Raw genomic sequence first — 72,089 nt, 5'->3', positions numbered from 1 at the left:
CTGCTCGCAAGCTTACAGTCTATGAGGAAATAGGGGAGACACAAAAGGTAAAAAGTACATATATTGTATAATGCAGCGTTGATATACTAAATAGGATAAATAATAATACATGGACTGGTCGCCAGCCAGTATGTGTACAGTCCTGACAGAGGCTATTAAGTGCATGGTTGGTATGAACCTGAAGTTGAAGAAGATTTTAATATGGGGGAAAACTGGGACGGACAGAGTGTGTTTAGGCGATACGCCAGTCTAAAGAGATGTGTTTTTAGGGTTTCGCTTGAAACTGTGGGTATTGGGAATTAATCGAACTTTCCTCGGGTAGTGCATTCCAAAGAATTGGCGCAGCACGCGAGAAATCTTGGAGACGGGAGTGGGAAGTTCGGATTATGGAGGATTTTAGTTTTAAGTAATTTGCAGAACGGAGGGCACATGTAGGGTGGTAGACTGAGACAAGAGAGGAGATGTAGGGGGGTACTGAAGCATGGAGCTCTTTGTGGGTAAGCGTGATAAGTTTAAATTGAACTCTATATTGGATGGGCAACCAATGCAATGACTGGCACAGGGAAGGGGCATCGGTGTAGCAGTTGGCGAGGAATATGATCCTGGCTGCTGCGTTAAGGACGGATTGGAGAGGGGAGAGTTTAGTAAGAGGGAGAACGATTAGTAGAGCGTTGCAATAGTCAAGACGAGAATGAATAAGAGCTACAGTAAGAGTTTTTGCCGAGTCAAAGGTGAGAAAAGTCCTGATTCTTGAGATGTTTTTGAGGTGTAGATGACATGAACGAGCGAGTGATTTGATGTGAGGAGTGGAAAAAGATCTGAATCAAAAATGACCCCAAGACAGCGGGCTTGTTGCTGGGGAGTAATGGTTGAGCCACAAATGGAAATGGCAATATCGGGCACAGGTAGGTTAGTGGAGGGAGGAAAGACGAGTAGTTCAGTTTTTGACAGATTCAGTTTTAGGTAGAGGGAGGACATAATGTTAGACACAGCAGAAAGACAATCACTGGTCTTTTGTAGTAATGCAGGGGTGATGTCCGGAGCAGAGGTGTATAATTGGGTGTCTTCAGCATAGAGATGGTACTGAAAACTGAATCTGCTAATTGTTTGTCCAATAGGAGCGGTGTATAAGGAGAAAAGAAGGGGGCCTAGGACTGATCCTTGAGGAACCCCGACAGTAAGGGGAAGTAGGGAGGAGTAGGAGCCAGCAAAAGACACAGAGAAGGAGAGGTCAGAGAGATAGGAGGAGACCCAGGAGAGAACAGTGTCCTTGAGGCCAATAGTGCGGAGTATAGTGAGGAGGAGCTGGTGATCCACAGTGTCGAATGCTGCAGAGAGATCCAGGAGAATCAGCAGGAAGTAGTGACCATTAGATTTAGCTGTTAGTAGATCATTAGAGACTTTAGTGAGGGCAGTTTCAGTATAATGTAAAGAGCGGAAACCAGATTGTAAAGGGTCAAGAAGAGAGTTGTCTGAGAGATAGCGGATGAGACGGGAGTGGACCAGGCGTTCCAGGAGTTTAGAGATAAAGGGAAGATTGGAAACAGGTCTGTAGTTGGCCATGCAGTTCTGGTCAAGGGATGTTTTTTTAAGTAATGGTAGTATGCTGGCGTGTTTAAAAGAAGAGGGAAAGATACCAGATGAGAGGGAAAGGTTGAAAATTTTAGTTAGGTGAGTGGTGACAGCTGGAGCAAGGGACTGAAGGAGATGTGAGGGAATAGGGTCACTGGTGCAGGTGGTAGGGCGAGAAGATGCAAGGAGCCTGATCACTTCTTTTATAATATCTTGTATATCTTTTGTAAACACTGCCCACTTTCGGGAGTAAATCATTATTATTTACCAGCTTCGTTCTTCTTGTCCTATGTCGAGCAAACACGTTCCTCACCTGCTAATTCACGTTACCTAACGGGTACCCGATCCACCTGTTAAGCGATCAGTGGTGGCAGTATACCAGTATTTATGTGATATTGTGGTTTGAGGGTGGCTGGACAGAGGTATATATACGTTCCTGGAAGGAACTGGTGGTATATATACATCCTGTTACATCATGTGCCACAATAGTCGACATAAATTAGAGCAGCTGCGCCCGTGCTTATCCTCGGTCAATACCGTGTTTGACCAGCAGGATAAGGGGGCAACAGAGGGCTGCAAGGTCTGACCCAAGTGTGTTTTCCTGACAATTGCCTTCTTCTGGATCAACAGAATTAGGCATAGGAATTTTAGTAATAGCATTATTAGAATAACAAGAGTAACAACAATGATAAAAACAGTTTAAAAATTAAATTATAACAGGTACATTTTTAATTGAAATACTACAGCAGTAATAAAAATGAAAATGATAAATTTAGGAAGCCTGGTTCCAGTTAACTAGTAAGTTAGTGTTAAATTAGTGTAGGGACCCATCTGAAGAGGTCTCCTTGTTATTGGCAGATGGGCTTGCACAATTTGCTCAAAATGTGAGCTAAACCTCATATTTATAACTATAGGAAATACAATACACAATTTCTGTCTTTGTTTTTTTTCTATTTAGTGGCCATGTGTGAACATGCTCTTACATGCTGCATGCACACCAATTTACATTCCAGTTCAGGTCTCTTGGTTAGCTTCACAGATCAGGTATACAGGTACAGAGTGCACATATCTAGTGGTAGTGTTACAGTGACATTATAACTGAGCCACAAAGGAAATCTGTCATGTAAAAAATACTTTTAACCTACAGAAATGAGGTTAATAGCTTCCTAAAGCTGCATTGTGCCTATATTGAGAGACCCGCCGCCGATGCTGCTTCAGTCACACCTCAGTGCATAGTGAGTGGTGGCTGTAACCACCCCCGGTACTGACTGACAGTCAGCTCAGTATTAGAGCTGGCTGTCAGTCAGTGTCGGGGTGTGGTTACAGCCACTGCTCACTATGTACTGAGTGATGTTCCAAGCCGCGCAGGCTGCACCTTTATGACTCTATGATAACTTTCTGTCCAGTGTGGGTCTAACCGCTGGCAACCACATCATCGTCAGATCGGGAACTTTCATTCTGTTAGCAACGAGCTGCAAGTCAGCTGCCAACTGCAGCTCCATTCATTCTCTATGGGGTTGCCGGAAAAAGCGGAGCTCAACCACATAGGGAATGAATGGAACGGATCCTGGAGTAATAACATATACTGAGCTCCTCATTTTTCTGTTTGTGTAAGTGGCTCAGCTCTTTTCTTCCCTTCTGCTGCTCCCAGCTTCTATGCTGGTCCTTGTGTGCTTTCTCCTATGAAGAAGAGGAAACCCCTTTGCCCCTTCTGCTCTCAGTTCTCTGCGGCTTTTCACCATCTCTCAGTGTCCGCCATTAAAAATAGCAGAATATCAGATTACTTATAGTACACGTTATTCAGCGATGATAAACAAAAAATGTGATGTTCCACCTTACAGTGAAACCTCCTCCTGACCTGATGAAGACGTCAGTGGAAGCTGTGAGGATTCTCCGATGCCGGGAGTAGTGGTCATGTGACAGAAAGTATGCTCCATGCATACTCCGGCCACATTCCGACTAGACTGTTTATGGCTTTGCTCAATACACTTGCATTGACTGAGGCCGCGCTCATCTAGTCGGAATGTGGCCAGGATTATATATATGGCATGCTTGTGGTCACATGACCACTACTACCGGCATCGGGACCGCATACTTATAGTTTCAGACCATACAACCCCTTTAAAGATTGCAGCCCCTGATTCCGAAACTTTCTGCTTTCTTATTCAACAGGTTTTTCAGATGATCCATAACATCAAAGGGAATACCAATATACAAGGTACTTTAGAAATGGTCACTGCAATTTTCAGGACTATATTCCAGAATTTAAAAATGTCTTCAATAGGATATTTTCTTTTGACTTCTGTTGGAATAAACATGTTCTCTGTTTTTTTCCACTCTTGCCTAATTAACGGTGACATTCTGATGAACATGAAAAAATTCTTTGCTTACAGGCTTCTAAACAACCTCCACACATAACATCTGTTACACACTTCATTCCTTATTATACTTGATTTCATGGTGGCTTTCACACCTTTCACCAATTTATGAACCTCCTCAGCAGGAAAACATGGACAACATGCTTTATTATCTAATGAAAAAGATGATGAAATGTCAGATTAGAAATCCTCTAATTTACCATCTTCACCCTTGCTGTCCCCGCCCCCATCAGGCTGTCGGGCTATGTGCCCACGATGCAGAAATGCTGCAGATTTTTTCTACATCTCCCTGGCAAAAACGCATGCAGATTTTAAATGTGTTTTTCCAGCCAGGTAGAAGCGTTTGTCAAGTGTTTTTACATGCATTTCTGCATGCGGGTTATCAAACTCTTTTCCAAGCGATTAGGGATTGCCAGACTAATGTACTCCAGCAATGTTAATCTTTTTGTGATAAATCTTTCATAGTAAACAACAGCATAGTTTGACAAGTGACACATCCCTGAATTCTGTGTTTCAGCCTCTGTCTTCAGATTACCTAGCAAAAACCTGCTAACAGATTCCCTTTAACCCCTTCACGACCTTGGACGTACCCAGTACGAGGGCACAACACGTACAGACTGTTCGGGCAGCATGGGGATGTCGGCTACTGGTTTCTGCGGACATCCATGCAATGTTCGGGGCCTACGGCCAGAACTAGACACGGGGAAGTGTGTCTTATTCCCTTCCCACAAGGGGAAGCCGGACTGGGAGACGTGTGAAGGAAACGGGATGAGACTAATAGAAGCTGCATGGCCCGATAGAGTATCCCAGGGGCCTTGGGAGCCATCATGTAAAGAGAGAGCTCAGGCTGAACAAACAGAGAATGTGGAAACGTACTGTGCTGTAATTGCAATAGAACTCTAGATGCTAAGTAAAGTTGAACTGTTGGTTAAGAGGCGAGTGTCCCCTGATTTGTGTCCTGGATCCGGGAGTCTCCGGCTGAAATGTGAGTGTTTTGCACCATACGCAAAGCACATGGGAAACGGGACACTGTTTATTTGTGGGGTGCCAGGGTGTGGGAGCACAGCAGCCCCTTGCACATGACTATCGCCCTGAGCACCTTACAATTCCCATACCCTGGCACCCCACAAATAAACAATTTCCCATTTCTCATGTGTTGTGCGTGTAGTGTAGAACACTCCTGTTTCAGCCGTAAGCCATCTTCTGAACTTCCGTATATGCACAGTATGCGCCTCTGAAGCCGGGAAGCATACACTTGGCTTCACAACCGCAGTAATGCTGCCAGAGTGTGCGGCGCGCGTGCACAGATTTGCATGAGCTGTGATGACATAGGGTCATGCAAATCATGTTATCACGCCCACAGGGGCATGATAACATGGATAGAGGGCTGACTAGTCTGGGGCAACTAACACCCCATCGACTAGCCAAAGCCCTAATTATAATAGAAAACAGATAATATAAATGCTTTTCTAAAGCATTTATATAACTGAATTATGTTATACCGGGATAGTTAGGCAGGGAGTTTAATCACACATCGCTGACTGCTGCTGGATTGGAGGACAGTTTCCCTTTAACTAACCTTGCCTCCTTCCGTGCTGGGACTGATCCCAAACATTTAACTGTATCCTTAATTGTAAAGTGCTGCGGAATATGTTGACGCTATATACAGTGCATTGTGAAAGTATTTGGCCCCCTTGAACTTTTTTACCTTTTGCCACATTTCTGGCTTCAAACATAAAGAGATAAAATTCTAATTTTTTGGGGAAAAATCAACAACAAGTGGGACACAATCGTTGTGCAAAACTGATAGAGACATACCCCAAGCGACTTGCAGCTGTAATCGCAGCAAAAGGTGGCGCTACAAAGTATTAATTCAAAGGGGCTGAATAATATTGCACGCCCCACTTTTCAGTTTTTAATTTGTTAAAAAAGTTTAAAGTATCCAATAAATTTCGTTACACTTCAAGATTGTGTTCTACTTGTTGATTCTTCCCCCAAAAATTAGAATTTTATATCTTTATGTTTGAAGCCAGAAATGTGGCAAAAGGTAGAAAAGTTCAAGGGGTCCAAATACTTTCACAATGCACTTTAAAGAAAAAATATTATTATTATTCTGACCTGTGCAATTCACTTCCTACTTCCTATATCTAGTATGCCCCCAACTGAATCTTTCCCTTCCTAATTTAATTCCTAAGTCCTATGCTATACCTATGTCCTATACTTAACCCTAGACATTCCCTATATGTTACACATAAAGAATATAATACATACAAGTACATTAACTGCGCACATTAGTGCCTATAAGATTCTATGGAGTTTCATTTTACATTCCTCGTACAATACAATAAGGCTATGTGCCCACAATCAGGAAGAGCAGCGTTTTGGACACAGCGTGCGCTGCGTCCAAAATACTATATTCTACATTAGAAGCACAGTGGATGGCATTTATAGAAATTCCATGCCGCCTGTGCTTCTATTTAACGCTGCGTAAACTCACCGGCGGTGCGGCTCTACGAGCCGCAGCATGGTAATTTCTGTAGCGGAGCATCTCCGCTACAGAAATTTCCACAATAGAATGTTATTATACGCGGTAAAACCGCATAGTTCACTCAACACATGCGGATTTAACTGCGGGATTGAACGCAGCGTTTTGGACGAAGCGAAAATACGCTACATCCAAAACGCTGCTCTTTCTGACCGTGGTCACATAGCCTAAAACCATGTTCTAAAACATATTTACACACAGTTATTGCAGACGTTGTCTTTAGGGGGAGATGCATATGACAGCTCCTGTCACACCCGTACAGGCTGTTCAATTCTGAACAGCCAATCACAGCATTTTCAGTGTTTCAGGCAATTAAATTGCCAGAAACACTGATGTCCAGCCTATGATTGGTGCTGTAACAACACTGATCATACGCTGAAGCCTAGCAGCGTCAGGGTCACCAAGGCCAGCACTGATTGGTGGGATAGGATGATGACGCCGATCGCACCAATCAGAGTGCACAGAGGTGATCTGACCTCGGTATGACTGCCCTGCACTCCCTCATTCTAGCTTCAGAGGAGTGCAGAGTGGTCATATTGCTATTCTTTTGCGCTGTGCTGGGCCTTGTGATGGCCACAGACTTTTTGAAGCCTGTGCCATCACTGCTACTGGTGCAATTCCTGAAAGAAGTACTTGATCCTCCTTCCTGATCCCTAGCTTTTTCCTAATCCCCCTCTCCCTAACCTCCCCTTCTGCTACCGAGCACTGATCAGTATTTGATCGCTTGATTTTTGGCAGGTTTTTTTCTTTGTTAGTGCATCCTGCAGCCACCAAGCGCTGATCAGTGACGCAAATCACTGATCAATGTCCGTGCTCGGCCTTTTCCAACACTTTTTTTGTACCTGTCAATCCCCTTCCCTCTGCACCACTTTCTTGCGTGCGTCCTGCAGCAGCCGAGCGCTGATCAGTGACACAAATCACTAATCGGCACTTGTGCTTGCTGTTTTCCAGGACTTCTTTTTTCCATAGCTAATTTTTCTCCCCCACCCCTCATTGCACCACTCCATGTGTGCGTCCTACAGCCACCAAGCCTCTGATCAGACGCACATCACTGATTGGCACTCGTGCTCGCTTTTGGCCAGGACTTTTTTATTTTTTTTTAAACCCCTTTTTGCACCACATCCGTGCGTGCTTCCGTGCGTCCTACAGCCGCCGAGCGCTGGTCGGTAACACAAATCACTGATCGGCCTCCGGTTGTTGTTTTTTTTTTGTTGTTTATTTGTGTGTGAAAAAAGAATTGAATACAAAATATGTTAAATAGTTGCTAGGACTAAATTAGGGACAGTAAAAATATACCGTAGTAAGTGGCGACTATTACAGTATTTTTTACTGAAAATAGTCAGGGTTAGTGTCAGATAGTTGTGGGTGCTCAGTTATAATTTTTTTTCATGACGTCCATTTAGTAAGTCTGTTTTTTATTTTACCAAATTTTTATTTTATTTTTATCTTTTTCTTTCTAGATTCTTAACTTTTTTCATTTAGAAAAGGAAAAAAGAAAACACCAAACACTCACATGCCTGAATAAAATTTGGTACACACACAAACATCGCATATGCGAAAAATGTCCCTCTTGCCTCAATCACTGCATTCAGCGGAGGAGGCATACTTTTTCCTTGCCTCCAACACTGATAGTGAGGGAGAGGATGCCTACTTCCTTTATTTTTCATCCTCCTCCTTTTCTTCAAGTGATACCGAACTGCCATCTAGACACCTCAGGACAGAAAATGAACCAGCGCCCATCGTCACTGACCCCGTATGGACCTCACCCCCCCGAAGATTATGAGCCATAGATTCTTAATTTTGTGGCGCAATCAGGAATTAAATTTGACACTACCGGCCTCACAGAAATAGACTTTTTCAAATTCTTCTCAGAGGGTTTTGAAAACCTCCTAGTGGCCGAGACAATTTTGTACACCCAGCAATGTTTGGCCCAAAACACCATTACGTCGTTTTCTAACTGGACCCCTGTAGACTCAGAAGAAATGAAGACTTTTTGGCCCTTTTCTTCACATGGGGTTAGTGAAGAAGCAAGAACTACGACAATATTGGAGTGTTGATATTTTATATAACACGCCAGTGTTCCACATGGCCATGACACAAACGTTTTGAGGCCATCCACAAATTCTTGCATTACAATGATAATGCACGGTGTCCTCCATGGGATGACCCCAACTTTGACCGACTTTTCAAAGTTCGTCCAGTCATTGAGCGCTTCAGAAACAAGTTTGCTGAGGTGTACAATCCCCAGAGGGACATCTGCGTGCATGAGTCCATAATACATTTCAAGGCAAGGCTCAAATTCCAGCAGTACCTGCCCAGTAAGAGGTCCAGGTACGAAATTAAACACTATAAGCTGTGTGAAAGTACCTCAGTGTGCACCCACAGGTTTACCGTTTATGAAGGGAAGGACACCCGGATTCAACCCCCTGAATGCCCCAATGTCCTGGGAGTGAGTGGGAAAATTGTGTGGGATTTGGTCTACCCACCACTGAATCAAGGTTATCACCTCTACGTGGATAACTGTTATACCAGCATCCCACTGTTTACGTCCCTCTCTGAGCGAGCTACTGCAGCTTGCGGTACTATCTGCAAAAACCAGAGAGGTCTCCCTAAGACACTAATTGGACAGATGCTCAGAAGGGGAGAGTGCAGAGCCCAATGTAGCAATAACATGCTGGTGGTCAAGAACAAGGTCAAGAGGGATGTCCATTTCTTGATCACCATACATGGTGATGGCAGCACCCAAACCACTGTACTAGGTACCTTTACACAGGTCCACAAACCACACTGTGTACTGAAGTTCAACAAGAACATGGGGGAAGTTGATCTCTTTGATCAAGTCCTCCAGCCAGGAGAAAAGCGAAGGTGTGGTATAAGAAGCTGGCTGTGGACATTGTACAGATGGCAATGCACAACGCTTTCCTGCTATCATAATGTGCAGGCTAGACTGGTATGTCATACCTTCAGTTCCAGGAAGTAGTGGTTAAGGCCCTAATATTTGGCAGTCAGGAAGAAGAGGGCCCCAGTACTTACAAAACTAAAGGTGCTTGTATCGTACCAGGCCAACATTTCCCTGGTGAGGTCCCTCAAACCTCAAAGAAAGGAAGGTAGCAAAAGAGGTGGCGAATATGTTACAGAAGGGGGATAAGAAAGGACACCATTTAGTAATGTGACACCTGCCCCGACAAACCTGTCCTGTGTATAAAACAATGCTTAAAACTGTACCACACATCTATAGACTACTAAATACATTTGTGACTCACACAACTCACGTATGCCAACCTGACATACACTACACAACTCACTTATGCCAACCATATGCACTCTACACAACTCTCATATCCCAGCCTGAAGCACTCTACAGAATTTACGTATGCAGCCAGATTATAAAATTCACATACCAGGAAAACACTAGATCAATTCCAGTATTGGGTCACTTATGGGGGGTTTCTACTGTTTAGGCACATCAGGGGTTCTCCAAACGCGCCATGACGCCTGCAGACATTCCATCAAAGTCTGCATTCCAAACTGTTGCTCCTTCACTTCCGAGCCCTGCCGTGCGCCCAAACAGTATTTCCCCCCCACATATGGGGTATCGGCGTATGCAAGAGAAATTGCACAACTAATTTTTGGGTCCATTTTCGTCTGCTATGTTTGTGAAAATAAAAAATTTGGGGCTAAAAGAATATTTTTGTGGAAAAAATGTGATTTTTTTTTTTTTTTTTTTTTTTTCATGGCTGTACATTATAAATTTTTGTGAAGCACCTGGCAGTGCTCACCACACATCTAGGTAAGTTCCTTGAGGGGTCTAGTTTCCACATTTAGATCACTTGTGGGGGCCTTTCCACTGTTAAGGCACATCAGGGGCTCTCCAAACGCGACATGGCGTCCGCTCTCAATTCCAGCCAATTTTGCGCTCAAAAAGTCAAACGGTGCTCTTTCCCTTCCAAATCCTGCCATGCACCCAAACAGTGGTTTTCATCCACATATAGGGTATCAGCGTACTCAGGAGACATTGCACAACAATTTTGGGGGTCCATTTTCTCCTGTTATCCTTGTGATAAAAAAATTTGGGGCTACAGTAAAGTTAAATGTTCATTTTTCCCTTCCACATTGCTTCAGTTTTTGTGAAGCACCTGAAGGGTTAATTAACTTCTTGAATGTGGTTTTCAGGAATTTGAGGTGTGCAGTTTTTAGAATGTTGTCACTTTTAGATATTTACTGTCATATACTGTAGACCCCTCAAAATCACTTCAAATGTGATGTAGTCTCTAAAATAAAAAATTAAAAAATAATGGTTTTGTACATTTTGTTGGAAAAATGAAAAATTGCTGGTCAAATTTTAACCCTTCTGTCAGGGAAATATTAATGTCAGGAAAATGTTCGTCCATATTTGCCTGACATAGATGTTTACCCCCCTCGCTTATTCCCCTTCTGCTCAGCACAAAAAACCCAATTAGCACAGTCTTGAGGGAGGTCTTACCAAACAATGCCAGCCAAGAGCTGTGCAAGCTAACTAAAATGCAAATATATTTCCTCTTAACACAGACCTGAGATAGATTGACACCTTCTCCCAGGCCAGAGTTTGGAGGAAAGAGGAAATGGTTCATTAAGTTCAAAGGCACTCACAAACAATTCCCGGCCACCAGCCGTAGCCAGGCCGACTCCGATATGAAATATTGTGAGTTCCATACATCTGACAGTAATGGCACCCATATGTTTAGTGACCAAATCAGCCCAAGAATGTATATGTAGCTTTCCAGGGCTGTAAGCAGAATCAGGGAGCTGTAGTGCAAAAACACCAGAATAGCAGACTGCAGTTATGCGATGTGTGGTCTCTAAATAATGATAAAATAATAAGGGAAAAAATAGCGTCATTTGCAAGATTCTGCGACCAACGAGCAATGAGCTATTGCAGAGGTTAGCGTTTGTAATAAAAAGGTACAGACTGGAGACCGGCCCACATGATGTCACCACAAGGGATGTATGGCCAGATGGCCAGATCTCCCCTTAGGTATAAGAGAACCCATTGACAGTACAGGAACACTCATTGCCAGGGGGGAATAAGGATTATAAGCAACGGGTCCTGTTCGATAACAGCATAATCAACTGGGGAGCCCCTCCTCCACCTATATTGAATCGTCTCTGCGATCGTATAGTGTAAGTTTTTCTTTTTATCCTGTTTATTTTATGTAACTGCTTATGTATTTTAATGTCTCCTTTGTAACATCCTTGTATATATTTTTCTAAACACTACTTCCCTTTTGGATTAAATATAAAATGTAATTGTTTTGTTTCTTTTGTTCTGTAATCGTTCCCTTCCCCCAAGCCATATACGCTACCAAAACGCAGGCGTCCGGCCAGGCCTGTATTATATTTCAAACTCTGCCGGTGGTGGAAGAGAATATTAATAAAAATTGGGCTATCGCAAAGCTGACAGTGACCGTACGGAGGGTGTTAAACACGTATTCCATGGTTTGGAAACCCCGAGGTGTGACACCATACTCTCACTGGTCGCTTGCCGATAACCACGTAGCGAGTAGTCTGGATCACGTGCTTGCGACTCCAGACGAAATACAGACAGCGTGACGGCACGGTGAGATATTGCGTGATCTCCCCGGTGTCGACCCTCTGTGTGTGTGTTGGGATCCCTGATACCTTCTAACTTTCTAACGAAAAAAAAAACTATGTTTCAAAATTTGTGATGATGTAAAGTAGACATGTGGGAAATGTTATTTATTAATTATTTTTATTATTAACTCTCCAGTTTAAGGGCATAAAAATTAAAAGTTTCAAAACTGCGAAATTTTCCACATTTCCGATTTGTCGAACAAATTGTACCACTATCATAAAGTACAATATGTCATGAAAAAAACAATTCTGAATCAGTGGGATCCGTTGAAGCGTTTCAGAGTTATTACCACATCCAGCCAAACCAGAACTCACACTTTGCACTGACGAGGGGCAGTACCCCGAAACATAGTGGCTGCAAATTCAGTTTCTGGCTTATATCCTAAGTCATGTGATAAGGCTCGTTAAAGGGTTACTATTGACTATTAGGATTGCTACTGCCAGTAGGTGGCACTAGAGTTCTAGTCCTCTTCCTTTCAGAAGAGACAATTTGCATACCACATAAAGTGACACTGGTCAGAATTGTAAAATTTGGCCTGGTCATGGAGGTGAAAACAGGCTTGGGGGGTAAAGGGGTTAAAGCTGCATTGTCACATCCGTGAGTGTTAACCTCCCAGAGACAGAAACCAATTTTTTTTTCCTTATGTGTCATCCTAGTTTATTTTACTCACTTATATAGCACCATTAATTACACAGCGGTTTACAGACATTATCATCTCTGTCCCCATTGGGGCTCACAATCTAAATTTCCTATCAGTATGTCTTTGGATTGTGGGAGGAAACTAAAGAACCGGGAGGAAACCCACGCAAACACAGGAACATACAAACTTCTTGCAGCTCTTGTCCTTGGTTTTGAACCCAGGACCCCAGTGCTGCAAGGCTGCAGAGCTAACCACTGAACCACCAGGCTACTAGCTGTGTCCATGCATTTATTTTCTTTTTTTCACTGCTAATTTTTCCAAGCTAATAAAAAGACACCTGGAAACTCAGAATTGTATTCAAATTTATCACTAATCAACAGATCTGTAAGACATGGATGCAAAACAGACACCTTCAGATTTGCATCTTTGTCTCAAGGATTCCTATAGACATTAATGGACATCCTGAGTCACAATAATCCCCCTATTGGATCCATTATTTTAACAGATGTGCTGATACATTCTACTCTATGGATCAGCATGCTGTCCAAGAAAAAACCAAATAGAGCTCTGATATTTCACATGGATGTGTGAATACAGCAAAAGAGAGCTTTTAAGTTCAGCTTTAATAAACAATTTAAGACTTTTTATGGACAGAGAGTCTTCAAACAGAGACTTATCATTGTACTGTTGCTAAGATAAATAGTATTTATGTGCACTAAAGTAAAAGTTCATAAATGTGTTTTAGACATCATGAAACAGTATTAAAATCAGGGCCATAGAGTGTAATGAAAATAACATCAACAACCACCAATTGAGGAACACCAAAGAGTGAATCATTCCAGATAGTAACAATGGTGTCATAATGAATATAATGTAGAAATATGTGTATGGACTTGTATAAAAGAGTCCTAATCACTATAATAACAATATAAATAATTCATATAGAGATGACCTAATATACAGCAAATAAATACATAGATGACATCAAACAAGTAAAGTGCAAGTAGTATTGATGAATAATTAAAGTGCAGGTGCGATACAGATCACTGATATTCACAAGAATAGAAACATGTGACAAGTGATTTAAGTAAATAAACACAGGCATATCATATCACAGCATGGTGGTTGTTTAAGGAGCTTAAAAGATCAGGCGGATTACTTTTTTATTCCCATTTTCCTTTTGCTACATACATGTTGGTAGCCACTTGTGTTATACAGCTAGCTCATGCCTGCAACTACAATGACTGCAGCTAGATCTGATCGCTGCGGTTTAACCCCCTTATTACAATGGTCTATAGTGACTGGCACCACTTGACTCTTGCCGATGGGTTGTTATGGCAATTGTGGGCCCATGTAAGATCCTTATATTTGCAAGTTTACGCTCCTATGAAGCCTTATTGCAGGAGAAGTAAAATGGAGTGCAGGCTGATGTGTTTGGCTATCTAACCAAAATACTCCTTCAAAGCAGTTTCTATCCCTATTTTAGATAGAAATGCGGCACTAAACGTAGTGTAAAAATAAATAACAGTATATCCTAGTGTATAAGTGGAAAAGAATACTCTTCCGGTCATGCGTACATGTGACAGCTGAAGTCAATTACTGGCTGTAATGGTCACTTGCTGTTTTCCAATAGAAGAGGAAGCAAGGGGTGAGAAATGGCAAGAATTGCTATGCGAGTATGTGGTATTTATTTTTATACCACACTGGGCTGCTTTTCAAAATAATAAAAAGTAGTAGACAACCCCTGTTAAGCCCCTGTAAGATTTCTTGCTAATGAACAGCTAGTGGTGCATCTGTAGCCATTAAAGGGAACCTATCATGTAAAATAATGCTATTAACCAGCATATATGGGGTCACTCTGTAGGTTCACTTTCCACATACAAACTCTTGCCCGCTCTTGTCGCTTGCACCTAAACAGCATCTCTAGAATCCGCCCCTCTCTCACCATGGAAACAACAAAATCCCTCACTGTTGCCCTGATCCACTCCCGCCTTGACTACTGTAATTCTCTATTAATTGGCCTCCCCCTCACTCGACTTTCCCCTCTCCAGTCCATCCTTAATGCAGCAGCCAGGGTCATCTACCTGGCTAATCGTTGCTCGGACGCTTCCTCTCTATGCCAGTCATTGCACTGGCTGCCTACTCTGTCCCCATGGCTGTGCTATATAACTTATAAAAGATATTACTGAGACACCGCTGCAGCAAAGACACCAGGTGACTGCATTGTCCAGTCTTTAATTTCTACATAACAAATCTGCATAATATACTATCCGAGTAACCATAAGATAAAATATAATATACTCTGCTTATAACGCTACAAAATGAGCCGAGGGAAAAACTTGAGTATAGCAGACAAATTGAAGGACTTTGCCAGAGGGGACATCCAGGAAAATTCTCGTTTAAGGAAGGGACCGACATCCTTATCAAATAAAATAACGGATCAACGTAAAAACCATGTATCTGATGAGGAGGAGGGGGAGGGACATGAAGAAATGACCTTGAAATAAGTTGCTGATCAACTTTTAGAAGCTATATCTACTTGCGAGAACTCCCTGACCGGGAAGATAGAGGAGGTTCATTCTGATGTGGGCCTACTCCGCGAAGACATGCAAACCATGAAGAAACGTGTCACTGAGGCTGAGACAAGGGTATCGGAACTGGAAGATAAAATGGCGCCTATTGTTAACAAATTGACCAAAGTGGCTGGTTCCATAAACTCCTGGCGCCAAAAAGCTGATGACCTTGAAAATCGAATGCGAAGAAATAATATACAAATTATTAGCCTACCAGCGCGATCAGAGGGTCAACATCCTGAAATTTATTTGGAAAATGGCTTAAATCTACCCTAGGAGATGAATACTCTCCGGTCTTTGCTGTGGAAAGGGCCCACAGAGTTCCAGCCAAACCCCCCCTCCTAGAGCCCCTCCTAGACCACTTCTTGCTAGACTGCTGAACTCTAAGGACAGAGATACTACCTTGAGGTTGGCAAGACAAAAAGGCCCTATTAAATACAACAACTCTAGAATTTCTATCTTCCCTGATTTTTCTGTGGAACTACAGAAAGAGAGAGCACAGTTCATGGATGTTAAAAAGAAACTCAAAAACAAAGGGATATTCTACGCAATGGCTTATCCTGCTCGCCTCCGAATTGTTTCTGGAAACTCTTCTACTTTCTTTGCTACCCTGGAGGAAGTGTTGGAGTGGCTCCGGTTGCACTCAGAGCCTGGAAAGGGGTGACGGACAACCTTTATACCGCCGTTTCTACATTATACATTGGGTTTGATGTAATTGAATACACCTTTTTCATATGCGGGAGCTCAGACTTTGCATCGTCAAAGACAACATAATACCTCACACTGGGATCAGTGAAGGTATTCCCCGGAAGGATGCGTCACAAGAAAAGTTTAAGTTTAATTCTTGATTTGGCTGTGTTTTGGGTTATTGTTTACAAGTTGAATGCTGTTAAAGTGCTTAGTTTTTTTTGCTCTGCATCCATGCATTTTGAAATGTTGGGTCCTATAGAGGCGATAGATCAACCTGGTGAGCCCCATCAATATATAAATTAGGAAGAAATGTTTAGATACGTCAAAACGGAAATAATGCCTATGAACAGTAATAGTGTAATGATCCTTGTCTATTTTCATTATTCTTATATTAGATAAATGGCGTAACAACTGAAGTGTATGACATGGAATATAAGAGGTCTCAAATCCCCTAAGAAGAGGGTTAAAGTGTTCTCGCAAATCAAAAATTACCAGCCACATATCCTGGCTTTAGTCGAACCACACCTCACTAGAGAGTCAGCTATGTGGTTAAATAAACCATGGGTGCAATGGTCGATACACTCTTATCATACGAGCTATTCAAGAGGAGTTTCGCTTTTAATCCATAAGGCCATTAGATGGGAGGTTAGGGAGGCCCGTAGAGATTTAGAGGGAAGATTCGTCTTTATAAATGCTATAATAGATTCCAGAGAATACATAATACTCTGTATATATAACCTACCTCTTGCTAATCTAACTATTATCCAAAAGGCAGTAAGCTTTGCACTAAACCATCCAGATGCTCAAATCCTGTGTATGGGAGATTTCAACTTGATTGTGGATGAGAATTTAGATTAAGAACTGGTGACAACACCAGAACATCACTAATACCATCTTCTAATTTGTTTTCAACATATATGGAGAGTATTGGTTGGATAGATCTATGGAGATTACATCACCCAGGAACTAAGGAATATACATGTCACGCCTCAACCAAGTCTACGTTATCAGGGTTAAACTATATTTTCAGCTCTAGTAATATTGCAATGCAGGTACATAGCATTGAACATGGGGTAAGAGGGATCTCGGACCATAGCCCGGTAATACTAACACTTAAATTTGACCAGATCCGAGTCAGACCTACTTGGAAACTTAATTGCTTTTGGTTAAAGTTGATTGGCCCTGACGATAGAATACCAGATCAAATAGACTGTTTTGTGGAGGTGCATCCACTACCAAGGAATACTAAGATTTTTTGGGATGCAATGAAGGCATACCTTAGAGGATACCTCTCCTCTGCTATTTCTCACATAAAGAAATCGACTGCACAGGCCGATGCCGAATTTGAAATTAGATTTAAAGAAGCTGAACAGTCTTATGTTTCTGACCCGTCTGATGAGACTAGAGTAAACTGGTTACACTCATATAGATTATATACACAAAATGTTGACACTAAATCCAAACGTAAACTATTTTTCACCAGACAATCATATTTTGAATTGGGAAACCAATCAAGTAAATTGTTGGCCTTTATGGTCCGCAAACATAATGACTCTAGTGGTATACTCAGGATTCAGACACCAGGGGGCCAGATAGTTACTGCGGCGGAAGAAATTCTAAATGGCTTTCATAATTTTTATGAATCTTTATATAAATCCCAAAATGCCCATAATAAACTAGAATGTCTCTCCTATTTAGCAGATCTTGATTTTCCTAAATTAAGTAACACACAACAATCCCTTTTAGATGCTGATATCACTTTAGAGGAAATAAATGCAGCCCTGGCAGATATGGCTTCGGGTAAAGCTTTGGGCCTGATGGCCCCCCTCTAGAACTCTATCTTAAATATCAAAGAGGCTTGGTGCAAAATCTTTTGGAGACTTTCTTAGAGGCGATGCAAAGTGGTACTCTGCCTGAATCCTTTTATGACGACAATATTATTGTTCTTATAAAGGAGGGGAAGGATCCTTTGGAGTGCGGATCATATTGTCCTATTTCACTATTAAATGTGGATTACAAAATTCTCACAAAAACTTTAGCTTTGAGACTTAATAAGGTGATGCTCTCAGTTGTCCACCCGGACCAAACAGGCTTTATTCCAGTAAAAAATATGTCTATTAATATTAGAAGGGTACAATCAATAACTCAATATAGTTCTTTGATACCAGAAAATGAGTGGGCCTTGGCCTCACTGGATGAGGCCAAGGCTTTTGATTCACTAGAGTGGCCCTTTTTATTTGCTTGCCTAGAGAAATTTGGATTTGGCCCTAAATTTCGGGCTTGGATTCAAATATTGTACAAGGTCCCTAAAGCTAAAATGACGATAAATAATTTATCATCCACATCTTTTTCATTGGAAAGGGGAACCGGTCAGGGATGCCCTTTGTCTCCGGCTTTATTCGCTCTGGCAATAGAAGCTCTGGCTATAAGAATACGATCATCTGAGGATATCAGTGGAATTACAATTGCAGACAGAACTGATAAAATTGGTTTATATGCAGATGACATGATCATTTTTATGGACAAGATTAAAGATACCCTCCCATCTGTTATTTCCACTATTGATAAATTTAGTGAATACTCGGGCCTCTTTATAAATTGTGATAAATCTTATGTCTTTGTCGCCCTCTCCCAATACTGACTTGGAAACATTATCTCCTCTACCTGTAGTGTCATGTTTCAAATACCTGGGAATTATAATTGTAAGGAATGTATTCTTCCTTTATTGGAATACGCTAAGTGTAAATTTTCCTTGTGGGGCAGATTACCGCTATCAGTGTCAGGAAGGATTAACTTAATTAAGATGATTTTACTCCCTAAATTTAATTACATATTACAACATAGTGCAGTACCAGTCCCTAAATTTTTTGTTACATCTCTTAATTCTCTGATGTCTACATTTATTTGGGGAAGTTCCAGACCAAAACTGAGATCTACCCTTCAAAGGCCTACAGATATGGAAGGAGCAGCTTTGCCTGACTTCCACCTATACTATTTAGCAGGTCAGCTTAAAGCGATCCGTAGTTGGATGCCTGGCTCCCAATTACCACATTCTGAGAACCACTTGGCACAAGCATTAGGCACAGGTTGTTTATTGGGTTTTCTAGAATTAAATAAATCAACTCCCATTAAGTTGCTACCCTTACATAGATTAGCGAGAACGGTATGGAAACAGGCAAAGAAAAGAACCGACTTTACACATTATAGCTGAAATGCCTACATGGGGGAATCCGTTTTTTGAGACATTATTAGAACATCCAACTGTCCCCTTTTGGATAGCTAATGAGGTCTGTGTATTGAGAGATATTTATGAAAGATCTATACTGATGTCTTTTGAATAGGTGCAAAATAAATTCAAGGTTCCATGATCTCAATTCTTCAGGTATCTTCAACTTAGGAATGGGCTCAGATTTCACTTACAAAACTGTGAAATAAGCCAATCCCTTAAATGGAATACTTTAATCTCAAGGCCCACAAGGTCTTTTATCTAGCTTGTATACATATTTGCTATCAACAGGCTTAGACCGTATCCCTTTGCCAGCAAAAAATAAATGGAGACTTCTAATTCCGAATATGGGGGAGGAGGAATGGGATGAAATTTTGGAATCTCCGTCATTTGTCTCTCCATCTGTTAATAATAAGATGATTCAGCTTTATATTATTCATTAGTCATATTTTACACCCCACAGACTATATCAAATGGGGCGCTCCTCTCACCCCACAGACTATATCAAATGGGACGTTCCTCTAATTCAGAATGTCTACGTTGTCATACCATAGATGCTGACTTTGTCCGTTTAATTTGGGACTGCTCCATTATTAGGTCCTTCTGGCAGGAAGTTACCTCCCTATTATCCTCTTTAATATCCATTCCAATTCCATGTGATCCCCTGATTTGCCTTTTTGGGGTAATGGAGGATGATGCCTGGGACCATCACATTAAGATTTTTTTGAGAGACCTTGTTTTTAGCCAGGAAATTATTGGCTCTGAGATGTATGGGTAACACACAGCCAACATTGCGTTTCTGGATTGCACTGGTTAACTCAGTAATTCCATTTGAAAAGATTATATACCAAAATAGAGGCTGTCCATTAAAATTCTCCAAAATATAGGACTATTTTAATTCTTCACGTCTTACAATCTCTACTTAGGAGAAATGTTTGAGCTTGAAAGTACAGGAACTATACAGGACATGTGTGTATGAATAGTAAATCATGTGTTACAAGCGACAAATGTTACTTATGGAGGCAGACATCTAGATCCTTATACATTATGTTGTGAGACATTTTAAGCATGGAAAAGACAGCATAAGTTTGATAAGTTGTGGTTAAGAGTTTGGGTTGTATCCTAATCAGGAAAATATCCTATTTTTTTTCCATCTTTTTCTCTGCATATAATTTCAGAAGATGTAACATTCCTAAGACAAGGAAACTATATATATATGTATGTGGTAACACATTTGACATGTTTACTTGGATATGTTTTTCTTGATGCATATCTATGTCGATATGCTATATTTGGATGTTTTCCAATACTAAATACAATGTATTATTGTTTATAAAATTGTTTAATAAACAAATCAAGTTTAAAAAAAAAAAAAAACATTTCCTGTGCTTCAGAGAGTGCTTCACTTGTGGATAGAGGTTTGAGCACGTCATCTACATAGTAGTTCTTCTCCACAGATAGAGAAGTATCCGATCCATACTCTCTCTCACCTTCCTGGGCTGTCTGTCTCGGTCCACAGATTGCTGCAGAGAGTGAGGGGTTGTTCCCGAAGACATGTATCTTCGTCCGGTAGTCTATGACCTCGCTGTGGACGTCACTGTCCCTGTGCCGTAGGAACCTGAGATAGTTTCCACTATCTTCTCCAGCAGGTACCAGCCGGTTGTCTTCACTTGAAGAATTGAACGCCATTGATCCGAGGTTGTCATCACATGACGGGAACGTGTTTATGTTGTTAGGGTTTTCTTGCTGCCACTTACAGTTACTCGGCTTCTCTTTCACCCAGTAATGATGTGGACATGGTTGAGAGTGAATGTTGCAAGCATTTGGTGAGACATGAATCTTAAATGAGAAGATCCTTGCAGGTCTCTTTGTCCTTTCCATGCAGACATCACCTATGATAACCCAGCCTAGATCAAAGCGTTGAGCAAATGGAGCATCATGTGGCCCGTTTATTTGCCGACGTACCTTGTGTAGCCGCAGAACGTCTCTGGCCAATCAGAATCAGGATGTTCACGCTGTTGTCAAGAGCTGGAATCTTGTTGGCTATAGTCTTTAGGTGGGGGTGACGAAGAGCAGCCTCTGGAGTTGGGATCTCCTCTCTGTTGGATGGTATTTGGTTGCTCTCGACCAAAGTGGGTAGGGGAATCTTCACATTGTTCTCAGGAGAAGATACTATGAGTCCATTGGCACTTCTCCCAGAGACCTCTGTAACACCACTGCAGGTGCCCAGCATTTAGGGGTGAGTGTTTCCCTTTAAGTCAAATAGATCAAAGAGTTCTGACCTTGCAAGGGATCGGTTGCTCTGATCGTCCAGAAAGGCGTACATCTTTAAGCTTTTCTCTGGAGGGCCCTTAGGATGCACGTTCACCAGACATATCTTCGCACAGGACTTGTCACACAGGTCTTCTGCGCAGACTTCTGTACATGAAGAAGATATTGTGGTAGGACTTGCTGGTTGCTTTGCATTCTCCCCGCCATGCCTTGTGGTGGGGGAAAGCGTAAGAGGTGCAGAGTCAGGTTGGGATGGATGGAGCGCTCGTACGTGGTCCTCACTGTCGCACTCAAAACACTTAATAGAGATTTTACAGTCTTTAGCAAAGTGTTCAGTAGATGCACAACATCTGTAAAATACCCCAAACTTCTTTAGTAGCTCCTTGCATTCCTGGAGGGGTTTCTTTCTGAAGCAGATGCACTTCTTTAGGGGATGTGGCATCTTATGAATGGGACACATACGATTAGGATTTTCGATCTTTTCACATACCTCGCTCTTGTCTGGAGCTGGTGAAGGTGTGGAAAGAAAATCAATCTTCTTGATGGACATTGGAGCTCTGCGGTTCCTGTTGTTAGGACGTGGACTCTCATATTTAGGAGATAAAACATGGCCACTGGGTTCTCCGTGGGAAAAACTTGGGTCAGTCTTACACTCTGCAATATTTTCGATAAACTCGCAGAAGTAGGAAAATGGAGGAAAGGAGACTTGGTTTTCCCTTTTGTATTTTGATCCAAGCATGGTCCACCTATCTTGGATATTGGATGGTAGCTTAGAAACTATTGGGATTACCCCACGAGCAGTGTCCAGGTAGCTGATGCCAGGCAGGTGTAGATCTGCTTTGGCCAGCTGAAGCTCTAACAGGAGGTCACTGAGCTCTTGGAATTTTAGACTGTCCTTACTGGATAGTTTTGGAAAATCATCTAGACGCTTGAACAGGGCATTTTCTATGGCCTCGGGACTACCATTGCTTCATTCTAGTCTCTCCCATGCAGCAGTGAGACCACCCATTGGATTACTGATGTGGACAGATTTAAGTCTCTTGACCTGTTCCGTGGATTGTGGCCCAAGCCACCTGATCAGCAGGTCTAACTCTTCAGTAGCAGTGATGCTGAGGTCGCTAATTGCAGTTTTAAAGGTGCATTTCCAACCCCTGTAGTTTTCAGGTTGATCATCAAATTTAGTAAGATCGGTCTTAGTTAGATCACGGCGAATCATGTACCTTGCAAATGCAGACAGTATTCTCTGATTTTGGAAAGACAGTTACTGGTTGGGTAGCATTGTTCATACAGTCTGTGGTGTTGTGACCTAGGAATGCAGGAAAATATGGTGTAGCGTAGGCATTCAGTCCAGTAACCGGCTTAATGTGCATAGTTGCTGCCACACATGGAGCTGGAACTATGTGGCTGACCGGAATGTGATGACTTGCCTGCATATTGGCCTGCACATGTGCTTCTGTGTATAGGGTTTGGTGAGGTGCAGGGGCCGGGTACATTCTGGTGCACAAAGGAGGACCAGGATGAAGGGTTGGCAGCGTGTTGTACTGACCTTGTATGCAAGATGCTGATACACGCTCCGTGTCCTGTTGCCCTAGAGGAATGCCTGTGACATCAGGAATGATCGCTGGAATCAGGGGGTGAACTGTTTTGGCTTTGTACATAGTCTCTAGTATGTTTAAGAGGGTCTTCGGTATCAAATTCACTTAAACTGATGCTGTCTCTTTGGCTCCCACTAATGGCTTGTTACAGGACCTTTAACCTTTCCATGGCTGTGGCGTGTTCACATTCCTTTTCTAGGGCCTCTATTTCTGCCTTTTTGTGTGCTGCGTTGGCTCCATTTCTGCCGTCTTGTGTGCGGCTCCGGCTGTGTCCATTTCCGCCTTTTGGCATGCTGCGCTGGCTTCCACTTCTGCCTTTTGGCATGCTGCGTTGGCTTCCATTTCTGCCTTTTGGCGTGCAGCACTGGCTTCCATTTCTGCCTTTTTGCGTGCTGCGCTGGCTTCCATTTCTGCCTTTATTTCCGCCTTTCTGCGCACTGCTTCGGCTGCCTCTACTTCCATCTCAGTTTTCTTTTGAGCAAAGGCAGCTTTGTACCTTAGTGGCCTCAGCTTCTGCATGTGCTCTTATAAGCTGTTCGCTGAGGGTTAAAGATTTTGAAGAGCATGACCCTAGATGATCTCTTTGACTGCCTGGCTGAGCCAGAAATATAGGATGACATCTCAGCCATTAGTGCAATTCTTGCCTCTGACTTGGCTTTAATTTTGCGCACCATGCATTCTCTCTGTGTTAAGTTGCTGGAAAGCTTGCACCTCTTTACAGGAAACAGAAGGGTTAAGTTTTTGTAAAACAGTGGCATATTCATCTGTTGTTTTTACATACAGTTGATAAACTGAACACAGTAGTGCAATGGCTCCCTCTGGTGGTAGTTTGAGAGAAGTAGGCTGAGACAGGCTGTCCATGTGACTCAGCAGTTTTTGCCATAAGTCTGCTATAACACAGGAAAGTTCACGTTTACTGACTTCAAGGTTCTCTCTAACCTTCCATGTAGGCTTTGTGGGATGCTTAGCCTTCTCACTAGACAGTGGATCAAGTTCTATGCATTTTTCCTCTAACAATGGGTCTGGCTAGGACTGGGTAGTCGTTCCCTCAGCTATCTTAATTCACAGGGAGAAAGAACACTGTATTGTCTCTTATATGCTGAGAGCAGATGCTCTACTGGATGTTCTGTTGCTTTATAGAAGCTGTGGCTGGCTTTTCAGATGAATTTGGGAAGTTATTTTTACTATTCTGTCCCCATGGCTGTGCTGTAATATAGGGCGCTGTTGAGACGCTGTCTCTTCAACTTACTTACATGGAAGCGATGGTGCCAGATAACTTTAACTCGGCTACAAGCAGGCACGTTGTGAAGAATTCAGAAGAGGCTTTGTTTTCTTTAAGAATTCTTGTTATAATGCATACAGGAGCAGGTAAAAAGAACTTTTCCTGAGACAGGCTGAAAGCACATGAGCTTCTAATGGTGACAAGATGGTGACTGAGGAAAGGCAGGGAAGAAGGGAGGGATTAGCTACAGTCACATGAGAGGGAGACAGGGAGAGAGAGGGGACAAACTTAAGGAAAGTAAATGACTCGCCCCCTGGGCCAGTGCTGTAGTGCGGCGCGCGGGGGATACCCGGAGCCGATGGGGGTAGTAGTCTTCGTGTGGCGGTGACCCGGTCCGCGCCCAGGGTGGTCAAACTAAGTGGCAGTTATTGGTATGATGGTATTAGTGTCCGACTACGCCACCCGTTGAATGCGGTTATGAAACCGCCGCTGCAGGGCAGACCGCTGAGGCCGGTGGTATAGGTGTGCAGCAATGTTGATATAACCCCCAACGGGAGAGGTATGGCCTCAGGGCAGCGGATGTGGGTGATGTTGGGAGTGATGGTGTGGATGTCCCAGCACTAACGGTGCGACAAGGAAGCACGGAGACGCGAGGGTACAGTTCAGGGCCTTTACTGATGGTACAAGGCAAATTCCCCCGGGAGTACTGGCTAGCAGTTGGGGCCTGGTTAGTCTGCGAGTAAGCCGGAGTTCCCCTGGCCAGGTGGAGTTGTAGGCCTTCCCGTTAGTCTGTACCCTTCCTGGCTACCCTGCTTTCGGCGGTTACAAGTAGCCCACGTCCCTGGGTATACCGTGTGGTGCTCACCCGTATGGCTGGTGACCTGGGGCCTCCTGTTAGCCTCCGCTCCGGGATGGCGGTGCTGGTCCCTTCGTTGTGAATGAGCCTCCGGGCTTTTATGGCCACAGGACCTGGAATCCCCTGCCGGATGGATTCTGCTGCTGGGTATATCTTAGTCCCCACAGCCTCGGACTCCTGTGTCCGGTTTTAGTACCTTCTCCCAGGGCGAGCTCTGCACAGCTCCAGCCCCTGGCGCTTCTCCTTGGCTCCTACAGAGCTCCTGATGTCTATCTGTCCCTGTTTCTGCGTGTCCAGACCAGACTCCGTCTGTCTGGAACTCCTCTCACTAACCCTGCCTCAGCCCCAGTTTATGTAGGGGAAGTTCTTCCCCTCCCAGGACTGGGCAGGAGGTGTGGCATGCTTAGGATTCCTGCCCAGGAGACCTCCCACCTGCTCACAGACGTAATACTGTTATTACTGTGGAAACCAGACCCCTGGGGTGCCACATAAACACTACAGTAATGCAATAGAACAGCAGTGCATAGCATCTGTAAGAAGGTCCATTATATTGCATAAATGTCCCAATTATGGGACAGAACACTGCCCATACAATATATGTTCTCACCCACAAAGCTCTCCATAGTGCGGCACCCCCTACATCTCCTCCCTCATTTCTATTTATCAGCTTACCCGCTCAAGTGACTTTCGACTAACATTCGCACTAATCCGTACCTCCCACTCCCGGCTCCAAGACTTCTCCCGATCTGCACCTATTCTTTGGAATGCTCTACACCAAGAAATTAGGACGAACCACAACTTACACAGTTTTAGGTACTCCGTAAAACACATCTGTTTAGGGCGGCCTATCACGTTCTCTAATCGAAGTCCCTTTATATATATAGCCCATTCACTATTTCTCTGAACATAATTCTCCATCAAACTCCACCGCACCCAAAAGCACTACAAATATTAGCTGGAGGATAGCTCATGCTGCCTTTATCTATCCCCCATTCCCTCAAGATGGCTGGATCATCATTGTAAATAAGCACATGTACTTTGTGTCACCCCCACCTTTATTGTAGGTTGTAAGCTCTTACGAACAGGGTCGTCATTATTTTTGCTTTAATTATTGTATTATCCTTAACTATGTTACTTATGACTGTTGTATATGAACCTTTGAATTGTAAAGCGCTGCAGAATGTGTTGGCTCTATATAAATAAAGATTATATTATTATTATTCTACTAATAGCATTCTGACAGTGTGCGGAACCAGCACTGAGAGCCCCGCTGCCATTATGTCATGAGGAAGTATGCAGAAGCGGGACCTGCCGTACTATTACAGCACTAGCTCTAAGGCGGTTAGTGTGTGTTGCGCTGCTGAGGGAGGGGAGGCTGCTGGAGGAGGGGAGGCTTCTGAGGGGACGATGGTGAGGGAAGGGAGGCTGCTGAGGGGATGCTGGTGAGGGAGGGGAGGATGCTGGTGAGGGAGGGGAAGATGCTGAGGGGATGCTGGTGAGGGAGGGGAGGCTGCTGAGGGGATGCTGGTGAGGGAGGGGAGGCTGCTGAGGGGATGCTGGTGAGGGAGGGGAGGCTGCTGAGGGGATGCTGGTGAGGAAGGGGAGGCTGCTGAGGGGATGCTGGTGAGGGAGGGGAGGCTGCTGAGGAGATGCATGCTGGTGAAGGGATGCTGGTGAGGGAGGGGAGGCTGCTGAGGAGATGCTGGTGAGGGGATGCTGGTGAGGAAGGGGAGGCTGCTGATGGGATGCTGCTGAGGGGGAGGCTGCTGAGGGGATGCTGGTGAGGGGGAGGCTGCTGAGGGGATGCTGGTGAGGGAGGGGAGGCTGCTGATGGGATGCTGGTGAGGGAGGGGTGGCTGCTGAATGGATGCTGGTGAGGGAGGGGAGGCTGGTGAGTGGCTGTGGAGTGGGGGCGCCAATTTTGTTTCAAGAAAGTGCCAACCTCCGCAGACAGGTAGGGACGAGTAGTTGCTAAATGAGGTGCCCCCCCCCTTCCCCCTTTACTCTTGACTACTTGATAATTTTTTTATATTATCACTTTGAGTTGTCATGTTTTGAGATGTATTTGTATTTATATTCTAGAGTTTATAGGTTTTTAAGGAATACCAATAAAGATATTTTTAGTAGTGTATAATCGGTGAATATATATGCAGTAATTTACCGTTTACATTTATTAATTCAGTGATCGCAGGCGGCGATGGGCAGGCTGAGGTGGCAGTGGTGGGCAAGCTGAAGTGACCATTAGATTCTTCTTGACTGGGCGGCGGTGCCACTGGCTGTGTGACTAGCTAACTTAAGTCCATGTATTAATTTGCCCACCATTTCAGTGTGTGATTGTATGATGCAATCATTCCCTCCCCTCCCCCCTTCCAAAACTTAAGCTACTGGATGACCCTGAGCGATGCTGCAAAACCAAATGCCCAATTACAACTTCAGGCGGCAGCGCTCAGGATTCTCCAGGAGCTTATACATTTTGGTTGGGGAGGAGAGGGAATGATTGATGGAATCTGCAATCAGACATACACATTATAAAAAAAAATGGTTCCAGCAAGTAGAGTCTCCTTGTTGTCGTGGTGTCTTAAAAAAAATCTTTTGCCCAAAACAAAAGCTGCTGGCTATATATGTGATCTGGTGTTCAATGGGAACTGTTAATGTGTGATTGGTGAGGACGTGGTGCAGAAGTAGAGTTTTTCCAAGAGTGGGTGGTGTGACTGTGGAAGGTTCAAGGGGTGGATGTGGAGGCTCAAGAGTGCCTGGAAATTTTGACAGTATAGGGCCCCGAAATTCCTAGTGGCAGCCCAGACATACAGTCAACACATGGCAACCATACCGCCCATGTACCCAATGTGGAAATGCTTGGAGTCAGAGTCAGTGTCCATTTTGGGTCAGAAGAGAGATTTGACGGGCTTTGAAAAGTCCAACATTGTGAGATGTCTTGCAGAGGGATGCAGCAGTCTTGAAATTTCCAAACTTTTGAAGCGTGATCACCAAACAATCAAGCATTTCATGGCAAATAGCCAACAGGGTCGCAAGAAGCGTGTTGGCCAAAAAAGGTGCAAAATAACTGCCCATGAATTGAGGAAAATCAAGCGTGAAGCTGCCAAGATGCCATTCGCCACCAGTTTTGCCATATATCAGAGCTGCAACGTTACTGGAGTATCAAAAAGCATGAGGTGTGCGATACTCAGGAACATGGCCAAGGTAAGGAAGGCTGAAAAATGACCACCTTTGAACAAGAAACATAAGATTATGTTGTCAAGAATGGGCCAAGAAATATCTTAAGACTGATATTTCAAAGGTTTTATGGACTGATGAAATGAGGGTGACTCTTGATGGGCCAGATGGATGGGCCAGAGGCTGGACCAATAAGGGCAGAGAGCTCCACTCCGACTCAGACTCCAGCAAGGTGGAGGTGGGGTACTGGTATGGGCTGGTATCATCAAAGATGAACTTGTGGGACCTATTCGGGTTGAGGATGGAGTGAAGCTCAACTCCCAGACCTCCTGCCAGTTTCTGGAAGAAAACTTCTTCAAGCAGTGGTACAGGAAGAAGTCGGTATCGTTCAAGAAAAACAAGATTTTCATGCAGGACAGTGCTCCATCAGATGCATCCAACTACTCCACAGCGTGGCTGGCCAGTCAAGGTCTAAAAGAAGAAAAAATAATGACATGGCCCCCTTGTTCACCTGATCTGAACCCCATAGAGAACCTGTGGTCCATCATAAAATGTGAGATCTACAGGGAGGGAAAACAGTACACCTCTCTGAACAGTGTCTGGGAGACTGCTGCACGCAATGGTGATCGAAAACAGATCAAGCAACTGACAGACTCTATGGATGGAAGGCTGTTGAGTGTCATCATAAAGAAAGGTGGCTATACTGTTCACTAATTTTTTTGGTTTTTGCATGTCAGAAATGTTTATTTCTAAATGTTGTGCACTGATATTGGTTTACCTGGTGAAAATAAACAAGTGAGATGGGATTATATTTGGTTTTTATTAAGTTGCCTAATAATTCTGCACAGTAATAGTTACCTGCACAAACAGATATTCTCCTAAGATAGCCAAATCTAAAAAAAACCCACTCCAACTTCCAAAAATATTAAGCTTGGATATTTATGAGTCTTTTGGGTTGATTGAGAACATAGTTGTTGATCAATAATAAAAATAATCCTCTAAAATACAACTTGCCTAATAATTCTGCACACAGTGTAGTAAATTGGGTTCACTAGTACAATGCAGTATGTGCTGTAAAGGTTTTCATTAGAATTTGGGAAAGTTATGAAATGTCCTATAAATGTCTGTTCTGTTCCTGATGTAAGGATCTGGGCTTTTAGCTGAGATGAATCTGTGCTGCACTTTATGTACATGCTCAGTAGTGAGGCCGTGCTGTGGAGTCTGAGTCAGAAGTCAGGGAAATTAAGGAGTCGGTGGTTTGGCTTACCGACTCCACAGCCCTGGAAGTAACACAGGAACCATTTCCATTTAAATGTCCAGGCTGGTTTACTGGTGCTTCATAAACCAGCCACAAGCAAAGAAAAATAAAGGCCTTTCGGTGCAGGCGAAAGTAAACTGTTCCAACAAAGTAATTTTAGAGTTAGGCCAGGGCACACAGGTTGGATAGCATCCAGTATCGGCTCATCTGGAAACATCACACAGGAGACCTCAGCTACAGATACAGACCATGTGTCAAAAGACAAGAGTCCATTTTAACATGTGAACCAAACCCAGGGGTGGGGTATGTGGGCAGCCAGACCCGTCCATCTCTCAGGCTGCCCCTAAACCTGACCCAGAAGCACAAAACAAGCCTCTTAGTACTGTGTGTACTATAGCATTACTCCAGATTTACATCACGAAGGACACCTCGGTGATACATACCACCCATAATCTATGTGTCCAGTAGCCGCCTTACACCAACGCACAAGGACACAGACATACAGTCGGCACACGGTAACCATATCGCACAAGGACACAGACATACAGTCGGCACACGGTAACCATACCGCACACGGTAACCATACTGCACATGGACGGCACACGGTAACCATACCATACACGGACGGCACACGGTAACCATACCGCACACGGACACAGACATACATTCGGCACACGGTAACCATACCGCACATGGACACAGACATACAGTCGGCACACGGTAACCATACCGCACACGGACACAGACATACAGTCGGCACACGGTAACCATACCGCACATGGACACAGACATACAGTCGGCACATGGTAACCATACCGCACATGGACAGACATACAGTCGGCACACGGTAACCATACCGCACACGGTAACCATACTGCACACGGACGGCACACGGTAACCATACCGCACACGGACACAGACATACATTCGGCACACGGTAACCATACCGCACATGGACACAGACATACATTCGGCACACGGTAACCATACCGCACATGGACACAGACATACAGTCGGCACACGGTAACCATACCGCACACGGACACACAGTCGGCACACGGTAACCATACCGCACATGGACACAGACATACAGTCGGCACACGGTAACCATACCGCACATGGACACAGACATACAGTCGGCACACGGTAACCATACCGCACACGGTAACCATACTGCACACGGACGGCACACGGTAACCATACCGCACACGGACACACAGTCGGCACACAGTAACCATACCACACACGGACACAGACATACATTCGGCACACGGTAACCATACCGCACATGGACACAGACATACAGTCGGCACACGGTAACCATACCGCACATGGACACAGACATACAGTCGGCACACGGTAACCATACTGCACACGGACACACAGTCGGCACACGGTAACCATACCGCACATGGACACAGACATACAGTCGGCACATGGTAACCATACCGCACATGGACACAGACATACAGTCGGCACATGGTAACCATACCGCACATGTACAGAAGCCATATATCGTGTGTAGCCAGATATACGGTCAGCAGCCATACTTCATGTGTAGCCGGCCAAACAGTCAGCACACAGCAGCCATAGTCCATGTAACCAGCCACGCAGACGGCAGCCATACTCCTGTCTGCCAGCAGGGGGAGCCCATGAGATGGCGCACGCCGCACAGCCCACACTGGGAAATGGCGGCCGTGTGTAGCTTGTGATGTTACATCATCTTATGGAGGTCTGTTAGGGCTGGGGCCGTACAGTGACGAAATGGAGGAAGGCGAGAGCAGCGCAGACCTCAGGTAGGCAAAGGGGGTCGGCGGGCGGTCTGGAGTGAGAGCGCGGAACTAGCCGGTGTGTGCGGCCTAACACTGGTGGTGTCGGCGCGGTGCGTGCTGAGCCTCCGGCGCGGGGTTCCTTCCCGGTCACGTCTGTAGCATTACACCGGGTATGAGCTCCAGCCAGCACCGCCACCTGAGGTGTAGTGTTCAGGCTAGTGTTCCCTGTTAGCAGCCATGTCTGTGTGACCGCCTGTTCTCCCCCATAGTTGCCGGCTGTAGTGACTGCGGGCCGGTGCTGCCTCCCCTCCCGCACGGCGGACAGTCTGTGTACGAGACGTAAATGTCACGGACGAGGCCCCCGCGTGTCCACAGACTTATAACCGACATTGGTTATGAGACTTGTCTGTCCGGTAACGGTTACCACACGCGTCACTTAGCCCCCAGTGAGTGCGGCACAGGACACGCAGTAGTGAGCGGCCGTTTGTCTGGGCGAGCTGTGGGAGCGGCCGGTGTGACAGTGATGAGCCGCGCAGCTGGTGACTCAGCGCCTGCTCCGGTCATGCTCAGACATGCAGTGTGCGCCGGATCTAGCCCCGACTTGTCTGCTGCCGCCTCTTATAGGGACGCCGCCTGCAGCGGGCAGCACCGTACAGGGAGCGATCACCGTACAGGCAGCGGGCTCCGGCACTGCAGCACTTTACCCGCACTCCGATGTCCCAGGTAAGAGCTGCACTATGCCAGTCACAGTCTATGCGGAGGGGCTAATCCATTATCCCACTGTGCTGTGGTTTCCTGTAATAATGCTCACATCACTGTATTCCTGGAAGAGTTACATCTCTGTATTTGTAAATCTCTTATCTGTTATGGCTTTAAAGTGTAATAGACCAGAGATTACTCTGCTATAGATCTAGTCTGTACGTGACCAGGTGGGGGGGTCACGTGTGTACCCTAGTCCTGTGGTCTGTACGTGACCAGGTGGGGGGGTCACGTGTGTACCCTAGTCCTGTGGTCTGTATGTGACCAGGGGGGGTCATGCGTACCCTAGTCCTGTGGTCTGTATGTGACCAGGGGGGGTCATGCGTACCCTAGTCCTGTGGTCTGTATGTGACCAGGGGGGGTCATGCGTACCCTAGTCCTGTGGTCTGTATGTGACCAGGGGGGGTCATGCGTACCCTAGTCCTGTGGTCTGTATGTGACCAGGGGGGGTCATGCGTACCCTAGTCCTGTGGTCTGTATGTGACCAGGGGGGGTCATGCGTACCCTAGTCCTGTGGTCTGTATGTGACCAGGGGGGGTCATGCGTACCCTAGTCCTGTGGTCTGTATGTGACCAGGGGGGGTCATGCGTACCCTAGTCCTGTGGTCTGTATGTGACCAGGGGGGGTCATGCGTACCCTAGTCCTGTGGTCTGTATGTGACCAGGGGGTCACATATATACAGACTTCTTTGTATGTCTAATACAACAATCCTTGTATGATCAGGGCTTACATTTATACATCATAGTATATACTATATTTCGATATTGGAACAGGGATTAAATCAATTTTTTGTTTTCCAGGCGAGCGTGCAATATGAATATATCCTCACACACAGATTGTCTAGAGCGTTCTGCCATCATGACCACAGATAAAGAGATGCAGGTAAGTTAAATATATCAATTAGTTTACCACACGAAAAATAACTTGGAGAGCCTGGGACTGTCCCATAATAAAGAAGTGCACTACTTTTTGGGAGTTTGAGGTAGCATTTAGTTTGTATATTAGGTTATTCTTTATAGAAACACATTAACAGCGTCTTTCTGCTAATGGGGTTATGCAGCACTATATTAATGTTTACTATGTACCTAAGGATGACCAGACAGGTATTTGCTAACAACCTGCATGTTGTGCGGAGAGCTCTGCTGTCACAGAGTGATCACTGACCGCTCCTGCCGCCAATTCTGCGGCTTCTGCTGACATCACGTTGACAGAGCTGCGGCTTCTCTTCCACACTGGACGTGACCGCTGACTTCATGCTGATTGACAGTCATCTCCTGCTGCCTAACTGCAGGAAGCCAGCTGTCAATCAGCATGACGCCGGCAGTCACAACTTGTCGACAGAGCAGCCCAGAAGAAGAGCTGCTCTGTTAGCGTGGAGTAGCGGAGTCATGGATAACCCCTTTAAGAGTATTGGATGTTTGCAGTATGCTAAAGTCTCTTTCCCTTTAGCATATGTAGACTGTCAACAGGTAATGGTGTTTTTAAAGGCGTTGTCCAATGCCCAGCTATGAGATTCGAGTGCACTTTACTAGCAGCAAAACTTTAAGAAGTCTTGCTGCTGTTTACCTGCAACTTACAGGTATGTTTATACAGAATTCACGTTCTTCTATCTATTCCTGTTTGCATTTTAATAACCAAAGATGATCCGACACTTTATTATGGCAGCATGTGCTCACGTGTAACTTTTTTTTCTTTATATATAAAGGTAAAACCAAACCCTCCTCTTCTAAACCTGTTGAAATCTGCTGGTGCCCAGAAGGAAACCTTCACAATGAAAGAGGTGGGAACTGAACGCTTTTGTTGTGAGATGTATTATACAATGAGTGCGTTTTCCATGATCTGCTTTATAATGTGTAGTTCATTACAATGTCTTCGTACTTGCGCTATAGGTTATTTACCATCTTGGTCAGTACATTATGGCCAAGCAGTTGTATGACGAGAAGCAACAGCATATTGTCCACTGCTCTAATGATCCCCTTGGAGAACTATTTGGGGTACAGAACTTCTCTGTAAAAGAACCCAGGTAACTGACGTGTTTGTAACCATGTTCTTATGTAAACTTATAGGAAGGATTTTGTAAAAGTAAATTTACCCCAATAAAATGACCTAGGACCTGTTTACTTATTAGTTTGCATTCAGCATGTAGGGAATGTCCTTTATTACACTGTATTCTCATTTAATTTATTCTTGTGCATGTTTTAAGCAATTTTATTTACTTTTTAATAAAGTACAATATAATCAACCTGAGAAGATTAGGGACTCGATTCATCAAGGCTGGCCTTGTACACACCTGTCTTGAGGGGGCGTGCTGGAGTCAGTTGCTTCTGATTCATGAAGAGGTGTACGCCCCTTCATGAATCTGGAGCGTCTGACAAATGACGTGTGCCTCTGTACGCCATGCCAAAAATTTCACTCCTCTCAGGTACTGGAGTGAGATTTCTGGCATAGGGAACGCCACAGCTGTTCGTGATATAGATGAGCTGTGTCCCCCACCCAACTGCGCTCAATATGGCAGAGCTGGGACAAACTGGTGTGAAATTGCTAAGTCACAACATTTTGGCGCAACTCCAAGTTGCATCTAAGTTTTGCTACATTTCAAAGCTATTCCGTTAGAATTCTGGCAAGGAAGCTCTGATGAATCGGGCCATAGATGCCAAGAGTTAATAATGGGGTTCATTGCCTACTGTGATATGTCCAATCCTGACTTCAGAAGAACATATACAGTTGATTTGGAGATTTTTTTTTGGGAGGGGGGGGGGTTAGGGTGGAACAAGATTTCTTTTTATTGAAAGTGCATTAAACAGACAAATATATTCCAAAAGGAGACGTTCTTATACATTTGGCTAATAAAAGTCTATGGGCACGTCTTTGTATACTTTGTAACCTGATGTAATTCAACCATTTCAGTAAGGCTGTATGCAAACACTATTAAAACTCTGACAAGCAGAGGGGGACATTTACTGCAGAACGTGCACGATTACAGGGTCATCTTGCCATTTTACTAGGGATTGTACCACTACAAATTCGAAATGTCTGGTCAATATGTAGCAGAGGGAGATATTTATGGGTTTTTATTTTTTTAATGTATAAATTATTGGGTGGGTGATGACACAACCTTGCACAGCTATCACAGATATATTATTTGAGGAGAGTCAAAATTGTGTTGCCCAGTTGACAACTTTATGCTGTGTTTGCAGCCATAACGCTGAACTGTTATAAACTACATCTATAACCAAGACATGGTCTATTTATTTCAGGAGGCTCTATGCAATGATTTCTAAAAATCTGGTAACTGCAGACTCAGAAGGTAAAATTCTGATGAAATCCGTTATTTTTGACTCTGCTGTTAATTCCAACTTGGGCTTTTAAAGTTTTAATCAGGGCTGTGGAGTCAGTAAGCCGAGGTTTTGACTTTTTTTTTTTTTAATTAATTCATCCTTGCTCCATCTTCATAAATGGCAGATAATTTGTAATAACAAATTTACTTCAGCTCACAATTTTTTCAAAATTACATTTTTATTGAAAGGTTATATAATTTTCAATTACAAAAATCCAAAAAATTGAAGAATAAACAGGACAATATCAGCATCAATATATCATACAATAGAAGTATAGAATCAATTTTTGATAAATAGGGAGCCTAAATTTGTAATATACTTTTATATTAACATTACTACACCTGTCTAAATTCTTATGACAGTTAATAAATATTAATAACTAATATTTATTTTTTTTAAAGCTGGAGTTGGTATATTTGTACCAACTCGGACACCACTCAAAGCTAGCTACGCCTCCTGATTCCACAGTCCTGGTTGCTATTTTGTTGAGCACCATTATCCAGTGTAAAACTGTGCATCTAATAGGCAAATATCTTCAAATTTAAGATTCTATCTCAGATCCTCTTTATGTTTTCATAAAGGCATAGCATATTTGTTTGCAATATATTTAGGTTGGCCCGAAACTCTGCAGCCAGATGTTATATTAAAGTCTATAGTAAAATAAAAAATACTCATACATGCTTGCATTTTGGTGTTTGACTTTTTTTTAAGACCATAATGTCTTTTAGAATGTAGCATGCTCTGGTTATGACATTTTTCCTCATGCTTCTTTATAGCACTGTTACTGAAATGCATGCAAAAACTCCATGTACTGTGGGGAAATTAGGTATTTGATAAACTGCCAATTTTGCATATTTTCCCACCTACAAAGAATGGAAAGGTCTGTAATTTTTATCATAGGTACACTTCAACTGTGAGACACTGAATCTAAAAAGAAAAACCAGAAAATTACATTGTATGATTTTTAAATAATGAAATTGGATTTTATTACATGAAATAACTATTTGATCACCTACCAACCAGCAAGAATTCTGACTCTCACAGACATGCTCGTTTTTCTTTAAGTATCCCTCCTACTCTGCACTCATTACCTGTATTAATTGCACTTGTTTGAACTTGTTACCTGTATAAAAGACACCTGTCCACACACTCAATCACACTCCAACCTCTCCACCATGGCCAAGACCAAAGAGCTGTCTAAGGACACCAGGGACAAAATTGTGGACCTGCACAAGGCTGGGATGGCTACAGGACAATAGGTAAACAGTTTGGTGAGAAGGCAACAACTGTTGGCTCAATTATTAGAAAATAGAAGAAATACAAAATGACTGTCAATCTTCCTCCGTCTGGAGCACCATGCAAGATCTTGCCTTGTGGGGTAAGGATGATTCTGAGAAAGGTCTGTAATCAGCCCAGAACTACATGGGAGGACCTGGTCAATGACCTGAAGAGAGCTGGGACCACAGTCTTAAACATCACCATTAGTAACACACTATGTCTTCATGGATTAAAATTCTGCAGGGCAGGCAAGGTCCCCCTTCTCACGCCTGCACATGTCCAGGTCCGTTTGAAGTTCACCAATGACCATCAGGACATCATACTTTCTGCAAAGGGGACAGGACGACTGCACCATATTGAAGGGAGGATGGATGGGGTCATGTATAGCGAGATTTTGGCCAACAACCTCCTTCCCTCAGTAAGAGCATTGAAGATGGGTCGTGGCTGGTCTTCCAGCATGACAATGACCCGAAACACACAGCCAGGGCAACTAAGAAGTAGCTCCGTCAGAAGCATTTCTTCGTCTAACCAGTCTCCAGACCTGAACCCAATAGAAAATCTTTGGAGGGAGCTGAAACTTAATGTTGCCCCGCGACAGTCCCGAAACCTGAAATATCTGGAGAAGATCTGTATGGAGGAGTGGGCCAAAATCCCTGCTGCAGTGTGTGCAAACTTGGTCAAGAACTACAGGAAACGTCTGACCTCTAATTGCAAACAAAGGTTTCTGTACCAAATATTAAGTTCTGTTTTTCTATTGTATCAAATACTTATTTCATGCAATAAAATGCAAATTAATTATGTATAAATCATACAATGTGATTTTCTGGTTTATATTTTTAGATTCTGTCTCTCACAGGTGAAGTGTACCTACAATAACAATTACAGACCTCTCCATTCTTTGTAGGTGGGAAAACTTCCAAAATCGGCAGTGTATCAAATATTTTCACCACTGTAAATATGCTGGAAAAGAATAGTGTCAACAGGATATTAACCTAAATGCGCCACAATTCTTAATTTCTTTTTCCTAAAACTTTTAATGACTTGCACCACATTTATTATGTGTTTTTTAGATGTTTTTTGCACAATGTTGAACAGAGGGGTGTAACATAAGCCCTTTCTGACATCCGCTGTACATGTACGATGCAGTGGCCAATGCATTTCCGCAAATAGCCATACACCTATAGCACGGTAATGAAACCGGCTCTGCTTGTGAGTGTCGGATGTATATTATAGAGGACACCCTGCTGCAACAGCAGTGATTGGTGCTAGCACAGATCGTGCGGATAAACTCCTTAGATGAAGGAGCTCCCTCTTTAACCACATTGGTACCCCATAATCATGGGATGCCAATGGCTGCTATGACAAACCCTGGAGAAAGTAATAGCCAACGCGGCAGCCACCTAAGGTGACCTTTAGGGACTACGGCTGTGTGCACACATTGCAGATTTGCTAGCAAAACCTGGAGCAATCCTGATGCCAGCAAAGTGAATAGGAAACCTGAAGTGTCATGCACATGTTGCTTATTTTTGACTTGCAGATTTGAGGCAGAAAATAATGTGCAGCATGTCAATTGTGTGTTTTTGCCCTGCGGTTTTCACCATTGGCTTCACTCAAATCAGTCAAAAATGCAAAGCAAAAATGTGTGTTTTTGCAACTGCGTTTTTCCTACCAAGAGCTATAGAAATGGTGCAGAAATTTCTGCATTCATTTACTCACCATATGCACATAGCCTAACAGGCCTCCTGTCAGTGTAAAACGACTGGTCTTGCATCTGCAATCCTATGTATTGTATGGTTTTCGACAAATGAGAGTTGAGAAAAGGTCACACTCCATAGAGAGTGAAGAAAATGTAATTTGTAAAAGTGTAAATAATAAAAATAAAAAATAAATTATTCGAAAAATATTTTGCCATTAAAAACAAAAGAATTCAAAGTACACATAATTGGTTCTGCTCTGTCTAGATCTACCCAACCTATAAAACTCTACCATTATTTAATTCCTATGGTGAAAAATGTAGGGATGAAATAATAAAAAACATGGCAAAATGTAGCTTTTTCATCATTCTGACAACATAAAGTGATATTACTCAAAACATTCACCATCACTCGAAGTAAGCCCTTAGCCCTATACGGCTCTGTCTGCAAAAAAATATAAAAGCTATAATTATCTGAAAATAGTGATGCAAAAGTAAATTGTTTAAAAAAAAAAGTTTTAAATGTGCAAAAGTAGCAAAACCTAAAAAATTAAACTTAAGTAAGGCTATGTTCACACGTAACGTTTTTACAATGTTTTTTGTCTACAGCAAAAACCTGTTTTTTTTGGCAGCAAAAATGCTGCATTCAAAATGCAGTTTTTGCAGAGTTTTTCTTTTTTCTTTTATGGGGTGTGCAGATTACATGTGGGATTTGTCTACAGTACACATTTAGTAAAGTTTTATTCACCAATAACGCAGTAAAACTTGGTATATGTGCTATTTTCATTCTGCTGTTTTGGCACTTTAGGGTCTCTGCAAATGATGCACCCAAAAGCAAAATGACGCTCCTTCTCTTCTGGGCCCTGCCATGTGCCCCAAACAGTAGAGCGGGATAACATAATAATGTTCGGGGTCATTTTTCTTTTAGCAATGGTAAAGATGAAATCCTTTTTGAGCTAAATCTACTTATAGTAACAAAAGTCATTTTTAATTTTTGCACGGCCCAATAGTAAAGAAATTTGAAAAATTTGTAGGAAAAAAAAAAAAGATTGATTTGTGGTCTAGGTCACAAAAAAATCACAGCCTTCATTATCGTCCCAATTTCCCCATCCCCAACAGCCAGAGCCCATCTGTGTCTATAACTACACGTTCAACACAGGGGGAACAGGAAATCATTATTCGCTGGGTCACCTTACAGTCATCTCTGCACCCCCTTTTTTTGTTTCCCTGCAGAGCATAATGTCATCAGAAACTCCCCTTCACATGTGCCCCTTCTGTGTTTGGTCCCTTGTGTCTTTTCACCTCTGCTCCCATATCATCCATATACTGCATAAAGACCCAAACCCCTCACTTGTCACCAACCACTCTTCCTTTGTCTGACCAGTCCCATCAACACTTGGGAAAAAAAAAAAAGGAATGCCATGTTGTCTGCACAATCCTAAGTCTTCTACTACAGTTTTTGTCATCTAATCTGAAAGCAGCATAAGGTAGAGACATAGACCCTGATTCCAATGATGTTTTAATTACTGGGTTGCTTGATGTAGTTTTGATAAAATCACTTTTATCAGCAAGAGATTATGACTAGAGGACTAGTAAATCTGCTCCTAGTCCTCCATATTCTTGAGCTCTGTATAACCTCATCGCTCACCACAGATTGGCAGCTTTTTGTCTGCAGCTTTCTGTGTACACAATGTTTAATCAGTGGTGTGGGTGGGGTAATATAGATCTCAGCAGTCAGAGAACTGGTAAATCTGCAACAGATAAAACAGAGTTTATCAAAATGATAATATGCGGCCCAGTGACGCACTGCTGGAATCGGGGTCTCTAGCCGCAAATTATTGTGCGCTCAGGTGGAATAGCAAAAACCTAGTGATAGATTCCCTTATGTTTCAGCTAAGTAATATCTGTTATTCTTTATTATCAATGGTCCTCATCGGGATAATGGTAATTTTTTTTTTTAATTGCTATTATGAACTATGAAGAAGAATTAAATTCTAGAAATCAAGATGATGTAATGTGTTAATTAGTACACCCCATTAATAAAATGATATCTAGACGTATAGAGATATATATGTATATTTATATCTTGGAAGGACAGGGTTAAATCTTAGCTCTGCAGGGTTTGATTAGAGGCACATGCCTTTTGCCTAGATTGGAACCAGGAAATAGGTTCACCTTGTGTCAGGCTGCAAGGGGATGCCGAGCTGGTGAGTGACCAGCAAATCTGAACTGTATCTGGGAGGGAAAAAAGAAAGACCTCTGGTAGTAGTAGTAATAATAATAATAATAAATATTATGATTTATATAGCACCATTGATTCCATGATGCTGTACATAAGAAGGGGTTACATACCAAATACAGATATCACTTACATTAAACAAACTAGCAGTGATAGACTGGTACAGCGGGAAGAGGACCCTGCCCTTGCGGGCTTACATTCTACTGGCATTAGCAGTCTCCGCTAGAAGCAGAGTGAGAAAGGACTGTAATCTGTTGGGGTGAGCCTGCACTGACATATGTGCCTGCTGAATTAACTGTTGATTTGCTATTATACCTTTGTTCCCAGAAGAGACTGTCTTTGCTTTGAATCCCTTTGGATTGTTATGAAGTCAAACTGCATGTTTGGACCAAACCGCATTGCCTGTGTGAACGATAATATATATTTTATTAATTATACATATATAAATAATCAAAAGCTGGGTATTGAGAATTTGGGGTTACAGTATAATTTACCCCTTAAAGGGAACATGTCACGTCATTTGGAGAATGTAACCTGTCCCTTGGTTGTTGTTTGTGATGCAACGTCAATCACTGAATGCTTTTTTTCTTGAAAATCGGCGCTATAATCATTTGCCAAAGCCAATTTATATAGTTATATCTTAGTGGCTCGTTCAGTCTTAGGCTTGTTCTTCACTGCATTCAGTCTGGCTTGTCGCCGCCCACTCAATTTGAATAATTTCCCCGTGTTTGCTGCGACATCACATAAATATCTGCTTTCAGATTTCGCGCTTGCGCAGTGCGGCGTGAGCCACGCTTGCGCAGTGTGTATGCCAGTATCCACACTTGCAGAATGTGTTTTGAAGCCCTGCTTGTGCATTGTCCATCGGCGATTCGCGCATGCGCCGTGATCGGCTCCCCGCGAGTGCGCAGTGAACCTGTGTTTAGTTCCCAGTCTAACTGACTGTGTGTGCTCGTGCACTGCTCATAGACTTTGACTAAACGAGCAAGTCAGATATAAGTATATAAAGTGGTTTTTGCAAATGACTATAGTGCCGATTTTCATGAAAAAGCATGTTAGTGATGCACCGTTCCACTGGTGTCAGCACTCGCGTTCCTGGTGGTTTATTTGACAATTCAGCCTGGTGCCCAATTACTGCTGGCGTCACTGTCTTCTCCACATGTGAACCCTGGGAAGCTTTTTTTATTTCATCTCTTTCAAACATTGGGAATGAGAAGGGGTTGTCCTAGCAGTGGACAACCTCTTTAATAAGTGATTATACAGCCATCTTGACATGGATTTTCAAAGTAAATGGAGCATCCTGTTCAGGTCTAAGAGATCAATTTAATAACTTATGTACATGTAGTGGATCGGGCAGCATGTTTCAGCTGTCAGGTTCGCTTTAAAGGGACAGAATGACTGCTCACCCCAAGTACAGGCATATGATGCGTAGCCAATGGTTTTTATACACCTTCCCACCTGTTGGTTTCCATCTAACTCTGCTGTTCTCTGGCTCTATGAAGCCAGAGCTGTCATCAAAGAGGGGGGGGGGGGGGTGGAGATAGAAGGAAAACAAGCAGGTGGGAAGGTGTGTAGAAATGTTTGGCCCCGCCATGGTGCACCATATGCCTGTACTTAGTTTGGACAGTCACTCTGTGCTAGTTACAAGGTAACAAAAAACTTTTTAGCTTTTTGTTATCATGTAACTGGCATAAGAAATTCCTATTTTGGGAAAAAAACGTTGCTGCTTTACTTTTTACTGCATTTTTGACAATAAATAATTGGAATAACTACTCGGTGGCCTTGGATACACTTGCATTTCTGGATTTGCTAACAATTTGGTGGGAAGTTGTTCCAAGTAAGCACGGGCCCTGTGGTGTGGTGCATGGAAAAAACCTTATAGACAGTCATTCTGTGCTGATAGACTCACATTAAGATTTTGCATTTTTAGTTTAGTTACAGCATACTACACCCACGTTCTTTAATATTAGACATAATCCCTCAGCGGAGACTTGTTTTGTCTTCTATGAAGAGGGGTGCTTATGTGTGGACATTTTCAGTGACCCATTGCTCCAAGCTAGTTTGCTTTTTGAGTGTGCTATTCCTGCACCATTAATAAAGTGTCTTCTTGCAGATTGCTGCGTAGAAACTTTTGTGAAAGAAGCAAGCCGTTTATCACAACCAGAGAGCTCTGTACAGGTACGTCTGCTACAAAAAAATATTATTTGCTAATCTTGCATATTGGAATTGGCATAATGTATTCCTTCCTTATTATAGGAGTCATCTGAGGAGGTGCAAGAGAAGATAACTCCTTCTGATTCATCTCCTAAGAAAAACCCAAGTGAATCTGGTAATTTTCTTAGTATTCAGCATCTGAATATGACAGTGGCCCTGCACAACAGGTGTGTTTTCTAAAGAGTTGCTTATGGAGTTTATTATTTTCTTTTATTTTGCTTAGAAGAAAATTCTTCAAATGGTCAACCATCAGAGCAACAGAGAAAAAGACATAAGTCAGACAGTATCTCATTAACCTTTGATGAGAGCCTCTCGTGGTGGGTGATAAGTGGCTTGCGCTGTGATAGAAATAGCAGTGACTCAACAGACTCCTCTACTAATGCAGTAAGTAAGGCTATTAGATGGTAATATTCTAACCAGATAGTTTAATAATGTTCAGCTAGGGTTGCTTGTGAAAATGCAGGAGGTATTGTAAGAATTATGGCAGGTATGAGTCTTTTTTTTTTTTTTTTTGCTGGTATATAGACTGTACTATTACTGGTGAAAACATGTTATTTTATGCAATTCTATAGTTTCAGTGATTAAATGGTGGTGGCTGGTACGCACAATTTTTAATCATGAGTGTCGGGTATCAATTCTCTGGACCCCAGGATGGGTAATAAATAGTGTGCAGCACAATTGCTCGTTATTAGAGTTTGCATAGGGTGCTTGGGTATGCACCGAGTATCACAGGTGCTCGAGCAACAAGTTCAAGTCCCCACGGCCGTATATTGTGCGGCTTTTAGATATCCACAAAACATGCGGGGATTGCCTGAAATGCACTGGCAATCCCCGCATGTTTTGTGGCTACCAGCGGTAAAACATGCGGGCACTGGAACTCCAACATGTCACTCGAGCACCCGCGATACTCCGTGCATATCTGAGCACTCCAGGCAAACTCGAGTAATGAGAACTTGCACTCATCACTAGTAATAGATCGCTGAGACGCCCACAACCAGTAGAACGTTTGCCCAGAGTGCCACCCTCTTGTGGTCAGGGATTGGTTATTGTAGACATCACGTTGGTATACAGTATTGTTAGACAAGATCTGTGAGGTGGGTCATTTTTGAAGAGCCCAGTGGTGTAAAAGAAAGTGAGAAGCGTAAGATGAATATGTCACAACATTTACATTTCAAGCCATAAAAGGCTGTTTTTATATTTCTGATCACCCCTCTAAATAAGAATCCGTCACAAGGTTTTTGCCACCTAAATTTGAGAACCGTATAGTGTAGAGACCAACTCTGATTCTATCAAGGTGTCTCTTACTGGGCTGCTTACTGTTCGATTAAAAATCCTGATTAATCAACTGGAGATTCACTAGAGAGTAGTAAACCTTCTGCCATATAGTCCTAAATATGTGATTCAGACGGAACCCTCGGTGGGCGGAAGATTCCCTATAATGAGGCTGATGGAGACACTGTGGACGCCGTCTGGCCTATGATCCGACGGTGTCCATCTTTTTAAGTGTGCATGAAAGCACGGTCAGCCACAGTTTTGTGCACATCTGAAAAGGACAATGCTGAACAGAGGTTAGGCGGAGTCCAGAGTAACTCTGCTGCCTCATTACAGCGAATGGACCTGATCAGTGTGTGTGTGGGGGGGGAGGGGATCATCTGAACCACGTCATTTGGAGGTTTTGCTGGAAACCCCAATGCAAGTGCTCAGCGTAAGGCGCAGGATAAATATCCAAAATGTTCCTAACAAAAGCTTAAGCTCAATCCACAAAAAAAAAAAAGCAAGTCCACGCTCTGGTCCGCCATCTAATAACCTAAATATAGGGGGCTTCCACGTTACTGGTAGCACAAAGGCTCTGAAAGCGTCCCGTCCCCCCCCCCATCTCACCCACAGTGTGCCTAAACCACATTTAGCATCCACTTGTATTGCATTTCCGTAGAGATGAGAGCCCGCCTAATTTACAGATGCATGTCTCCAGAAGCACAAGCTTATCACTACAATGTATGGACACTACAATGGCTGATTTGCAATTTTCACTCCGCAACATCCACTGCTGCTTGTTTCTGGAGAACACCCATGGAGTCAAAATCATCATTACACCTGTAGATAAATTCCCAGAAGGGTGTAATTTCTAAAATGAGCTCACTTGATGGGGGATTCTGCTCTTCTGGCACTTAGAGCCTCTGTATATGGAGTCTGCAAACTATTCTACGATAATTTGTTCTACAAAAGTCAAATAGTGCTCCGTCCCTCCCGAGTCTCGCCGTGTGGCTAAGCAGTACTGTACAGCCACATATAGGGTATCGTCATGTTCAGCAGAGAAAAATTTTGTGCCATTTTCACCCATTTCCCCATGTGAAATGTAAAATCTGGGGTTAAAACAAATTTTTTGTGATATAAAAATGTAATTATTTTTTCCTCACTGTCCAATGGTATAAAATTCTGTGACACACCCATGGTGGCAATATGATCACTGCACCACCAGATTAATTCCTTTAGAGGTATACCATATTTTTCAGATTATAATACGCACTTTTTTTCACCAAAATTTGAAGGGAAAAAGGGGTGTGCTTCTTATAATCCGAATTGTAGCTGCCCTTGCTAACCAGCTGCGGTGGGTCCCAGGGTCGCTGCTGCGAGAAGCCTCTGGCGGCGGACGCAGGAGTCCATGTTGGTTGGAAGAGGTGATCGGTGTGGGGGCTCCACCGACATTTTATGACAGCCCGGAGCCCCGCACCTTCCATACTTTCTAATGCGGTGGACTCCAGGAAAATGGCCACCTCCGGAGGCTCATGTGTAGATTGAGATCTCGGCACAGAGATTTCATCTCCCGAGATCTCGGCTCCCGAGATCTCAATTATGCATGCGCCGCCTCCGGCGGCCATTTTCCCGGGGTCCACCGCATTAGAAATTATGGAAGGTGCGGGGCTCCAAGCTGTCCTAAAATGTTGGCAGCGCTCCGCACTGCCAATCACATTGTCCTACCAACATGGGGCCCGTAGCCATGGTCCCACTCCTGCCGCTGAAGAACACCCCCGTCCTACCAGTCTGCATCCCGCAGCATCTCCTGCCTCTGCCAGCAGCGACCTTCTACCTCAGACCCCGCTCCACTGCCACTTCCAAGGTAAGCTACCGCAAAAGCTGATTATAATACACACCATTTTATTAAAATATTTTTTCCAATTTTCCTCCCCAAAATACGGTAGTCATTTATGGTGGGTTCTGCTGTTCTGGCACTTCAGGGGGGCTCTGCCAATGTGTCATGGCTCCCTCAAGCCATTCTAGCAAAATCTGAATTCCTTCCCTTCTGAGCTGTGAACTGTGCCTCAAAAGTAGTTTTCGACCACATATGGGGTATTTTTGTACTCGGGAGAATCTGCTTAACAAATTGTACAGTCCAATTTCTCCTATTATTCCTTTTTGATAATTAAAAACTTGGGGCCAAAACAACATTTTAGTGGAAAAATGGTAAGTTATCATTGACTCAGCCCAAAGTTATGCAGTTTTGTTAATCGTCTACACCCCTAGATGAATTCCTTGAGAGGTGCAGTTTCCAAAATAGGGTCACTTGTGGGGCTTTCTGCTGTTTTTGGCATGTCAGGGTCTCGTCAAATGTGACATATTATCCGCAATCTATTCCAGACAGAATTGCGCTCCAGAATTCAATTAGTGTTCCTTCCCTTCTGAGCCCAGCCGTGTGTCCAAAAAGTAGTTTTCCCCCACATATGGGGTATCTGTGTACTCAGGAGAAATTGCACAACAATTTATATGGTGCAATTTCTTCTGTTACCATTGTGAAAATGAAAAAATTGGGGCTAGATCAATATTTTGGTAGGGGTTGACATTATTCTATCAATTTTTTAACTTTCACCACCAAAAATCTGATATTGTGCTTCATATTATCAATACATGAAAACTGTTTGCAAAATGTGGCATCTTAAAGGTGAGGATTATCTAGATTGTATTAATAATTGATTACTTTGGGGCATAACATATGTTTGTGTGTCTGTAATATTAAATATATATACATAATAGAGTAATTGTGTATATTGTTTCTTGTGTTCCTGTTTGTTCCACACAGGAACAAACGGTATACCGTGTTCACTGAAACCATCATACCTTTTTCTCTTTAGGACTGGGAGTAATGTTCTTTTGGACACTGAGTCCTTCTATTTCTTCCCCCTTCTCACTTGTACAGCCTGTGTACACTGATGAAGGTCCTGTCTGTGACCGAAATGTCTACTTTATTTCTCTACTTTGTGTGACTGCAAATACAATTTAAAAATGTATTAAGCATATTTATGCTTTAAGTTTCTACATTATATATCATTGGTTTTGGACCCTACTTGTGCACCTACTCCAGGCATGCCATGGTCCATATTTACGGTATTCACAGGAGGTTCACAATGACAGACGTCTTCTGCAGACCCCCAGCTGTCATGAAAACGATCGGCGCCCCGCGATCACATGACAGTGGTGCTGATGGGCGGTATTTATGACTCACTTCTAGTTGGTGCGTGCTAAATCTGCAGCAAAATCCTCAATCACAAACTATCTTGAAATAAAAAAGAAATTTAGCCTGGTCCTCTACTGGTCACTGGATTTGGGATACCTTACACATGACCACTGTGGCCAATCATAGGCTGAAACGCTCATCTGACAATAGGTCATTACTAAAGGTCCATTGTGCTGAGGGCACCTGGAGATCACTCAAGCATTTAACGGCAGCGCCAAGGGAGGCTAATAGTGTTACTTTTTACAGTTTTAGGGTGCAGTATTATGGTAAGGGACATTTTTAATGGCATATTTCTAAGTATTTCTTTCCTATTTCCTGTAGGATCAGGAGGCCCAATCAGTAGCTGATGACTCAGATTGGTTGGATGAAGATTCTGATTCTGATCAGTTTAGTGTTGAGTTTGAGGTTGAGTCTGTATATTCAGATGATTATAGCCCTAGTGGAGATGAAGAGGGTCTCACAGATGAAGATCTAAATGATGAGGTAAGACCATTGTAGATTGCATGTAAAAGCATGTCTCGTGCCTGGCTGTTACTAGTCACGTGCTTGCTGTCCTTGAAACTTTTCCAACACTCAAAACGGAGAACTGTAATTTCGAATGGCAGAGGAAAACCCAGATTTTTGGCTTTACAACACAGGATAGGAGGCAGGTGTTTATTTCAAGCCTTAAAGGGGAGGTCTGGCACCTAAAATGTATTTTCTAACTATCTATCTTTCTTACACTTTGTGTAATAACGCTCATTACAAATGCCCTACACGTTTTCCTATCTATGTAATTATCATTATTATTATAGCGCCATTTATTCCATGGCGCTTAACATGTGAAAAAAGGGTATACATAGCAAAAACAATTACAATAATCTTGAACACAGTGTGACGGCGACTGGTACAGGAGGAGCGAGGACCCTGCCCGCAAGGGCTCACAGTCTACAAGGAATGGGTGAGGATATAGTAGGTGAGGGTAAGACTGGTTGTGGCGTGGTATGGTGGAGTGATGGTAAATGCAGGTTGTAGGCTTGTCGCAAGAGGTGGGTCTTCAGGTTCCTTTTGAAGGTTTCCACGGTCGGCAAGAGTCTGATGTGTTGGGGTAGAGAGTTCCAGAGTAGGGGGGAAGCACGGGAGAAATCTTGTATGTGATTGTGGGAGGAGGAGATAAGAGGGGAGTAGAGAAGAAGATCTTGTGAGGATCGGAGGTTGCGTGCGGGTATGTACCGGGACTAGGTCAGAGATATATGGAGGAGACAGGATGTGAATGGCTTTGTATACCATGGTTAGGGTTTTGAACTGGAGTCTCTGAGCAATGGGGAGCCAGTGTAGAGATTGACAGAGAGGAGAGGCCGGGGAATAGTCTGGCAGCAGAGTTTAGGATGGATTGGAGGGGTGCGAGAGTGTTCGAAGGGAGGCCACAGAGCAGGAGGTTGCAGTAGTCAAGGCGGGAGATGATGAGGGCGTGCACTAGTGTTTTTGCAGATTCATGGTTGATGAATGTGCGGATCCGGGAGATATTTTTGAGTTTGAGCTGTCCGGAAGTGGAAAGGGCTTGGATATGTGGTTTGAAGGAGAGTTGTCCCCAAGGCAGCGAGTTTGAGGGACTGGGGAGAATGGGCAGCTATTGACGTTGATGGATAGGTCAGTTGGGGGGGGTTGAATGGGATGGCGGAAAGATGATGAGTTCTCTTTTATCCATGTTAAGTTTTAGAAATCTAGCAGAGAAGAAGGATGAAATAGCAGACAGACATTGTGGGATTTTGGTTAGTAGAGAGCAGATATCGGGTCCAGAGAGGTAGATCTGTGTGTCATCAGCATAGAGGTGATAATGAAAGCCATGAGACTCTATGAGCTGTCCCAGGCCTAAGGTGTAGATGGAGAAGAGTAGGGGTCCTAGAACTGTTCCTTGGGGGACACCGAAAGATAGGGGGCGAGATGAGGTGGTGTGTGAGTGGGAGACTCTGAATGTCCTGTCTGTTAGGTATGAGGAGATCCAGGATAGGGCCAAGTCTGTGATGCCGAGAGATGAGAGAGTTTGTAGTAAGCGGGAATGGTCCACTATGTCGAAGGCAGATGACAGGTCTAGGAGGAGGAGGACAGAGTAGTGTTTCTTGGATTTGTCAGTTAGTAGGTCGTTGGTGACTTTAGTCTGCAGTTTCAGTAGAATGGTGCGGTCGGAAACCAGATTGTAGGCGGTCGAAGAGGGAGCAGGAGGAGAGGTGGGAGGACAGTTCAGAATGGACGTGTTGTTGCAGTAGTTTTGAGGCATAGGGGAGAAGTGATATGGGGCGATAGCTAGTCAGAGAGGATGGGTCAAGGGATGGCTTTTTGAGGATGGGTGTGATTGAGGCATGTTTGAAGCATGAGGGGAAGATGCCAGTTGTTAATGACAGGTTGAAGAGGTGGGCTAGGGTTGGGATGAAGATAGTGGTAAGGTTTGGGATGAGGTGGGACGGAATTGGGTGAAGTTTACAGGTGGTGAGGTGTGATTTGGAGAGTAAAGAGGAAAATTGATCTTCCGTAATGGTGGAGAAGGTGGTTTTGGAGGAGGAGGGTTGAGTAGCCGTGGGGACTTTAGGCAAAAGCTTTGTCTGATGGTATCAATCTAATGCTTATAGAATGAGGCAAAGTCTTCGGCTGAAATGAGAGGAGAGGGAGGAGGCACTGGGGGACGGAGGAGAGAATTGAAGGTGTTGAACAGTTGTTTGGGGTTGTGAGACAGGGAGGATATGAGAGATGTGAAGTATGTTTGTTTTGCTGTAGTGAGTGTGGACTTGAAGGTAGTGAGGGACTGTTTGAATACGATGAAGTGCTTATTGGAGTGGGACCTTTTCCATCTACGCTCAGCACCCCTGGAGGCCCGTCGCAGTTCTTTAGTTAGGCTGGTGTGCCAGGGTTGTCTGTTGATTGTGCGAGCTTTGGTATGTGTGAGGGGGGCGACCGAGTTGCAGCTGTTGTGGTGTTGTATAAAGTGGCAGCAACATCTGCATCATGTAAGGACCTACTGTCTGTAAGAGGGAGGAGGGATTCCGAGAGTGAGTGTAGGTCAAGGTGTTTAAGATTTCTGCGAGGGTATGCAAGTTTATGGAGTGGGGATTGTTGCCCTGGAGAGGAGAGGGTAGAGAATGTAAGTAGGTAGTGGTCAGAGAGAGGGAGAGGTGAGTTAGAGAGGTTAGATAGGGAACAGAGGCGGGTGAAGATGAGGTCCAATGTGTGGCCATCTTTGTGAGTGGCTGCGGAAGACCACTGAGTAAGGCCGAAGGAGGAAGTGAGGGATAGAAGCTTAGAGACAGCTGGGAGGGAAGTGTCAGTAGGGATGTTGAAGTCACCCATGAGGATAGTGGGGATGTCAACGGAGAGGAAATGAAGTCGCCAAGTGGTAAAGTGGTCAAAGAAGGTGGTGGGTGATCCTGGGGGGCGGTAAATGACAGCCGGTTGGAGGGGGAGTAAATGCGCACACAGTGCACTTCAAAAGAGGGGAGAGTAATGGAGGGTGGCAGTGGGATATGGGTGAAGGAGCAGTTATCTGATAGAAGGAAACCTATTCCTCTACAATGCTTGCCGGGGGGGGGGGGGGTATGGGAAAGGTGGAATCCACCATACAAAAGTGCTGCAGGAGAGACCGTGTCAGAGGGGGTGAGCTAGGTTTCAGTGATGCCGAGGACTGAAAGCTTGTTAGTGATGAAGAGATTGTGAATATAGGAAAGTTTGTTGCAGACGGAGCGAGCGTTCCATAGAACTCCTGTTAGTAGGACTGGGGGAGCAGGGGCTGGGCGGATGGGTATAAGGTTAGAAGGGTTACGAGAGTTTGGGATAGATCGTGGGTAGGAGGTGGAAGTGATTGTAGGGATGTAATGAGGAGGGCTAGGATTTGGAGAGATGTTGCCGGCAGTGAGGAGGAGCAGAGAAAGCGTTAGTAGGTGGGAGCAGGAGGGCATGAGGTGGCTGTCTCTGTTTGGAGACAAAGGATTGTATGTTGAGGAATAGCTCTGAGGAGGAGGTGAGATGGGTGGGGAGAATGGAGGGAGAGATGAAGAGTTCATTACTAGGTGTAGGGATTAGGGGTGGTTGTAAAAAGTGAAGGATTAAGGGGGTGAGAGTGAAAACAAAGACAAATATTGTTTACTGTGACTCAGTTACCTTCCGTTCACTTCAGGTTCAATTCAGGATTAATTCATATTTCTCACACTTAAGGTGATGGACACTGACTAAAGTCTAACAGACTCCTGGCCCACAATAGATTTTTAACAGAATGCATTCAGCTGTGATCCAGAGGGGAGTGGTCTGTGCTCACCTTGATCAGCTGATTAAAGCTGAAACAGATGCTGGATAGTCAAAGGCTAAGTAAACAACGTCATAAATGAAAGTGGGGGTAGCTTGTGTTACTTGAAGAACATACCATTAGTAAATAGGAGCAGATCTCTAAATGTACTCCCTGTGACATTTCATTTGAGAGGAGTCTTAAATGTGACGTCAAAGGAGGCTGCGGCTGCAGTCCGCACCTCGTCCATCGTCCCTCCTGGAACAGTTCTCCACAGGGGGCAGCACTGCAGTTACTCACTAGTTTTTTTGCATCGCTGCCCTCCTATAAAGGCGTCACGGTTGAAAGATGCTGTGGCAGATATGAGCGCCACACCTACACTCGGTTTCTATCTTTACTGCCTTAGCTTCTGCGAAAGAAGACGTCATTAGGGGGCAGAGATAGGAGCAGTGAGTGACACCAGCGCTGCCCCACAGCTTCTAGCACTGCCCGAGTCACTTAACAGGGGGTGGTGATTGAAGCAGTTAGTGATACCAATGCCACCTCCTGATGACTCATTTGAGGGTGGTGCTAGAAGCTGTGGGGTGGCACTGGTGTCATTTACTGCTTCCATCTCTGCCCCCTGACAACTTCTTTCACAGAAGCTGCGGTGGAGATAGAAGCAGTGAGCCGGCGCTGCACTCACATTTGCCACAGAACCCATCACCCAGGATCCAGGACATTGTCAGAGGAGGCAGCAATTCAAGAAACTAGTGAATAGCTGCAGTTCTGCCCCCTGATGACATCCTGCTCCAGGAGGGGCAATGGACACTGCGGTGAGTGAGTACAGCCCCAACCGCCTGAGATGTCACATTTGAGACTCCTCTCAAACAAAACATCACAGGAAGTACAGTAAAAAAAGCACTTTTAAAGATTAGGTAGATAAAGAAAAGTGTAGGGTATTGTGTATTAAAGCGAATTACATAAGTGGTTGGGGTATAAAGATGGATAGTTTAAATACATTTTAGGTGCTGGATCACCACTTTAATGAGTATTGACTGAAACATTTGGTACACAATACATATAATATTCTTATTAACACACACACACACACACACACACACACACACCACACCACACCACACCACACCACACCACACCACACCACACACACACTGCTCAAAAAAATAAAGGGAACACTCAAATAACACATCCTAGATCTGAATGAATGAAATATTCTCATTGAATACTTTGTGCTGACAACAAAATCACACAAAAATCATCAATGGAAATCAAATTTATTAACCAATGGAGGCCTGGATTTGGAGCCACCCCCAAAATTAAAGCGGAAAAACACACTACAGGCTGATCCAACTTTGATGTAATGTCCTTAAAACAAGTCAAAATGTTATTGTGTGTGGCCTTCACATGCCTGTATGACCTCCCTACAACGCCTGGGCATGCTCCTGATGAGGTTGCGGATGGTCACCTGTGGGATCTCCTCCAGGATGGCACATCAATGCGATCTGTGGCAAGAAGGTTTGCTGTGTCTGTCAGCTTAGTGTCCAGAGGCTGGAGGCGCTACCAGGAGACAGGCCAGTACACCAGGAAACGCGGAGGGGGCCGTAGGAGGGCAACAACCCAGCAGCAGGACCGCCACCTCCGCCTTTGTGCAAGGAGGAACAGGAGGAGCACTGCCAGAGCCCTGCAAAATGACCTCCAGCAGGCCACAAATGTACATGTGTCTGCACAAACGGTTAGAAACCGACTCCATGAGGGTGGTATGAGGGCCCAACGTCCACAGATGGAGGTTGTGCTCACAGCCCAACACCGTGCAGGACACTTGGCATTTGCCACAGAACACCAGGATTGGCAATGTCGCCACTGGCGCCCTGTGCTCTTCACAGATGAAAGCAGGTTCACACTGAGCACATGTGACAGACCTGACAGAGTCTGGAGACGCCGTGGAGAGCGATCTACAGCCTGCAACATCCTTCAGCATGACCGGTTTGGCAGTGGGTCAGTAATGGTGTGGGGTGGCATTTCTTTGGAGGGCCGCACAGCCCTCCATGTGCTCGCCAGAGGTAGCCTGACTGCTATTGGTTATCAAGAGGAGATCCTCAGACCCCTTGTGAGACCATATGCTGGTGCGGTTGGCCCTGGGTTCCTCCTAATGCAGGACAATGCCAGACCTCATGTGGCTGGAGTGTGTCAGCAGTTCCTGCAAGATGAAGGCATTGAAGCTATGGACTGGCCCGCCCGTTCCCCAGACCTGAATTCGATTGAGCACATCTGGGACATCATGTCTCGCTCCATCAACCAATGTCACGTTGCACCACAGACTGTCCAGGAGTTGGCGGATGCTTTAGTCCAGGTCTGGGAGGAGATCCCACAGGAGACCATCCGCAACCTCATCAGGAGCATGCCCAGGCGTTGTAGGGAGGTCATACATGCACGTGGAGGCCACACACAATACTGAGCCTCATTTTGACTTGTTTTAAGGACATTACATCAAAGTTGGATCAGCCTGTAGTGTGTTTTTCCACTTTAATTTTGGGGGTGGCTCCAAATGCAGACCTCCATTGGTTAATAAATTTAATTTCCATTGATGATTTTTGTGTGATTTTGTTGTCAGCACATTCAACTTTGTTCAGAACAAAGTATTCAATGAGAATATTTCATTCATTCAGATCTAGGATGTGTTGAGTGTTCCCTTTATTTTTTTGAGCAGTGTATATACAGTACAGACCAAAAGTTTGGACACACCTTCTCATTTGAAGATTTTTCTGTATTTTCATGACTATGAAAATTGTACATTAACACATGTGGAATTATATACTTAACAAAAAAGTGTGAAACAACTTATATTCTAGGTTCTTCAAAGTAGCCACCTTTTGCTCTGATGACTGCTTTGCACACTCTTGGCATTCTCTTGATGAGTTTCAAGAGGTAGTTACCGGAAATGGTCTTGCAACAATCTTGAAGGAGTTCCCAGAGATGCTTAGCACTTGTTGGCCCCTTTGCCTTCACTCTGCAGTCCAGCTCACCCCAAACCATCTCGATTGGGCTCAGGTCTGGTGACTGTGGAGGCCAGGTCATCTGGCGTAGCACCCCATCACTCTCCCTCTTGGTCAAATAGCCCTTACACAGCCTGGAGGTGTGTTTGGGGTCATTGTCCTGTTGAAAAATAAATGATGGTCCAACTAAACGCAAACCGGATGGAATAGCATGCCGCTGCAAGATGCTGTGGTAGCCATGCTGGTTCAGTATGCCGTCAATTTTGAATAAATCCCCAACAGTGTCACCAGCAAAGCACCCCCACACCATCACACCTCCTCCTCCATGCTTTACGGTGGGAACCAGGCATGTAGAGTCCATCCGTTCACCTTTTCTGCGTCGCACAAAGACACAGTGGTTGGAACCAAAGATCTCAAATTTGGACTCATCAGACCAAAGCACAGATTTCCACTGGTCTAATGTCCATTCCTTGTGGTCTTTAGCCCAAACAAGTCTCTTCTGCTTGTTTCCTGTCCTTAGCAGTGGTTTCCTAGCAGCTATTTTACCATGAAGGCCTGCTGCACAAAGTCTCCTCTTAACAGTTGTTGAAGAGATGTGTCTGCTGCTAGAACTCTGTGTGGCATTGACCTGGTCTCTAATCTGAGCTGCTGTTAACCTGCGATTTCTGAGGCGGGTGACTCGGATAAACTTATCCTCAGAAGCAAAGGTGACTCTTGGTCTTCCTTTCCTGGGGCGGTCCTCATGCGAGCCAGTTTCTTTGTAGCACTTGATGGATTTTGCAACTGCACTTGGGGACACTTTCAAATTTTTCCCAATTTTTCGCACTGACTGACCTTCATTTCTTAAAGTAATGATGGCCACTCGTTTTTCTTTACTTAGCTGCTTTTTTATTGCCTTAATACAAATTCTAACAGTCTATTCGGTAGGACTATCAGCTGTGTATCCACCAGACTCCTGCACAACACAACTGATGGTCCCAACCACATATATAAGGCAAGAAATCCCACTTATTAAACCTGACAGGGCACACCTGTGAAGTGAAAACCATTTCCAGTGACTACCTCTTGAAGCTCATCAAGAGAATGCCAAGAGTGTGCAAAGCAGTCATCAAAGCAAAAGGTGGCTACTTTGAAGAACCTAGAATATAAGACATATTTTCAGTTGTTTCACACTTTTTTGTTAAGTATATAATTCCACATGTGTTAATTCATAGTTTTGATGCCTTCAGTGTGAATGTACAATTTTCATAGTGATGAAAATACAGAAAAATCTTTAAATGAGAAGGTGTGTCCAAACTTTGGTCTGTACTGTATATATCCTGATATGTTTACAATACTAAGGAATATCTTCTTATATCAGGATTTTTTAGCATTTCTTATGAAAACATTTATTGGAGGAGCTTCTTTGAATATTGCCATGGAGCTTGTATGAAGGCATTGTCGTTTTCACTATCATATTGTTTATATTACTTATTTCTGTAAGTGACCTCTCTAAATCTTTATTGCCCTTTCTTGGTTCTTTACACTGCTGTAATTCTGGTCTGTTGTTGAATTTTGGATTCTGTAGATGATCAGAAACATTGGGCCTTGCGTAAATGCATTTCAGTGAGTGGCCATCAGTCTTCACTGTTTCTTTGCTTTCCCACGCCACATGATGAGATGGCAGTGCAGCCTGTACCTCCCCACACATGCTGACCTCACAGATTGCCAGCAACAGCTGCCATTGTAGACAACTAGAAATTGCCTGCAAGGTATGCACTTGGAAAGTGGCCCAAATATCGGTTATGGAAGCAATTACCAATTTTAAAGTAATCTCCTCAAAATGTTGATACTGTAATCCCTCCTAATTTTCTATGGCATATGGTGTAGGTGTATTAAAATACTTACATCACACGTTTCTAATGCTGGTCCCCACATGGTCATATTGTCGCTAGGATCATGCTGAGAAGCTTTTACCTGACATTCCTTGCAATTCATCCTTGCTGCCATATTGCTTACATGTGACACTGGCTTTTCAACAACAAGGACATTCGTAAAAAATCAGTTTGAAAAGAATATGAGCTTGATATTTTTTTATGAACTGATTGCTTCTGTTAAGCAGACATGGTTTATATAACCTAAAGAACTCAGTAAAATCCAGGTTTTATAGATTAAATCCAGAAGTATTTAGAAGGTTGGAAAAAAAATAGTTGAAACAATCAAAACCTAAAGGGACGATTCCTCAAAGCTATTTATTCCCCATTTTTCAGTAAATTAGATGGTAAAATTAATAGTGACATTTGAAACTACGACTGACGGAAAAAATAAAAGCGCAAAACCAGAAAATTCATAGATGTTAAGGGGTTAAACTGCATGGTATTGAATTTACTGTGTCTTTTTTTTGTGTTCTGTTTGTTTCCACAGCAAAAACCCACATTAAAACACATCACTAAGTGCAGAAAATGTGCAAATGTTAGATGCAAAAATACTATGGATTCCTGTGCTTAAAATCCACCCCAAATACCAATCGTCTAAACCTTGTCTTCTTCTCACAACATGCCAGTGCTTCTAGTTTTGTTATAATAATGTTTATTTTCAGTTTTATCCGACTGTTTAAGCGCAGAGATTATTTTATTTTTATCCTTTATTTTACCCATTTAATATAATTAATTGTAGTTCCTATTCTGCATTCTAGTGACTAGTTTTTGTAACTCTGAGAAATGATTCGATCCCTAAATAATTAACTGTGAGAGAAAATAAAGAGGACATGTCACTGAAATCCATATTAACAGAGCAAGTTGTGAGGGTTCAGTGGCCTTCGAATGAACTACAGATAAGTTGTCATTTATTTTGCCTGATACCACCATAAAGGCCGACCATTCACAGTCCAGGCTCATCACCAGCCAATTTTATGTTAATGTTTGTAGGTTGTCTGACGTATGCACAGTATTGCCAATCAATCCACCACTTAATCGACATTTACATCACAACAGAGACCAGAATAAGCACCTCTATAACAGAAGTCAATTACATCTGAGGATATGAAGACCATAGGTATTCATGTTAGGCCTCTTTCACACTTTCTGATATTACCAGTACTGGAAAAAACAGTACCAGTGCTATCGGGTGTCCTTGTGCACCATCAGTTCCCATGTGCTGGGTGCTGAATCCAACTCTCTGTTTTAGCCTTTGCTGGTTAGTAAAAAATAGGAGGGACCCCATGTCATTTTTTGGGGGGTCCCCCCTTTACTAATCAGTAAAGGCTAAGCAAACAGCTCCAGTACGTGTGAAAACTGTCGCCACACGTACTGGAGACACTGACATGTGAAGGAGGCCTTTTACGGTACATGCAGACAGGGAAAAAAAGAAAAACATTTTTATGCAGCTAGCTAAAGTTTATAGCATTTAGGCTATGTTCCCACTATGAGCTTTTGATGTTGCAGCATTTCTGCACGGATTAGGTTTCTTGCGTTTTTTCATTGCATTTCTTTTACATCCCTTTTTATTGCATTTTTGGCGCTGTTTTTTTTCCTCATGTTGGTATGTCCTATTTTACGCAAAGCTTAAACCTCAATGAAACCTGGATCCAGCAGTCTTGACACCATCACCACCACTGCTGCTGCTCTCTCGTATGGTGGGCTACAATTCTCATACCACCCAGACCTGAGAACAGACCAGGTGGAGGTGTTTCTGATATGGGACAGATGGAAAAAAAAAATCACCATATCTGTTTTTAGTTGTTCTTCTCTCCTTACTCCATACTTTCTCTCTGACTATTGAATATTTTTGTATTTAGTATTGCTTAATAAAACATTTTCTATTACCCCTTGTGTTGTTTGGTTCTCCATCACTCCTAACGGGCTGCATTATTTTATAAATCTAGTATTACTATCTATTTTTGCAAGGTTGTACGTGGATAGAGATTCATTCTTTTTGGTTATATAGTTTAGTCCAGCGGCATACACCACTGTTTAGTGGTGCTTCTTTTGTTAAGAAGGTGGAGGTGTTGGTCTGCTCCTTTAATCACAACGTCCTTTCCATGTTATCTCACCGGTACCCTCATTTATGTTTCCTTCCTTTTGACGTCTACACCGTAGACTCTTCAAACCCTTCTCGCTGTGATCCCCATTGATGATACACTCTACCAATCTGCCACTCATTTTTCTTTAACCTCCTCCTTCGGCCTTTCACTGCTTACTAACTCTCCTACACATGAAGACTTGGAATACTTTGGATCTAGTCTTCTCCCAGCTCTGCTCAGTGCATGAGTTTACTAACTCCTCTCTCCCGCTCTCTGACCACTACCTTCTTTCCTTCTCTGCCACGAACTGTCTCCACACCCAGGACTCCGCCATGTATCACACATACAGAAATATACGTGACATCCATACCCAATAGCTTATGAACAATATACAGACATCTTTGTGTTGTATTGATTGTCTGTACATGTTCCCGCTTAATTGTAAAGTCCTGCGGAATATGTTAACAATATAATAAAATTATTATTATAGCTACTTTGATACTTTCTAGTCTTTGGCTTTAAAGAGAACCTGTCACACCCTGAGACCTATCAGACCTCTAATATGGGCATACAGGTGATAGAAATGTAAATCTATACATCCCTGTATGCCTCATATTAGAGGACTGGTTGCTGTGAAATTGCTTTTTATTCATTGAAGTTTCCGATGCTTTCGGGGCCGGGACGAAATCCCCGCTTACTGTGTAAATTACAATGTTTCCCCCCTCCCCTGCACATGCAGTCGTTGTGGCCAGATCCCGCGCCTTTTGCTTTTTACAGAAAGCGCACTTGTACTGTGTACTATGCAGTCATAGTACTGCAGGGATCTTGTGCATAGGTGAGTCACTGTAACTTCCTGGCGCCTGCGCACAAGATCCCTGCAGTACTATGACTGCATAATACACAGTACAAGTGCGCCTTCTGTAAAAAGTGAAGTGCGCGGGATCTGGACATGGCAACTGCATGTCACAGAGCACTGTGATGTGCAGGGGAGGGGGAAACATTAGAATTCACACAGGAGGCAGAGATTTCTTCCAGTCCCCCGGACTTGAACACCTCAAAAACCTGTAGGATTGAAAAGATATTTCACAGCAATTGGATCTCTAATATGAGGCATACAGGTATGAATAGGTTTACATTTCTATCACCTGTATGCCCATATTAGAGGTCAGAAAAGTGCCAGGTGGCGACAGATTCCCTTTAACAAAAAAATTTGTGGATTACATGCATTTTTGATGCATTCCTCCATGGAAACGCACTAAAAATACATGTGCGTTTTTTACCCTACGGAGTCTGTCTATGCAAGTCTATGGGAAAAATCTGCACATAAAACTCTGCGTACACACAAGAAATGGACATGGCTGATTTGAAACACGCACTGCAGGGCAGATTACACTGATTAAAAAAAAGCAGTGGGTGTGAGATTTCTATAAAGCCCATCCACTTTGCTGGAACTGTAAGCCGCTTGAAAATACACAGCGTCAAAAACTCAGTGGGCATACAACCTAAAAGTGATGGCATATTCCTAGGATATCTGGAAAACCACTTATTAGAAAGAAAATAACGAGGAACATTGTTGTAGCATGGCTTTCGCCTCACTATTTGTTTTTCCCTTGCATATGGGCCAATGAACTGCAGCTTGGAGCCCAGCAGTGCATTGAATAGGGAAGGCTGCAGTTCTCTACATAGTCAGGTGTAGAGCAGGGGATGCAGTTCTAAACCAGTGTTACTTCCCCTTTAATTTTCATTATCGGTCTGGGAATACCCCCTTAGTTCAGATGCTCTAACTAACCCATTTCAGTAGGAATTCAGCGATACATTTCACATTAATGATGCTGTTTTTCAGTTTTGTTTATAAATTTGGTTAATGTTTTATGTGACATAATTTTAGTGTTGTGGCAGTACAAGAAGGCAATGTCTTATGCCGGACTTTATATGTATACCATCATATGTCTTAAAACCAATTTGTTCTCTTTCCTGGCCCCAGGTTTATCAGGTGACTATATACCAAGCTGAAGAATCAGGGTACTCTTTCGATGAGGATACTGAAATCTCTGAAGCTGTAAGTATGACTTTTCTGAAATGTCATCTAAAGAAGCACTTCTCCCATCAACATTTTTATCCTCTTAATATATTGCAGCCATCATATTATACAGCCCTGTGTACTTACAATTGCTCACTTTGCCTTTCCACCCAACTAACTATTCTCTTTTTCTCTGCTTTATGTACAAACAGGAAGTCTCTTGTCCCTGCATGTATTATCCCCCATCACCTGCTTCACTCCTGACCCAGCTGCTCCCCCCTGCCAGGGACTTTTGCAGTTACTTAAAGCGCACCTATCACTAAATTTTTTATTGTTTGAAATTAAATACAGATGTAATAACATTTATCATTTGACCAAAACATTATAAACAAGGCATATACCAACAGTTTTAATACATGTGAGGAATGTCTATTTCTTACACATTCCTCACATGTAATAAAACTGTCAAACAGTTGCAAATCATGCACACGGGAGTGATTCAAGCATATCATCGAGCAGCTATAAATACTCGGAGCTCGGCCCAAGCATACTCGGACAGAACGTATTCACTCAACCCTACTGCTTATATGTGAAAAGTGCATGCAGGAGTGTATGGTGCATTTGAGAACTGTATGTAAACATATATATGCAGTGTGTGTGTGTATTCCCTAAGAGAGAGAAAGCTGGAGATAGCGGTCTTTTATGTAACTGCACAATATGGTTGGGTCTCTGTCTACATAATACATGTATATGTAGCGCTCTCTATATATAAATATGTATATTCGTGTATGTCATAGAGAGAGATGTGAATATACCTGTGATATATGCTACTATCTATTGCACAGGTATATTTGTGTATACATACATATTTATATACAGTACAGACCAAAAGTTTGGACACACCTTCTCATTTAAAGATTTTTCTGTATTTTCATGACTTTGAAAATTGTACATTCACACTGAAGGCATCAAAACTATGAATTAACACATGTGGAATTATATACTTAGCAAAAAAGTGTGAAAGAACTGAAAATATGTCTTATATTCTAGGTTCTTCAAAGTAGCCACCTTTTGCTTTGATGACTGCTTTCACACTCTTGGCATTCTCTTGATGAGCTTCAAGAGGTAGTCACCGGAAATGATTTTCACTTCACAGGTGTGCCCTGTCAGGTTTAATAAGTGGGATTTCTTGCTTATAAATGGGGTTGGGACCATCAGCTGTGTTGTGCAGAAGTCAGGTGGATACACAGCTGATTTTCCTACTGAATAGACTGTTAGAATTTGTATTATGGCAAGAAAAAAGCAATTAAGTAAAGAAAAACGAGTGGCCATCATTACTTTAAGAAATGAAGGTCAGTCAGTCCGAAAAATTGGGCAAACTTTGAAAGTGTCCCCAAGTGCAGTTGCAAAAACCATCAAGCGCTACAAAGAAACTGGCTCACATGAGGACCGCCCCAGGAAAGGAAGACCAAGAGTCACCTCTGCTTCTGAGGATAAGTTTATCCGAGTCGCCAGCCTCAGAAATCTCAGGTTAACAGCAGCTCAGATTAGAGACCAGGTCAATGCCACACACAGTTCTAGCAGCAGACACATCTCTTCAACAACTGTTAAGAGGAGACTTTGTGCGGCAGGCCTTCATGGTAAAATAGCTGCTAGGAAACCACTGCTAAGGACAGGCAACAAGCAGAAGAGACTTGTTTGGGCTAAAGAACACAAGGAATGGACATTAGACCAGTGGAAATCTGTGCTTTGATCTGATGAGTCCAAATTTGAGATCTTTGGTTCCAACCACCGTGTCTTTGTGCGACGCAGAAAAGGTGAACGGATGGACTCTACATGCCTGGTTCCCACCGTGAAGCATGGAGGAGGAGGTGTGATGGTGTGGGGGTACTTTGTTGGTGACACTGTTGTGGATTTATTCAAAATTGAAGGCATACTGAACCAGCATGGCTACCACAGCATCTTGCAGCGGCATGCTATTCCATCCGGTTTGCGTTTAGTTGGACCATCATTTATTTTTCAACAGGACAATGACCCCAAACGCACCTCCAGGCTGTGTAAGGGCTATTTGACTAAGAAGGAGAGTGATGGGGTGATACACCAGATGACCTGGCCTCCACAGTCACCAGACCTGAACCATATCGAGATGGTTTGGGATGAACTGGACAGCAGAGTAAAGGCAAAAGGGCCAACAAGTGCTAAGCATCTCTGGGAACTCCTTCAAGATTGTTGGAAGACCATTTCCGGTGACTACCTCTTGAAGCTCATCAAGAGAATGCCAAGAGTGTGCAAAGCAGTCATCAAAGCAAAAGGTGGCTACTTTGAAGAACCTAGAATATAAGACATATTTTCAGTTGTTTCACACTTTTTTGTTAAGTATATAATTCCACATGTGTTAATTCATAGTTTTGCTGCCTTCAGTGTGAATGTACAATTTTCAAAGTCATGAAAATACAGAAAAATCTTTAAATGAGAAGGTGTGTCCAAACTTTTGGTCTGTACTGTATAACAAGAGAGTGCTACATATATAAGCATACGTGTTCGATAGACAGAGGGGCTCAACCATAATGTGCAGTTACATAAAGTTGCGCTATATATAAATCTATAGATATAGAGAGTCAAAATTGGAACAGCACCATATCTTCAAAATATCAGGTGCAAGGCCCCCACACAAACATCCATAAGTATAGACAGTATAGCAATAAAGGCAGACAGCACTCCAAAAGGTCTTTAAAAAAAAAAAAAAAGACTTTATTAGCCCGGCGTGGCAACGTTTCGGTTGCGGTGCAGTGATGAAGGTTGCCCGCAACTGAAACGTCGCCACGCTGAGCTGATAAAGTCTATATTTTTTCTAAGAACTTTTGGAGTGCTGCCTGCCCTTTTTTTGCTATAGATATAGAGAGAGATATGGAAAAATATCAGCAAACAGCCAAAAACCTTCAAATTAGGAAAAAATAGAATGGAAGCAGCACTTCAATGAAAATAAGTGATACCGACTTTATTCCCCCATTTGATCTGGATGGATGACGTCGGCCTTTCTCATTTATTTCCACTGCAGCTCTGCTTCAACTCTATTATTCAACTTGCTCCATTTTTAGGGTATGTGCACACGATGCAGAAATGAAGCAGAAAATTTCTGCATCATTTCTGCATCTCCCTGGCAGAAAAAACGCATGCAGATTGTGCATGCGTTTTTCCTGCAGAATACATGCGGATCCACATGCAGATTCACATGCGTTTCCGCATGCAGATTGACAAGCGCTTTCCAGGCGATGTTAGCATCACCTGGAAAGTGCTTGACAACTAGGTCACACTATATAAATCCATGCAAACAGCATGGATTTATACAGTGTGAACCGAGAGAGTGTATATACTTACCTCCGATGGCCCGCGCTGTCCTGCTCACTCCGTTCTCCCGGCTGCCGGCAACTTTGAATTGAAAGACCTGCCGACGTCAGCGTCACGTGACCCGTCACATGACTCTGACGTCACCGCAGGTCCTACAACTCACTGCAAGTGCCGGAAACCAAGCGGGAGCGCAGCGCGGGCCGACAGAAGGTAAGAATACATTTATTTTTTATTTTATTCTTCTTTTTACAGCTTTTTTAATGGTACCTGGGTGTGGATGAGACTCTCCTCTCCTCCACACCCGGGTACCATCCGCACATTAGAACGCACCAATTACGCAAGTACAAATGCTGTCTTGCGGAATTGGCGCGTTCTAATGCAAGTCAATGGCGGCGAAATCGCCGCGTTTCCGCAAAATTAATTGACATGCTGCGGATTTTTGACCGCAGCGTTAACGCTGCGGAAAAATCCGCATCATGGGCACAGCACATGCGGATTTCCATTGGGGAACATTGCTGCCCTTCTACCATGCGTTTTTCATGCGTTTCCGCGGCGTTTACGCAACTGCAAAAACGCCGCGGAAACGCATGAAATACGCATCGTGTGAACACAGCCTAAGCCAGGAGATGTAAATGTGGATCTTTATTAGCAGATATGGGTGATACATGCTGTGGTTACTCTGTAGCCTTCTCTCTGGCTCTACACATAGTACAGTATACAGTGCTGGCACCCCTGCAATTCTGTCAGATAATACTCAGTTTCTTCCTGAAAATGATTGCAATCACAAATTCTTTGGTATTATTCTCTTCATTTAATATGTCTTCAATGAAAAAAACACAAAAAGAATTGTCCTAAAGCCAAATTGGATATAATTCCACACCAAACCTAAAAAAGGGGGTGGACAAAAGTATTGGCACCCTTTGAAAAATCATGTGATGCTTCTCTAATTCGTGTAATTAACAGCACCTGTAACTTACCTGTGGCACCTAACAGGTGTTGGCAATAACTAAATCACACTTGCAGCCAGTTAACATGGGTTAAAGTTGACTCAACCTCTGTCCTGTGTCCTTGTGTGTACCACATTGAGCATGGAGAAAAGAAAGAAGACCAATGAACTGTCTGAGGACTTGAGAAACCAAATTGTGAGGAAGCATGAGCAATCTCAAGGCTACAAGTCCATCTCCAAAGACCTGAATGTTCCTGTGTCTTCCGTGCGCAGTGTCATCAAGACGTTTAAAGCTCATGGCACTGTGGCTAACCTCCCTAGATGTGGACGGAAAAGAAAAATTGACGAGAGATTTCAACGCAAGATTGTGCGGATGGTGGATAAAGAACCTCGACTAACATCCAAACAAGTCCAAGCTGCCCTGCAGTCCGAGGGTACAACAGTGTCAACCTGTACTATCCGTCGATGTCTGAATGAAAAGGGACTGTATGGTAGGATACCCAGGAAGACCCCACTTCTTACCACGAGACATAAAAACGCCAGGCTGGAGTTTGCCAAAACTTACCTGAGAAAGCCTAAAACGTTTTGGAAGAATGTTCTCTGGTCAGATGAGACAAAAGTAGAGCTTTTTGGGAAAAAACATCAACATAGAGTGTACAGGAAAAAAAAAAAAGGCATTCAAAGAAAAGAACACGGTCCCTACAGTCAAACATGGCGGAGGTTCCCTGATGTTTTGGGGTTGCTTTGCTGCCTCTGGCACTGGACTGCTTGACCGTGTGCATGGCATTATGAAGTCTGAAGACTACCAACAAATTTTGCAGCATAATGTAGGTGTGAGAAAGCTGGGTCTCCCTCAGAGGTCATGGGTCTTCCAGCAGGACAATGACCCAAAACACAGTTCCAAAAGCACTATAAAATGGTTTGAGAGAAAGCACTGGAGACTTCTAAAGTGGCCAGCAATGAGTCCAGACCTGAATCCCATAGAACACCTGTGGAGAGATCTCAAAATGGCAGTTTGGAGAAGGCACCCTTCAAATATCAGGGACCTGGAGCAGTTTGCCAAAGAAGAATGGTCTACAATTCCAGCAGAGCATTGTAAGAAACTCATTGATGGTTACCGGAAGCGGTTGTTCGCAGTTATTTTGGCTAAAGGTTGTGCAACCAAGTATTAGGCTGAGGGTGCCAATACTTTTGTCTGGCCCATTTTTGGAGTTTTGTGTGAAATGATCAATGATTTGATTTTTGCTTCATTCTCTTTTGTGTTTTTTCCTTGCAATCAAATTAAATGAAGATAATAATACCAAAGAATTTGTGATTGCAATCATTTTCAGGAAGAAACTGAGTATTGCAGGGGTGCCAATACTTTTGGCCAGCACTTATATAGACAGGAGACCCCTGACACTGCTGCTGACCAGCCTCTGGGCGTGTGTCTCAGAGCACAGCACGCTGAGCTGCCAATCCCAAGATGGCAGCTCCCATAACTGTAATTCTCTTATTTCATAACGCAAGTAATTCTTCCAAAGGTAATTTATTTCTTGTTTCTTTACATCTACAGTCTCCTTACTGTAATATATCATATGTGTGGAGGTGCTAGGTCCTCTTTAAGACTCGTGCAGGGAAAATTGACCTCCTGTTTCTACATAAAGCTTGGAAGGATTCAGCTAGTTTAGTTTTTAATCATGTGATGTCATAGACCTAAAGGAAAAGAGAAGAATTAACTGAGTAGAAGGGCAAAATGAGCAATTGTAAGTAAACTGTGCTATATAAACATGATCACTGCAATATTTTAAGACGATAAGAATTTGTGATGGGAGTGCTTCTTTTAAAATCAAATCCCATTGTTGTTTTGCAGGAATGTTGTAACACATGTTTTTCTAAAAATCATTACAGGATTACTGGAAATGTTCACAATGTGATGAGATGAATCCTCCGATTCCAAGATATTGTAAAAGGTGTTGGTCTCTTCGTAAAGACTGGCTTCCAGACCAAACTGAGCAGAAGAAGAATTGCCCCGTAAAAAGAAAAACCATGGAGGATTCCCTAGAGGATGAAGGCATTGATGTTCCAGATGGCAAAAAAACAAAAGTGACTGAGGCACAAGATCAAGTCGTCACAAAAAAAGAGGAGGAGGGAATCCATAGCTCTGAATCCCAGGAAACAGAAGACTTTTCTCAGCCTTCCACATCTGGCAGCACCGAATCTGGTAGTCAGGAGGAGTACAGAGAAGGTGAACAGGAGGAAAATTCAGAACAGAGTCTTCCACTTTCGAGTGTTGAACCTTGTGTAATCTGCCAAACTAGGCCGAAGAATGGATGTATTGTCCATGGTAGAACAGGGCATCTCATGGCATGTTTTACATGTGCGAAAAAGCTCAAGAGGAGGAACAAGCCTTGCCCCGTGTGCAGACAGCCCATTCAGATGATCGTGTTGACCTATTTCAGCTAGATCAATAGATGCATGATGGAAATGCAAGAAGTGGAAAACATTTGAACACTTAGAATATATAAATGTTGAGAAAGGGACAGAATATAAATTATCTTTTGACTTGAAAGAATAGAAAATGGCTTAATGAAACTGAGTACTACACCAGCTTACCCTAGCACTTGCACATGTATATAGTTTAATATCTTCATTTGGCTGAAAATAAAAGCCGTTCCTTTCAACTATTAGTATCTTAGATGATGAATAGACAAATCATTTTATACTTTAGGAGTTGATTACACCGACCTTGAAGTCCGTTTTTAGGTTTATGTACTATTCAGAAAGTAAGGACATGCAAAAACTTCAATCGAAAGTTCTAGTTGTGTTAAGCTCGAGCCTACAGTCTGTAATATTGGCACTTGAGGAACCCCACCAGCGACCTGTTGCTTTCAGCATGGGTTAGTGGATCAATGTAAATGGTGAGTTCCTGTCACATTAGATGAGAGAATCCAATGAAGGAAGTACTATTAGCTTAAAGGGTATCACTCTAATGGGGTGAAAATTGAGCATCTGACCCCCATTAATCACCAGAAGGCGCAGCTTGTTTGAATATGCTGCTGTGCCTGGATAAACAATAAAGTGGCTCAATTTCTGTCCTTTTAGGTGCGATACCCTCTGAATAGTACAAAAAGCATATGCAATGTAAAATAGTATAAGCTCAACATGTTCACTAAAACCACCATGTACAATATGCAGTATATACTATCAGTAATAAAGACAAATCGGTGAGATCCAAATGTTCATCTGACACAACTAGGTTATATTTGGTCGATAGTAAGGGCTGCTTTTTCTGAAAAAGCGTATTTTCATACTGGGAAGCCAACATTTTGGCCAGTAGCTAAATTGTAGGTAATATGGCTGCCTGGCTTGTTTGAAGATTCCATAGTTTCCGCTGTTGCATAATTTAAGATGTAAGTTTCTTGTGCTTATTCAATGACACCTGGAGGTTCTGTCCCATTAATATAGGGATTATGATTGCTATTACCCTTACAGCTTGTCTCTTTTCCTAGAAGTTGTTTTCCATTACTTTGATAACTTTCCCACTTTTAATCAGTTGCCTGCTGCAGAGACAAGTTATACGCACCATTAAACTGTACATCCAGGTAACTGGAGAATGAAATATTCCACAGCCAAGAGATTGTGGCCTTTAAACTGGAAGCGGGATTACGACGAAAGAAAGAAATTCAATATATTTGTGTTTGTTTTACTATTAAGTTTTTCAGATTGAGGTTTTTTTTTTAGAAGTGAATATATTTGTTTCATTATAAAGATGAGTATTTCTGATATGCAGAAAATGAAAACCTTAGTGCCTTGTACACAGTATTTCCTAGTAATTGTGACCTAGAAAATCTGGAGACCATAATGTGAACTTTTGTACAGCCGTGAGTAGATATCTGATGATATTTAGGCATGGCCACCATGTACTATACCCATCGTGTATGAAGTGGCAACCTAGCTAATGCCCCAAAAATGAAAAATTACCTCCATCCGTAAAGTGTGTCTAGACTATAGTCGCATATATCAGGAACAGCTTATGGACAGACTTTTTATCAAATATAGATTTTCACTAAATGCAACATTAATTGGGCATAAAATACACCCTATGTGAACATTCCCTTACTCAAATATTTTTAAGGATTTGTCGGATAGATTTTTTTTTTCAGGCTTGGATGTAGTTTAAAAAAAAAAGTGGCAAACTCTCCTTTTCCAGAGTCCATGTGAATCTAGCACAGGCTGCTCTTGAAGCTGCAGTCAATCACAGGCTGCAGTAGTCTTCTGGTTTCCAGACTCTACAGACCCCCAGACTGGCATGCGTTAGAAGGGCGCGTGTGCTATAGGTTTTATTTTAAGCTCATCCATGCCTTTAAAACATTTTTTTTCCATATCAGACAAAGCACTCTAAAGCTCCCGTCTCACATAGCGAGATCGCTGCTGTGTCACGGTTTTGGTGACCCAACAGCGACGTCACCAGCGATGTCGCTATGTGTGACATTTTGCAGCGATCAGGCCCCTGCTGTGAGGTCGCTGATCACTGCAAAGTGTCCTGGACCATTTTTTGGTCGTTGCTGTCCCGCTGGTCAGCATACATCGCTGTGTGTGACCAGCGGGAGCAGCGATCAGGCTGATAACCATGATAAACATCGGGTTACTAGGGGCACACGCGCACCTAGTAACCCGTTGTTTATCATGGTTACGAGCCTGCTAAAGTGAGCGGTAACCTCCCGTTCACTGTAGCAGAGTGGTAACCATGATAAACAACGGGTTGCTAGGTGCGCGTGTGCCCCTAGTAACCCGATGTTTACCATAGTTACCAGCCTGCTCCTGCTTCAGCAGGCTGGTAACCAGGAGCAGGACATCGTGGAAAGATTCTTTCCACGATGTCGCTGCTCCCCTGATCGTTGGTGAGCCTGCCTGTTTGACAGCTCACCAGCGACCACATAGCGACGCAGCAACGATCCCTGACAGGTCGTATCGTTGTCGGGATCGTTGCAGCGTCGCTAAGTGTGACGGGGCCTAAGGTTTATTACTGTACAATTTTAGTTCCCTTTCAAAAACATTTTGTACAGAGGGCACATCTTCACTTTTTTTTTTTTTTAAAGAGGCTTTGAGCGGAGTTAGGTGAAACTTCTTACAAAGCAAGCCAAAGAAATTGTCCAGTCCTAAATATTATCGGATTGCATGAGATGTTATTGGGTTACTTTACTGTAAGAATGAACCTGGTCGCTTACTATCTTATTACATCTCACCCCATTGATCAGTTGATTTTGTTTTGTTTTTTGCATTTATATCATTCAACTAATATTATTTGATAAAGTGTAATTTTTTCCTGTTTTAAAGAAACCTTGGTTCTTTGGCTTCTCTTTTAGATGGGTTCATCCCCACCTATAGTTTCCCCATTTTGATGTGTACATTTGATATTGGTATTAATTGAATTTCATGATTTCCCAATATATATATATATATATAAATTTTTTTTTTTTTTTTTTTTTTTTGGTGAACTTACCCATAATATATAGTAACTTACGTATTGTAATTTAATAAGATTTCATAAAATCCTCTGACAAGTCTTTACTTTAATAGCAAATATCTTATAATTGGTAATGCTGAATCATTTCTCTATTTAGCTTGTTCTAATGTAGTGTTTAATTTTTCTCAATTTTGGATACATATCGTGACAAAAAATCTTGTGCCCAGTGATTTTAGGTTCAAATGTTAGATTCTTCTAATAGTTACTAGCCACCTGAACATCTTCTAGCACTTAATGTTGGCCTACAGGGTTGCATTCACACTTGGTATGTAAGATCTACACTCCTCTTCTTCTTTTTTTTGTTTTAATATTCAAAGAAAAAAAAAATAGATTCCGGCATGTGGAGAGAGAAAACTTTTTTTAATGAACGTTTCCATTCTCCTTTGTAGTATTCATTGAGTTTGTTCTTATCTATGATGAAAAAGGACACGTGGAAAGCTGGAACAAAGGATGATTGGAATAGATAAAAGGGGTTTTAGATGGTAGATACACTAAGAAAATAAGATTACAATATACATATAACATGGACCACCATCTGCCGCAATCCGATCTTTTAAAAACTAGTTGTGTGGTCACGTATAACAAAAGGGTCACCTAAATCCCAAGTCCTATTAGACATTTAGATAATAGTAGTTTAGGCTTTTGCTTTAGTATTCTCCTATGATTATAGTGTTATATTTGATCTACAGTTGCAGTGTGAATGAAATGTCTTCTAAATATCATTTTAGTTATTTATTTTAGTCTTCATCTCTTGTTCGCCAGCAATAATCTTCTTGCTGTATTAGGCTATGTGTTTAACCTCCTGTTTAGGCTAGGACTTATACATTAAGTGGATGTCGTATGGTGGCATCTGTCAGCATAGGGACCCGTTGTAAAATAATTCTTATACTTTTTTTTTTTCATAATAGCATAGTCTGTCAACTACAACTTATGTATGTTAAACATCGGAGACATCCTATGCATTAACCTATACGTCCCAGCTTACACATTTAAGCAGACACCTAAATGTGGTGTGAACATAGCCTAATCCAGATAGAGAGCAAAGAATGTGACGGCTGCTTTTTGGTAATTTCTCCTCTTAGCACCTTGTTAATTATTATTTTTTTACTGTTCTAAGAGTTGATGTGTATATTCTCACTCTCTGCCTAGAACATTTAACTAAAATGCACTGTAATTAACTGTAACATCTAATATATTTATATATTAAAATTATTTAATGATACCCATTTGTGGCATTCATCTATTGGGGTATGCAAGTTTGTTCTGTTGTATGAAGAACTATGATTCTGTAAATTGTGTTAAAGCTTTCAGGTTATTGGCAATAAATGAAAATCTTTAAGGCTGCCTTTTAGATGACAGATATTTGACCAACGAGCTTACGCTCCGAAAAATTCCACCTTTCTTAAAGGGGTTGTCCTGTCTAAAATGATTAAGTCTGTGTGGTACCGGCTTCTCTGCCCCCTGACGGGCAGAGACGCCGTCCCTCTTACCGCCGCGCTCCCTGCCCGGCTTCCTCTGGCGCTCCTGCTTCTGCTGCTGCCAACGCGCGCAGCTTCCCGGGCACTGTGCTTAGGGCGCGCTCCCTC

General features: G+C 43.0%; 1 protein-coding gene across 4 annotated transcripts; it reads left to right on the top strand.

Moving 5' to 3' along the window:
• Window positions 1-31,251: 31,251 nt before the first annotated feature.
• MDM2 (MDM2 proto-oncogene) lies at window positions 31,252-71,725 on the top strand. 4 transcript variants are annotated; one of them, XM_073651768.1, is made up of 11 exons: window positions 31,252-31,428; window positions 32,964-33,045; window positions 33,869-33,943; window positions 34,053-34,186; window positions 35,421-35,470; window positions 42,825-42,889; window positions 42,968-43,040; window positions 43,149-43,309; window positions 47,757-47,918; window positions 60,665-60,739; window positions 66,885-71,725. In XM_073651768.1, exons 1-11 carry the CDS (start codon window positions 31,397-31,399, stop codon window positions 67,437-67,439), a joined length of 1,464 nt encoding a protein of 487 aa, XP_073507869.1. In that variant the 5' UTR covers window positions 31,252-31,396; the 3' UTR covers window positions 67,440-71,725. The 4 variants fall into 4 exon arrangements, 3 of the variants coding, with proteins under 3 accessions (XP_073507869.1, XP_073507868.1, XP_073507867.1); XR_012251209.1 differs by lacking the exons at window positions 31,252-31,428; window positions 66,885-71,725 and adding exons at window positions 31,733-32,127; window positions 57,355-57,713 and having other exon boundaries at window positions 60,665-60,732; XM_073651767.1 differs by lacking the exon at window positions 31,252-31,428 and adding an exon at window positions 31,733-32,127 and having other exon boundaries at window positions 43,152-43,309.
• The last annotated feature ends 364 nt before the right edge of the window (window positions 71,726-72,089 follow it).

The sequence above is a fragment of the Phyllobates terribilis genome, unplaced genomic scaffold (assembly GCF_046119375.1).
Source record: "Phyllobates terribilis strain yellow unplaced genomic scaffold, ASM4611937v1 Scaffold_11__3_contigs__length_659146591, whole genome shotgun sequence".
In the NCBI taxonomy this organism is placed as follows: Eukaryota; Metazoa; Chordata; class Amphibia; order Anura; family Dendrobatidae; genus Phyllobates; species Phyllobates terribilis.
The sequence above is the reverse complement of the archived record's forward strand: the minus strand, read 5'-3'. Positions and strand labels throughout refer to the sequence as shown.

Excerpts from the sequence above, each read along its gene's own strand:
- MDM2 (XM_073651766.1), top strand. The coding sequence starts at position 31,748 with ATGTCACGGACGAGGCCCCCGCGTGTCCACAGACTTATAACCGACATT. Across the intron at positions 43,310-47,756 it reads CAGACTCCTCTACTAATGCA|GATCAGGAGGCCCAATCAGT; the intron begins GTAAGTAAGGCT and ends TATTTCCTGTAG. Across the intron at positions 47,919-60,664 it reads ATGAAGATCTAAATGATGAG|GTTTATCAGGTGACTATATA; the intron begins GTAAGACCATTG and ends TCCTGGCCCCAG.